Source organism: Gopherus evgoodei, unplaced genomic scaffold, assembly GCF_007399415.2.
Source record: "Gopherus evgoodei ecotype Sinaloan lineage unplaced genomic scaffold, rGopEvg1_v1.p scaffold_58_arrow_ctg1, whole genome shotgun sequence".
In the NCBI taxonomy this organism is placed as follows: domain Eukaryota; kingdom Metazoa; phylum Chordata; order Testudines; family Testudinidae; genus Gopherus; species Gopherus evgoodei.
The window spans coordinates 1,009,051-1,077,606 of NW_022060079.1; the positions used below are offsets into that span (position 1 = coordinate 1,009,051).

General features: G+C 57.1%; 3 protein-coding genes across 6 annotated transcripts in view; all 3 read right to left on the minus strand.

Moving 5' to 3' along the window:
• Positions 1 to 8,046: 8,046 nt before the first annotated feature.
• LOC115643384 (class I histocompatibility antigen, F10 alpha chain-like) lies at positions 8,047 to 22,281 on the minus strand. Its single transcript, XM_030547374.1, has 7 exons — positions 22,163 to 22,281; positions 20,489 to 20,764; positions 16,772 to 17,047; positions 10,433 to 10,537; positions 9,669 to 9,698; positions 9,123 to 9,188; positions 8,047 to 8,494 (listed from the first exon to the last, which is right to left on the minus strand). Exons 1-7 carry the CDS (start codon positions 22,197 to 22,199, stop codon positions 8,490 to 8,492), a joined length of 795 nt encoding a protein of 264 aa, XP_030403234.1. The 5' UTR covers positions 22,200 to 22,281; the 3' UTR covers positions 8,047 to 8,489.
• Positions 22,282 to 48,160: 25,879 nt separating this feature from the next.
• LOC115643383 (major histocompatibility complex class I-related gene protein-like) lies at positions 48,161 to 55,007 on the minus strand. 2 transcript variants are annotated; one of them, XM_030547372.1, is made up of 8 exons: positions 54,885 to 55,007; positions 53,382 to 53,642; positions 52,492 to 52,767; positions 51,205 to 51,480; positions 50,051 to 50,155; positions 49,755 to 49,787; positions 49,180 to 49,212; positions 48,161 to 48,762 (listed from the first exon to the last, which is right to left on the minus strand). In XM_030547372.1, the coding sequence occupies exons 1-8, from the start codon at positions 54,943 to 54,945 to the stop codon at positions 48,740 to 48,742; spliced, it is 1,068 nt and encodes a 355-aa protein (XP_030403232.1). In that variant the 5' UTR covers positions 54,946 to 55,007; the 3' UTR covers positions 48,161 to 48,739. The 2 variants fall into 2 exon arrangements, with proteins under 2 accessions (XP_030403232.1, XP_030403233.1); XM_030547373.1 differs by having other exon boundaries at positions 48,161 to 48,878.
• A 2,122-nt stretch (positions 55,008 to 57,129) lies between these two features.
• Positions 57,130 to 68,556, minus strand: part of LOC115643382 (major histocompatibility complex class I-related gene protein-like) — a 13,372-nt gene continuing 1,945 nt past the window's right edge. The window contains exons 2-10 of one of the 3 annotated variants that reach the window (XM_030547369.1): positions 67,163 to 67,441; positions 65,885 to 66,160; positions 65,284 to 65,559; positions 61,783 to 61,893; positions 61,407 to 61,439; positions 60,465 to 60,500; positions 60,097 to 60,129; positions 58,152 to 58,392; positions 57,130 to 57,564 (exon numbers count right to left, since the gene is read on the minus strand). In XM_030547369.1, the coding sequence (XP_030403229.1) occupies positions 57,501 to 57,564; positions 58,152 to 58,392; positions 60,097 to 60,129; positions 60,465 to 60,500; positions 61,407 to 61,439; positions 61,783 to 61,893; positions 65,284 to 65,559; positions 65,885 to 66,160; positions 67,163 to 67,441 (1,349 nt within the window). In that variant the 3' untranslated portion in view covers positions 57,130 to 57,500. Of the gene's footprint in view, positions 57,565 to 57,696; positions 58,393 to 60,096; positions 60,130 to 60,464; positions 60,501 to 61,406; positions 61,440 to 61,782; positions 61,894 to 65,283; positions 65,560 to 65,884; positions 66,161 to 67,162; positions 67,442 to 68,556 lie in introns of those variants that run through there. The other 2 variants (XM_030547370.1, XM_030547371.1) reach the window with 2 other exon arrangements.

Below are 68,556 nucleotides of genomic sequence, written 5' to 3' on the forward strand. Positions count from 1 at the left end.
TACAAAGATATGCTGCCTGCTTTCCGGGCACCCAGGCCTAACGAGGGACTGGGGGCAAGAGGAGCAGGGCTGAGCCCCCAGGGAGTGAGCCACAGAGAGCCAGTGCCCAGGGGGCTGAGAGGGCAAGGGGCTGCAGGGGCGTCCCCACTGCTATTTAAAATGCAGATCCCGCAGTGGTACCTCTCCATGGGACAGAGCCGGTTCCTCTCAGCAGCTTCTGTCCAATAGCTCTTCCTTCTGCAGCTGCTCTTTGTGCTCCAGCTCCAGCCATGGCAGCTGAACCCCCTGTCCTGACTGCAGCCAACCCCTCACCCCTGTATCCAGCCAGCCCCACACCCCTGTATCCAGCCACCCCCTCACCCCCTGCCTACAACCAGCCCCACACCCCCTGTCCTGACTGCAGCCAACCCCTCATCCCCTGCCCTGCCTCCAGCCAGCCCCTCACCCCTTCCCCTGCCTCCAGCTAACCCCTCACCCCATATCCAGCCAGCCCCTCACCCCGTCCTGCCTCCAGTCAGCCCCACACCCCCTGCCCTGCCCGCAGCCAACCCCTCATCCCATATCCAGCCAGCCCCTCACCCCCTGTCCTGCCTCCAGTCAGCCCCACACCCCCTGCCCTGCCCGCAGCCAACCCCTCACCCCTGTATCCAGCCAGCCCCTCACCCCTTCCCCTGCCTCCAGCCAGCCCCTCACCCCTTCCCCTGCCCGCAGCCAACCCCTCACCCCTGTATCCAGCCAGCCCCTCACTCCCAGTCCTGCCTCCACTCAGCCCCACACCCCCCTGCCCTGCCCGCAGCCAACCCCTCACCCCTGTATCCAGCCAGACCCTCACCCCCTGCCCTGCCTCCAGCCAGCCCCTCACCCCCCTGCCCTGCCCGCAGCCACCCCTGCTGCACCCCCTGCCCTGCCCACAGCCAGCCTCACACCCCCTGCCCTGCCCGCAGCCAACCCCTCACCCCTGTATCCAGCCAGCCCCTCACCCCCTGTCCTGCCTCCACTCAGCCCCACCCCCCCTGCCCTGCCCGCAGCCAACCCCTCACCCCTGTATCCAGCCAGACCCTCACCCCCTGCCCTGCCTCCAGCCAGCCCCTCACCCCTGTATCCAGCCAGCCCCACACCCCCTGCCCTGCCTGCAGCCAGCCCCATACCTCCTGCCCTGCCCACAGCCAGCCCCACACCTCCTGTCTCCAGCCACCCCACACCCCCTGCTCTGCCCACAGCCGGCCCTTCACTCCCTGCCCTGCATGCAGCCAGCCCCTGCTGCACTCCTTGCCCTGTCCATAGCCAGCCCCACACCCCCTGTCTCCATCCAGCCCCTGCTGCAGCCCCTGCCCTGCTTGCAGCCAGCCCCACACCCCCTGCCCTGCACGCAGCCAAGTCCCGCACCCCCTGTATCCAGCCAACCCCACACTCCATCTCCAACCAGCTTCGCATCCCCTGCCCTGCCCAGAGCCAGCCAGCCCCACACCCTGTCAGGTTATTCAATTATTTTCATTAAATATGTAGGCTAAATAATGAAATTAATAAAATTTCAAGCTGAATATGTATTAATTCTAATGAACAATGCCACATTATGCAGTACTCATTTTTGAAAGTTTATAATAAGCAATGCTCTGGGGGGAAGGGTGGGGGTAGAGGGCGCAAGTTTCACCTAGGGCACAAAATATCCTTGCACCAGCCCTGCCCACTCGCTGGGATGCAGGGTGACCCACCCCTCCAAAGGGGACTTTATCCCAGGCACCAGCATGACCTGACACACACACACACACACCCAGCCTGTGTCTTTGCCCCCGGATGCCCCATACCCAGCTAGGGCCGTTCTGGGTCTCCCATCCCAGCGCTGCCCCAGGGCAGGCGGGAGAGGAGGCCCAGGCTGGGGCACACAGGCAGTGTTTAGCGCACACAGGATTTCTCTGTCCCAGCTGCATCAGACACCAGCTCCCCGCCCGGCCGGATGGATGCCCAGGCTGGGTTACAGCGAGGCAGCACCCCCCCGGAGCCCAGCCAGGGAAGGTTTCTCCTCTCCTGGGTGATTTCTCGGAAAGGGCCTGGCTCACAGGCGGGTGATAAAGCAGCTGCGGGCTCCTTCTAGTGGCTAATCAGGGCGGGTTCTTTGCTGGGTCTGTAGCCAGCAAAGCTCCATGGCAGCCAGGCACCACAGAGACAGCAATTAAATCACTGCTGGGGGAATTCTGTGCCAAAATATTAAAAAAATTCTGCATACAATACTTTAAAATTCTGCATATTTTGACAAAATAACACAATATAATCACACCAGTTTCAATTAATTTTTTTAAAATGTATTTCAAAATACCTATCTGCAAGTATATTGTAACAATATAGACAACAAAAAAGACTCAGGGTAATAATTCATTTAAACTACAATAGAGAACCAGATTTCCCACCCACCTCAGAAGCAGTGCAAATGCTGAAGGGAGTCAAGGGTAACATAGGAGCTGAGGGAGAGGGAAGTAATTGCTGGGCAGGAGCCGGGGAGTGAACCTGGAGGGTTGTTGGGGGTGGGTGGGAGACATGTGGAACAGGGTTTTGGAGGGGAGGGGCAGGGAGGAGCAGGATTGTTAGGGAGCCTCCCCCATGAACACTGGCTGACCCTGAGCATCTCCCATTTGGTCAGGCACAGTACAGAAGAAGACCTCAGTAACAGGGAAACAGGGGAAATGGAGAGGGGCTCACTGATTCACAGATCAAACCCAGAAGTTATTCCTGCCCCATGGAGCTTTCCCCAGGCTGCTGATGGGAACAGTGCTACCACAGTATCTTGCCAGCAAGTTAAAGAAGTATGGGCTGGATGAATGGACTATAAGGTGGATGGAAAGCTGGCTAGATCGGCGGGCTCAGCAGGTAGTGATCAATGGCTCCATGTCTAGTTGGCAGCCGGTTTCAAGTGAAGTGCCCCAAGGGTCGGTCCTGGGGCTGGTTTTGTTCAATATCTTCATTAATGATCTGGAGGATGGCTTGGACTGCACCCTCAGCAAGTCTGCAGATGACACTACACTGGGAAGAGTGGTAGATATGCTGGAGGGCAGGGATAGGATACAGAGGGACCTAGACAAAGTAGAGGATTGGGCCAAAAGAAACCTGATGAGGTTCAACGCGGACAAGTGCAGAGTCCTGCACTTAGGACAGAAGAATCCCATTCACTGTTACAGACTAGGGACCGAGTGGCTAGGCAGCAGTTCTGCAGAAAAGGACCTAGGGGTTACAGTGGACGAGAAGCTGGATATGAGTCAACAACGTGCCCTTGTTGCCAAGAAGGCTAACAGCATTTTGGGCTGTATAAGTAGGGGCACTGCCAGCAGATTGAGGGATGTGATCATTCCCCTCTATTTGACATTGATGAGGCCTCATCTGAAGTACTGTGTCCAGTTGTGGGCCACACACTAGAAGGAGGATGTGGAAAAATTGGAAAGAGTCCAGCGGAGGGCAACAAAAATCATTAGGGGGCTGGAGCACATGACTTATGAGGACAGGCTGAGGGAACTGGGATTGTTTAGTCTGCAGAAGAGAAGAATGAGAGGGGATTTGATAGCTGCTTTCAACTACCTGAAAGGGGGGTTCCAAAGAGGATGGATCTAAACTGTTCTCAGTGGTGGCAGATGGCAGAACAAGGAGCAATGGTCACAAGTGGCCGTGGGGGGGTTTAGGTTGGATATTAGGAAACACTATTTCACTAGGAGGGTGGTTGTGATGCAGTAGGGACTGTCTGTGTGGGGAGTGGGAGAGCAGGGGAGGACTTTAGGGGATGGACGATGCCAGAGCCTGTAACCTGAGCTAGGTAAGGGAGGGGAAAGGTCAACACCTTTGCCCGGGAAGGGGACAAAGGAAGGGAGTGGCAGGAGGGAGGCAGTTTGAGTTTGGGCTTGGGGCTGTGTGGGCGGAATTCAGGGTATCCTAACTAGGATCCAAGCACCCTGAAAGCCCAGAAGGACTCGGTGGAGGGGTCCTAACTGTGCCTGCAAGCCCTGCTGTAACCTGTGTTCCTGTTGTCCAATAAACCTTCTGTTTTACTGGCTGGCCAAGAGTCACTGTGGGTCCCAGGAAGAGGGGTGCAGGGCCGGAATCCCCACACTCCGTGACAACTGGTGGCAGCGGTGGGATATACTGCACCCCGTGGACGGCGCTTCCTGCAGTAAGTGACTGGGGAGCAGTAAAACGAAGGGGTGATTAACCCCTGGGAGTGTGTGCCCAGTGAGAAGGACTTTGTAGTAACAGGGTCCCCCGGGGGATTGCAGCGAGCAGTCCCAGGGGCGGAGGAGTCTGCAGCTTGACCCTGGCAGAGAGGTGGTGGCCTCAGATCGGATGGTGCCCGACACCTACCTGACCCTGATGGGCGTGGGCGGGACCCCATTCAAGGTACCTGTGGCAAGGGTACACCTGAAATGGGGGGCCAAGGAGGGCCCCAAGGATGTGGGGGTACACCAATATTTGCCCACTGACGTGTTAATGGGAGGGGACCTTGAGGACTGGCCTAGTAACACCCAGAGTGCCCTGGTCGTGACTTGTAGTCAGAGTCGGCAAATGGCACTGCTCCCCGACAACGGGGAAGGTACTCGACCTGAGGTGCAGGACCCTAACTCAGGGAGCGGGGAACGCCCAGGGGCACGGGTCAGAGAGGCTGCGGCCTCAGACCCAGCCAGCAAGAAAGAGCCGGTCCCCATTCCTGTCCCAGCTGCTGAGTTCCAGGCCGAGTTGCAGAAAGATCCCTCCTTGCGGAAGCACAGGGACCGGGCTGACCTTAGTGCGGTACAGACCATGAGGAGAGGTTGCAAGGAGAGGTTCCTGTGGGAGAAGGGGTTCCTGTACCGAGAATGGGCTCCCCCAGGGGAAGTAGAGTCATGGGGGATCAGGAGGCAGCTGGTGGTTCCCCAGAAGTTCCGTCACAAGCTGTTGTACCTGGCCCATGACATCCCTCTCGCGGGGCACCAGGGAATCCGACGCACCAGGCAGAGGCTGCTACAGAACTTTTACTGGCCTGGGGTCTTTACCCATGTCCGACAGTACTGCCAATCCTGTGACCCCTGCCAGAGAGTGGGGAAGGCCCGGGACAAGGGGAAAGCGGCTTTGAGGCCTTTACCCATCATAGAAGAACCTTTCCAGAAGGTGGCCATGGACATAGTGGGACCCCTCAGCAAGACGACCCGGTCAGGGAAGAAATACATCCTGGTGGTGGTGGATTTTGCCACTCGCTACCCCGAGGCGGTGGCCTTGTCCTCTATCGAAGCCGACACAGTGGCAGATGCGCTGCTGACAATTTTCAGCCGGGTGGGGTTCCCCAAGGAGGTCTTAACGGACCAGGGGTCCAACTTCATGTCGGCCCTGCTCCGGTCCTTATGGCAGAAATGTGGGGTCCAGCACAACTGGGCCTCAGCGTATCACCCCCAGTCCAATGGGCTGGTAGAAAGGTTCAACGGGACGCTGAAGATGATGCTAAAAACATTTATGAACCAGCATCCGCAAGATTGGGACAAGTACTTACCTCACCTGCTGTTTGCGTACAGGGAGGTGCCCCAGGAATCTACCGGGTTTTCACCTTTCGAACTGTTGTATGGAAGGCGGGTAAGGGGGCCCCTAGACCTGATGAGGGACGAATGGGAGGGGAAGGCATCTCCCGAGGGAGAGTCAGTGGTGGAGTATGTCCTGACCTTCCGGGAAAGACTGGCCGAGCTCATGGGCCTGGCCAGGGAGAATCTGGCCCGAGCCCAGAGGAGGCAGAAGGTCTGGTATGACCGCACAGCACGAGCCCGTGCCTTCGCCACCGGGGATCAGGTGATGGTTCTCATCCCCGTGAGGAGAAACAAACTCCAGGCCGCCTGGGAAGGGCCCTTCAAGGTTATCAAGCAACTGAATGAGGTAAACTATGTGGTGGAGCTGTCAAACCGGGCACATCACCGTTGGGTGTACCATGTGAACATGATGAAGCCATACTATGACGGGGAATGTGGTGTTGGCCGTGTGTGGACATTGGGAGGGGCAGGGAGATGACCCCTTAGTAGATCTATTCCCTGGGACAAAAGCTGGTTCCCCCCTGGAGGCGATTCCCCTCTCTGATCAACTGACCCCGGGCCAGCATGCTGAGATCAGAGGGGTGCTGCATCTGTACCGACAGCTGTTTTCCAACCAGCCTGGACGCACTAATTTGACTGTCCACCGGGTGGAGACCGGGTCACATCCCCCTATAAGATGCTCCCCTTTTCGGGTCACTGGGAAAACTGCCCAGGATCTTGAAAGAGAGGTCAGGGACATGCTGGCTTTGGGGGTGATCCAGCCGTCTTCCAGCCCTTGGGCCTTGCCAGTGGTGCTGGTTCCCAAGAAGGATGGGTCAATCCGGTTCTGTGTGGACTATCGAAAGCTCAATGCCATCACCGTATCTGATGCCTACCCTATGCCCAGGCCTGATGAGCTCCTAGACAAGCTGGGAGGTGCTCGGTACCTCACCACTATGGATCTTACCAAAGGCTACTGGCAAGTGCCGCTGGACGCAGATGCCAGGCTGAAATTGGCCTTTATCACCCCTCTGGGGCTCTATGAGTTTCTGACCCTGCCCTTCGGCCTCAAGGGAGCGCCGGCCACCTTCCAGCGCCTGGTGGATCAGCTACTGAGGGGGATGGAGAGTTTTGCCGTGGCGTATATTGACGACATCTGCGTCTTCAGCCAGACCTGGGAGGACCACATGTCCCAGGTTAAACAAGTCCTGGACCGACTCCGAAAGGCTGGGTTAACAGTAAAGGCTGAGAAGTGCAATGTGGGGATGGCTGAAGTATCTTACCTGGGCCATCGGGTGGGGAGCGGCTGCCTGAAGCCGGAACCCGCCAAGGTGGAGGTAATCAGAGACTGGCCTGCCCCCCAAACCAAAAAGCAGGTCCAGGCCTTTATTGGGATGGCGGGGTACTATCGAAGGTTCGTGCCCACTTTAGTGCCATAGCCGGCCCCATCACTGAACTGTGCAAAAAGGGGAAGCCAGACAAGGTGATCTGGACTGAGCAGTGCCAGGAGGCTTTCCGGGCGCTGAAGGAGGCTCTGGTTAGTGGCCCAGTTCTGGCAAACCCAGATTTTGACAAACCCTTTATGGTGTTCACCGATGCCTCAGACACGGGACTGGGGGCGGTGTTAATGCAAGAGGATGAAAAGGGGGAGAGACACCCCATCGTGTACCTGAGTAAGAAGCTGCTACCCCGGGAACAAAGCTACGCGGCCATCGAGAAGGAATGCCTGGCCATGGTGTGGGCCCTTAAGAAGCTAGAGCCATATCTCTTTGGGCGACACTTCACCGTGTACACCGACCACTCTCCCCTGACCTGGCTGCACCAGATGAAAGGAGCCAACGCCAAGCTCCTGAGGTGGAGCCTGCTCCTGCAGGACTATGACATGGACGTGGTCCATGTGAAGGGAAGTGCCAACATGACAGCGGATGCGTTGTCCCGGAGAGGGGACCCTGAACTTCCCCAGGTCACTGGGCAGAGTGACCCTGCTCAGTTCAGTCTCGAAGGGGAGAGAGATGTGATGGAGCAGGGGCTGTCTGTGTGGGGGGGTGGGAGAGCAGGGGAGGACTTTAGGGGATGGACGATGCCAGGGCCTGTAACCTGAGCTAGGTAAGGGAGGGGAAAGGTCAACACCTTTGCCCGGGAAGGGGACAAAGGAAGGGAGTGGCAGGAGGGAAGCAGTTTGAGTTTGGGCTTGGGGCTGTGTGGGTTGAATTCAGGGGATCCTAGCTAGGATCCAAGCACCCTGAAAGCCCAGAAGGACTCGCTGGAGGGGTCCTGACTGTGCCTGCAAGCCCTGCTGTAACCTGTGTTCCTATTGTCCAATAAACCTTCTGTTTTACTGGCTGGCTGAGAGTCACTGTGGGTCCCAGGAAGAGGGGTGCAGGGCCGGAATCCCCACACTCCGTGACAGTGGTGAAGCACTGGAATGGGTTACCTAGGGAGGTGGTGGAATCTCCTTCCTTAGAGGTTTTTAAGGTCAGGCTTGACAAAGCCCTGGCTGGGATGATTTAGTTGGGAATTGGTCCTGCTTTGAGCAGGGGGTTGGACTAGATGGCTCCTGAGGTCCCTTCCAACCCTGATATTCTATGATTCTACCAGAACACTGATTTACTATATCATAAGCATTAACAAAAAACTGAGTCACCAGACCCAAAAGCAGCTATTGCATTGTATAAGGGCACCAGTAGCGATAAACAACAGTGTTTAGAGAAAAAACCCTTTAAGAAGAATCATAATTTATATGCTTCTTGTTATTCTTTATGTTGAAAATACATTCTGCAATCACGTCATGATTTTTTTCTAATATGTTTACAAAGCAAGCAGTTGCTAAGTGGCCAGGGAGGAGCCCGAACACCTTCATGGGACACTGCAGGAAACAAAAGGAGACAGGAAGGTGCTGATTAGCGGTTGCAGAGAGATCAGTCTGTGCTGGTTTCTTCTCTCTGGGATCCCTGCAGCCTGCGGCACAGACTCTGACCAGCTCCATTACGCTGCACAAATAGAACAGAGGGAGAATCAGGGCTGTCTGTATGGATCAGGGAGGGATGCCTTGCAGGTAAACTTGTGCAGAAGGGCCCAAGGGGGTGGGGGCTCTGTACAAGAGCCAACTCTAACACGTTCCACCCTATCCAAGAACCACTCAGTTAAGGAGGTGTAAGCTGGTGGCTCTCACCAGTCCAGGAAGAACCAGTACTATGCCCACATCTGCTTGGAGGCCGGATTTATTATTGAAACACCAGAACTCATGCAGAAACACCCAGCAAAGCAATTCCCCAGAAGCCCTTCCCCTCTCTGCCCCTTCCCTCCCATGCCCCTTCCTTCCTTCCCCTGCAGAGCAGGCAGCTCTTAACCCTTTCCTGGGTGTTTCACCCTGTCATGGGAAAACTAGCATAATGTCTGGCAATGGCTAAATGAGCACCAGTGTGTGATGCCCTCTAGCAGCGGCAGAGGCTTGGGACTCTCAAGCCTGAAGTCCTGGTTCTCTCTGTGCCGTTCACATGTGGCTTATCTGGGAGCTGCACTAGCTGAAGATCCCGAAGGGGCAGGGCCTGGATGACTCCAAGTTTAAATGACTCAGGCTAAGTGTCTCCCCCAACGGCCTCTTTGAGAACAAGTCACCTGGGACAGACGTTCCTTTACTGATCAAGTTTTTTTCTGTAGAGGAGCTGGATCCTTGGTAACTTCCTGTGGAGGAGAAGAGGGGGTTAGTGTCTCCCTGAACGTGGGGGGGAGGGGAGTGGTGGTCCAGATGCTCTTCTCCTCACACTTCATCTTTCACTGATTATGTAACAGGATTTCACAGGCACCGAAACCCAATTCACAGCCATGTCAGAAGCAGTGTGAGATTAACAGGTATTAGCTTCTGGGATGATGATAATTCGTCACTAACCCCAAGTACACTGAGCTGCCTCTGAGCCCTGGGGACTTCTGGGCTACAGCAGCTAAACCTAAAACATTACAGAAAGAAGCATGGAGTATAGAGTAACTGGAACTGAAGAGGTCACACTGGAATGTTAATGTCCCTTTCTGGGACTTTTCTCCAGCCTGTGTGAACCTGGGGAGAATGGAGTGCACAGGGTCAATATGAACAGCTGCACAGCCAGTAGCTCAGAGGGAGTGAGCTGTGTGTGTGTGGGGCAGGGGAATGGGGCTGCTCTCACTTACCTGGAGGTGAGTAGCCAGCTCCTTTTTTCCCTGCAGAGAGAGAAGGGCAGATTTCAGAGAGTGCAGTCCCCGAGGCAGGAGATGGCTCCCGTCTGTCCCCACAGCCCAGAAATGAGGCCCTTAGGCCAGCACTGACATTTGGGGCTCAGAGATTCAGGGGCCCACAACAGATCAAGTCCAAGGGGCAGGGAGACGACATCTCAGTGTGAGCAGTGTTCCTCCCTTACTCTACAGCAGTGGTGGGCAACCTGCGGCCTGTCAGGGTGATCTGGTTGTGGGCTGCAAGACATTTTGCAGACGTTGACCATCCACAGGCACAGCCCCCCACAGCTCCCAGTGGCTGTGGTTTGCTGTTCCTGGTCAATGGGAGCTGCGGGAAGCAGGGTCCACGGGGACGTGCTGGCCACTTTGCCTGCAGGTGCCAATTCCTGCAGCTCCCATTGGCGGGGAACAGCGAACCATGGCCACTGGGAGCTGCGGGCAGCTGTGCCTGCAGACGGTCAGTGTAAACAAACTGTCTTGTGGTCCATCAACGAATAATCCTGACGGCCTGCATGCGGCCCATTGGCCACAGGTTGCCCATCACTGCTCTGTAGTGTCTGGTTCTGGCCCAGCAGCAGCTCCCAAGCCAGAGCCTCTGGCGCAGCCCCCAGATGGACAGTCACACAGCACTGATCCTGGGCTCTGTATTGCTGCTGCCCCTAGGGCTGCATGGCCCAGCCAGTCCACAGAAGGCAGAAAACCCACCCACCCCAGGACTCTACCTGAGCCAATCTTTCTCCAGATGATGATTCCGACTACTGCAGCCACGACAGCCACCACGGCACCGATCACTCCAGTCACAATGGGGATCACATTGGACTGGGGCTCTGAAATGGAAAAGGAGCCAGTGAATACGGAAAAATACCCAGAATCCTCTTGCCCCACTACAGAGATCAGAATCTCTGCTTCCAGCTCTGGAAGCAGGTGCGGCAGGCCCCTCCCCCATGAAAGGGGGCAGTCACCCTGCTCCCCACATTAGGGAAATGTGCTGTAGCTGCCCCTGCCCTTCTCACCAGCTCTATGCAACTCGCGTGCAAACTTCAATATAGCCTCAGAGGATATTATTCCTATACAGTACGTAACATAAGTTCGACGGGGACAGGTGAGCAAAGCCCACAGGAAAGTAGGGAACATGAAGACCTGGGAGATGGGTCGGAAACAGGAGGGGGCACGGGCTATAATGGCAGAGAGGAAGGACGGTCAGGGCAAAGCTGGGAGGCAAGATCAAACCAGTATCTTAGATGCCTATATACAAATGCAAGAAGTATGGGTAATAAGCGGGAAGAACTGGAAGTGCTAATAAATAAATACAACTATGACATTGTTGGCATTACTGAAACTTGGTGGGATAATACATGCGACTGGAATGTTGGTGTGGATGGGTATAGTTTGCTCAGGAAGGCTAGACATGGGAAAAAAGGAGGAGGTGTTGCCTTATATATTAAAAATGTACACACTTGGACTGAGGTGGAGATGGACATAGGAGACGGAAGGGTTGAGAGTCTCTGGGTTAGGCTAAAAGGGGTAAAAAACACGGGTGATGTCGTGCTGGGAGTCTACTACAGGCCACCTAATCAGGTGGAAGAGGTGGATGAGGCTTTTTTCAAACAACTAACAAAATCATCCAAAGCCCAAGATTTGGTGGTGATGGGGGACTTCAACTATCCAGATATATGTTGGGAAAATAACACCGTGGGGCACAGACTATCCAATAAGTTCCTGGACTGCATTGCAGACAACTTTCTATTTCAGAAAGTTGAAAAAGCTACTAGGGGGGAAGCTGTTCTAGACTTGATTTTAACCAATAAGGAGGAACTTGTTGAGAATTTGAAAGTAGAAGGAAGCTTGGGTGAAAGTGATCATGAAATCATAGAGTTTGCAATTCTAAGGAAGGGTAGAAGGGAGTACAGCAGAATAGAGACAATGGATTTCAGGAAGGCGGATTTTGGTGAGCTCAGAGAGCTGATAGGTCAGGTCCCATGGGAATCAAGACTGAGGGGAAAAACAACTGAGGAGAGTTGATAGTTTTTCAAAGGGACGCTATTAAGGGCCCAAAAGCAAGCTATTCCGCAGGGTAGGAAAGATAGAAAATGTGGCAAAAGACCACCTTGGCTTAACCACGAGATCTTGCGTGACCTACAAAATAAAAAGGAGTCATATAAAAAATGGAAACTAGGTTAGATTACAAAGGACGAATATAGGCAAATAACACAGGAATGCAGAGGCAAGATTAGAAAGGTAAAGGCACAAAATGAACTCAAACTAGCTATGGGAATAAAGGGAAACAAGAAGACTTTTTATCAATACATTAGAAGCAAGAGGAAGACCAAGGACAGGGTAGGCCCACTGCTCAGTGAGAAGGGGGAAACAGTAACAGGAGACTTGGAAATGACAGAGATGCTTAATGACTTCTTTGTTTCGGTCTTCACTGAGAAGTCTGAAGGAATGTCTAGTATAGTGAATGCTTACGGGAAGAGGGTAGGTTTAGAAGATAAAATTTAAAAAAAGCAAGTAAAAAATCACTTAGAAAAGTTAGATGCCTGCAAGTCACCAGGGCCTGATGAAATGCATCCTAGAATACTCAAGGAGTTAACAGAAGAGGTATCTGAGCCTCTAGCTATTATCTTTGGAAAGTCATGGGAGACGGGACAGATTCCCGAAGACTGGAAGGGGGCAAATATAGTGCCCATCTATAAAAAGGGAAATAAAAACAACCCAGGAAACTACAGACCAGTTAGTTTAACTTCTGTGCCAGGGAAGATAATGGAGCATGTAATTAAAGAAATCATCTGCAAACACTTGGAAGGTGGTAAAGTGATAGGGAATGGCCAGCATGGATTTACAAAGAACAAATCGTGTCAAACCAATCTGATAGCTTTCTTTGATAGGATAATGAGCCTTGTGGATAAGGGAGAAGCGGTGGATGTGGTATACCTAGACTTTAGTAAGGCATTTGAAACGGTCTCGCATGATATCCTTATCGATAAACTAGGCAAATACAATTTAGATGGGGCTACTATAAGGTGGGTGCATAACTGGCTGGATAACCGTACTCAGAGAGTAGTTATTAATGGCTCCCAATCCTGCTGGAAAGGTATAACAAGTGGGGTTCCGCAGGGGTCTGTTTTGGGACCGGCTCTGTTCAATATCTTCATCAACGACTTAGATGTTGTAGAACTGATAAATGAAATTGTTTTTAATTTATTAATGTAACTTCTGTTCACCATCCACACTACACTTGCCTACACTGTAACTTCTGTTCCATATTGTAATTCAAACCCCCTTTTTAAAACACTCACTCCATTTTGTAAAAGCTTCCTCCAACCTTCATTTTTGCAAACCCTGCTGTAATCTTATTAGTTTAGTTTAGATGTGTGAATGAGGTATGTGTGGATGACGGAATCAACCTCCAGCCCCAGCCTGTCCTGATGAGATATTCAAATACCAATGGCTGAAGACCTAGACAACAGCCCTAAACAAAGTAAGAAGCATCCACCCTAAAAAGAAAAGGACAACAGAACAACAGAAGGAAGATCAAAGCCAGGTTCAAGGCTGAAAGTCACGCCTGCAATTGATGGGTGATCAATCCAAACCCAGAGGCAGCGTGACACAGCAAGACCTATAGACTTTGAATCCAAACTAAAAGCCTATAAAAAAGAAGGGTGAGATGAGAGACTCTGGATAACATTCTGCTGCCAACATGGAAGGGCATCGGTGCAGGACCAACAGAGATCCAGCTCGCCCTTGTGTCCGGCTTTCCTGGCCAGTTAGCCACCACAAGCTACGAATCCAAGCTGCAAAATCAAGCTATGAACTTAAGCTATCTTCAGGACTGGTAACTATGCAGCAGCTGCAGAACATCTGATGGATGTGTGTGTGTGTGAATGTGTGTGTGTGTGTATAGGTATTAGGTATAATGTGTGTGTATAAGAATTAAGATATTAGTTATTAGTCATAAATCAAATTGTTATCATAATAAATGTGGTATCTTTGTCTTGCCCCCTGAAAAGATCCTGTGTAGTTTTGTCTGTACAACAATGTTGACATAGAAAGTACGCTTATTAACTTTGCGGATGATATCAAACTGGGAGGGATTGCAACTGCTTTGGAGGACAGGGTCAAAATTCAAAATGATCTGGACAAATTGGAGAAATGGTCTGAGGTAAACCGGATGAAGTTCAATAAAAACAAATGCAAAGTGCTCCACTTAGGAAGGAACAATCAGTTTCACACATACAGAATGGGAAGAGACTGTCTAGGAGGAGTATGGCAGAAAGAGATTTAGGGGTCAGAGTGGACCACAAGCTAAATATGAGTCAACAGTGTGATACTGTTGCAAAAAAAGCAAATGTGATTCTGGGATGCATTAACAGGTGTGTGTAAACAAGACACGAGAAGTCATTCTTTTGCTCTACTCTGCGCTGATTAGGCCTTAACTGGAGTATTGTGTCCAGCTCTGGGCACCACATTTCAAGAAAGATGTGGAGAAATTGGAGATGGTCCAGAGAAGAGTAACACGAATGATGAAAGGTCTTGAGAACATGACCTATGAAGGAAGGCTGAAATAATTGGGTTTGTTTAGTTTGGAAAAGAGAAGACTGAGAGGGGACATGATAGCAGTTTTCAGGTATCTAAAAGGGTGTCATCAGGAGGAGGGAGAAAACTTGTTCACCTTAGCCTCCAATGATAGAACAAGAAGCAATGGGCTTAAACTGCAGCAAGGGAGATTTAGGTTGGACATTAGGAAAAAGTTCCTAACTGTCAGGGTAGTTAAACACTGGAATAAATTGCCTAGGGAGGTTGTGGAATCTCCATCTCTGGAGATATTTAAGAGTAGGTTAGACAAATGTCTATCAGGGATGGTCTAGACAGTATTTGGTCCTGCCATGAGGGCAGGGGACTGGACTCGATGACCTTTCAAGGTCCCTTCCAGTCCTAGAGTCTATGAATCTATATACCTAACACAGAGTGCCAAACGTGTAAATTCAATAACGAACCCTCACGGTCCCCAAGAACATAGGTCAGCAGCATTATCCCCATGTCAGAGAGGGGGAAGCTGAGAAATGAGACCTTTCCCGTCTCTTGGCAAGGCCAAAAGTGAGCTAGTGGAAAGAGCTGGGAAGAGAACTCAGGAGTCCTGGCTCCCAGCCCCCCTGCTCTAACCCACTGGACTCCAATCCCCTCCCAGAGCCAGGGAGAGAACTCAGGAGCCCTGGCTCCTGCCACCCATGTTCTAACCCACCAGCCACCACCCCCTCCCAGAGCCGGGGAAAGAACCCAGGAGTCCTGCTCCCAGCCCCCCTGTTCTAAACACCAGCCCCCACTCCCCTCCCAGAGCTGGGGAGAGAACCCAGGAGTCCTGGCTCCCAGCCCCCCCCTGCTCTGACCCACCAGCCCCCACTCCCCTCCCAGAGCCAAGGAGAGAACCCAGGAGTCCTGGCTCCCAGCCCCCCCGCTCTAACCCCCCATCCCCACTCAGAGCCGGGGAGAGAACCGAAATTCCTGGCTCCCAGCCACCCCCCCCAACCCCACTCCACTCCCAGAGCCAGGGTAGAAAGAATCACTGAAGTATCGATGGCGCCCCCTTTAAAAGCAAGCTCTGTAGCTGGGGAAGGTAGGAACAGGATAGAAGACCTACATAAGGCAGGAGCCAGGCTGATGAGTCTGAGGTGCAGATGGGGGAGGAAATGGACGGAGTACAAGACCCAAACTCAGAAGTGTGATAGATGCTAATAAATCACAGACTGGATTAGAAACAAGGCCTCACAAATGAACATAAACACGTACAATTGCATTCTAAGCAGCGGGGTGCTGGAGACTTGAGCTCAGACACCGCTTTGTCACCAGAACCGCACATAACAAAATGATACACAAAAAAATCCAAACAGAGGTGGGGCACAGCACTGAAACAGAGATGACGCCAGGAATATCCTCATCTGAGTGTGCTGCTTGCTTCAGTTTACTGACTTGGTGGGCTAAGAACATTCCACACAGGGGCACTGGAAAGGCAGACACGTTCTCTCACTATTCACTGCAAAACGATTCATAGCGCATCATGGCTTAGTGCAGCACTAAGAATCGTGGGATATGCCCCCAGAAGTCCTACCTAGCACCTAATCCAGGTTAGTGCAGCTCCGATGTGGATATGGCTTAGTGGGTATGACTGAAATGTGACTTAGGTAGGTCTTCACTGCAGTTAACTCAGGTGATTGGCACCCAGATTTGAGTGCCCAGTTTAGCCTAGCCCAGGTGAGAGCAGCCATGCTGCAATCTCGCACTCAAGTGATGGTGTGCACACTGGCGCCACGCTCCTGTGTGTGTTGTTAGGACTTCTGGGGACACGTCCGTTGGTTCTTTGCACTGCAGTGAACTGAACTGCTCTACGATTCTTTCCTACTGAATTGTGGGAGAACTTGTCTGTCCTGCTGGGGTCCCTGTACAAAAGTGTTCTTAGTTCAGCTTCGGAGCAACCCAGGGCAAGTTGGGGGAAATTGTGGGAAGGCACTGGAGGACACTGGATAGGGGTAACCAGCTCAAGTGAAAGTGGCATCCAGGCTTTAGCCTATGCCCCCAGCTGAGCCAGCTAGCCCAGGTTTAAAATACAACTAAACTCAGGCCAGAAGTTTGTGTGTGTGGACAGGAGTCAAGTTATGGGCAACACCAGGTAAGAGTCCAAGTTAACTCTGTAAATCTTGTCTTCGCTGCAAAAAAGGTGGTTTTTTTACATGCAGACAGCTCTGAAATCCTAATGGAAACAAGACAAGGGTTGTTTTTACCTCTATGTACCTAGCGACTGAGAGGTAAAAACTATCTGTGTGCCTGGTCTCCACTAGGATTTTGGCTCTCTCGTGGTAACACACATCACCCTTTTTTTCAGCAATGAAGACATAAGACTCCAAGGAGGTCCAGCCCCAGCCCAGAAAAGGGGAGACATTTTTACAGTGTCAGCCAGTGGAGTTTTACCTTTCGATAAGGACAACGGGGTCTCAACCCTAGCCCTCCCCTCCCCTTGGTGTATTCTCCTCCACCTCTCCCAGACAAGCACTCTGCCCTCTCCTCACCCCAGAAGACATTGAGAGGCTCTGGCAGGCTGCTGTGATCCACAAGGCAGGAGTAACGGCCTCCCTCCTTGGGATTGATCTCCAAGGTTGCCCGAATCTGGTAGGTCCCATCCCCACTGGGTAGGATGTCCCCTCGCTGAGTCTCTTGCTCTCTCATCTCCCCGTTTTTCATCCAGGTCACAGCGATGTCCCGGGGGTAGAAGCCATAGGCACTGCAGGAGAGCCTGGTGAGCCCGTCAGTGGTTGCCTTGTCTGACACCTCAATGGCTGCGGGTTCTGAAAAGCCAAGGGTATTAGAAGTCATTTGGAGAGCAGCACTCACATCTATTTACTTCTCTAGCCTTCACTACTGTTATGTCTGAGCAACTCACTATCTTTAATGTGAGAACTAACACAATTTTCACCTTAGAGAGGCAGGGCTGTTAACCCCTTTGTACAAATGAGAAACCAAGGCTCAGAGAATATATGGGCTAGATTCACAATAGGACTTAAGCACTTAACTGCCTCTTTAGGCACCTAAAACATCAGGTCCCCCTGGGATTCACTAAGCCTCCACTCAGCTGCTGCCAAACCCTGTAGGCACCTAAACTCACTCAGCACCTATGGGTTTTTGCAGTAAAAGTTCCGTAAGGACCTGCGTTCCTGCCTCTGGGCATGTACAGTGCAGCCTCACAGCAGCTGTTCGGATGCCAAAGCCCCAGAGCAATGCACAAAGGAGGGGACGATAGACATTCCTCCATCTAACTCGCAGGCAGAATCTGATCCAGCCAGAGAAAGAGAGTGCAAGAGTGAGAATGGCTCTGCAGCTGGGTGGTTGGAGCCCTCACCTGGGAGGCGGGCGACCCTGGGGCCAGTGCCTCTGCTCCAGTCCCTCAGAACAGCTCCCAAAGCAGAACACTCCAGAGCTTGGTGGCCAGGGCACCCCTGTGATGTGTCAGAGCCCTGCACAAATCCCATCTCCCATGCAGGCAGAGAGGGGCCTGGAATCAGGAGTCTCCCACAGCCCAAGTAATGCCCAAACCACTGGGCTAAAAGTTCTGAGAGAGGCTCCCTTCCTCCACCCCACAGCTTCCTGCAAAAACAGCAGAGGTGTTGAGCTCCCAGAGAGGGTCTGCAGCTGAGAGAGAAGCCCAATTCAATGTCCTTGAGTCCCTAGCCAGGTGCCTGAACCACTGCGCTTACTACTTCATCTGTGCAGCCACTCCTGATGGTCTGGAGAATTAAACATTTTGAGGCTCAAGAACGGGAGAGAAGTTGTGGAGTGTGGGAGTGGAAAAGTCAGAGTTACAGGCAGGGAACAGCCCTCTACCACTCATGGGGAAGGGTCCCATTCAGTCTCAGCTCAGGTCACCATGGGGTGCAGCCAGAATTCTCCATTGCCTTATTATTTGTATTGATACCTAGCCAATAAGGGAGATGTGCCTCTGTTCCCTGGTCATGAAGACAATGTTGCCACCCTTTGGAATGTTTGGTTTTTCTTAAAGCCCCACCTCCTGGAATCATGGGACTGTGGGATAGACTCTCTACTTTCACTAGTAATAATACAAAAAATTAAGTCTCTAAGATTTATGGTTAAGGAGAAAAGCTTGAAAACACAAACCCTAGAGCAGGGATCCCCAACACGGTGCCCATGGGTGCCATGGGGCCCACGAGGGCATCTAAATAAGGGAATTTGTATAGCAGGGTCTGAAACAGGAGATTGGGAACACTGAAGTTTAATTTGAGGAAGGTCTCAGTATGTACTGGAAGAACCAGAGACTCCTTGAGTGAGGAGCATTCTCCTCCCTACCAAATTAGAAGCTCCTTGGGGCATGGACAATCTTTGTCCTGTGTTCGTACAGTATCTAGCACAATGAGGTCCAGGGCCATGACTGGTGCTCCTAGGCACTACTACAAAACAGGTAACAAATAATAATGACGACTTAGAGATGGAAGCTGCATTGAGAAGAGATTTATCGACAGTGATTTAGTCATTTGTCTGATGGTGTCTCTGATTCCTTTACCCCTCAGACACAGGATGGGAGGTGGACATAGATCAGCTAAACTGCTCCACTTTGACATTCAGATCGGGGTTGGACAGAGATTCTCTGAAGCAGGAGAGGGGAAAATACCCTATTACCAAGTCTTGGGCAGTGTTTCCAGACCTTTTTGATACCAGGGACCAGGTTTACTCTTCCGAAACTGTGTATGGAGACCTCAGGGGCTGGCGCTGGTCCATGGACCGCTCGTTGAGAAACACTGCTCTAGCATGGACGGTGTGTGGCTCTAGCATTTAGAGAGTCTGGCCCGAGTGCTGGAAGCTCCCCTGGCCCCACCCCCTGTGCAGCTGCCTCCTGAGGCCCCGCCCACACTCCACTCCCACTCCGCCCCCGGCTCCATAGGCACCGACTTCTGCTCACGCTGATGGGTGCTCGACCCCCACTCTGCCCTTGGCCCCACCCCAACTCCACCCCTTCCATGAGGCCCTGCCCCACCCCCATTCCAGCCCCTTCCCCAAAGTCCCTGCCACAACTCCAGCCCCTCCCTGCTCTATTGAACCCCTTCCTCCCATCCCTGCCTCGCTTCCTCCTCCCCTGAGCATGCCACGTTTCCACTCCTCCCCCTCCCTCCTGGAGCATTCTAATGCTGTCAAACAGATGTTTGGCGGCAGTCGGGCAGGAAACGCTGGGAGGCAGGCAGAGGAGCAGGGATGCAGTGCGCTCAGGGGAGGAGGAGGTGGGGCCGGGGGGAAGGGACTTCGGCTGCCAGTGGGTGCAGAGCACCCACTAATTTTTCCCTGTGGGTGCTCCAGCCCCAGGGCACCCACAGAGTTGGTGCCTATGCCAGGCCCCACTCACACTTGGCCCTCTTGCCCATCAAGTCTCTCCCCTCTTTACCCCCTCCCCAAGTCACTCCACTCCACCTTCCCTGAGACCCCCACCGTTCACTGCGTCCCTCCTCTCTTCCACCCCATGGAGGAAGGGAGGCCCCACCCTGTCCCCAAAGCCCCACCCCACTCACTCCATCCACACACCCCCTCCATTGCTCACTCTCCCCCACCCTCAATCACTTTCATCAGGCTGAGGCAGGGGCTTGGGGGGGGGCGGTTCACCGTGTGGGAGGGGGCTCTGGGCTGGGGCAGGTGGTTGGGGTGCAGGAGCGGGTGAGGGGTGCAAGCTCTGGGAGGGAGTTTGGGTGCAGGTCGGGGTACGGGGTACTGGCTCTGAGAGGGGGCTCAGGCCTGGGGTACAGGCTTCCACCGGGCAGCACTTACCTCGGATGGCTCCTGGTCAGCAGTGCAGCGAGGCTAAGGCAGGTTCCCTGCCTGCCCCGGCCCCACGTCATTCCTGGAAGAGACCAACATACCAGTGAGGCCCCTGGGGGGGTACATGGCTCCACACGCTGCCCCTCTCTGTAGGGACTGCCCCCACAGGTCCCATTGGCCACAGTTTCCCATTCCTGGACAATGGAAGCTGTGAGGGAGGTGTTTGCAGGCAGGAGCAACGCACAGAGACCCCTGCCCAGCCTTACCCCACAGGCTGCAGGGGCATGCTGGTCACTTCCAGGAATGGCGTGGGGCCACTCCAGGCAGGGAATCTGCCTTAGTGGGAGCCCCACTGCACTGCCAGAGATCGCAATCCACAGGGAGAGTCTCTAGGGTCGACCAGTTGATCACAATCGACCGTTTGGTGACTCTTGCTCTAGGATATGCCTTTGCTCTACTACTTCACCCCTCACCTCTCCCTTGAAGAACCTCGTTCCCATACTGCTGGTATTTTCTTAGCCACTCAATACACTCCTTCTCTGTGTACTGCTTCCGATACTGAAGATCGGCTGTATCCTCATTCCACCTGCGCTGAGTGATCTCAGCTTCCTTGACCGCAGCGACCCATGTGTAAGTGTTCATATCAAAGCTGAGGAAGTCGTCCCCATCATATGCAAGTTGCCGGGACCCTCCGATGCTGCCATCCTCCCGAATCTCACAGCCGCTCCTGCGCTGCAGAGTGTGAAACCCTGAAACACACACAAGAGCCTGATCCTGCAGTCATTTACAACTAGGCATGCAGTGCAGTGGGATTTCAAAAAAAATACCTATGTGACTTAGAAGTGCAATTCCCATTATACGTAGTTAGTAGAATTTAAGTTAATTAAATTAACTATTTTGAAAACTAAAATGCCCTCTAATCAATTATATTGGCCACACCCTGACCTCTCATATGGCTCCTCTGTGCCACTAGGTAGGACAAAGTGTCTCTAAACCAGCTCTAATTGGGCAAATGAAAATTTACTCAAGGTGGGGGCAAACCTGGGGGGTACAGAGCTGAATAGCTGGCTGTAGGCCACCCCACTTTCTCACGCAGGTCTACACTAGAAACGCTACATCAGTGCAGCTGCACTGTTGTAGGGTGTTAATGAAGAGACTCAAAACTGATGGGTGAGGGCTTCACTTGTTGGCTTAGTGTATCCACCTCTGCAAGAGATGATAGCTATGCCAGTGGGAGAAACTCTCACGCCAACATAGTGCCACCCACACCAGTGGGTAAGTCAGTATAACTACATTACTCAGGGGTATGGATTATTCACACCCGAGCAATCTAGTTATACTGAAGTAATTTTGTAGTGTAGACCAGCGCTCAAGTCCTGGTTTAGGGAGAGGGTTGCAGACAGGGCCAGCTCTACCATTTTTGCTTCCCCAAACAAAAGAGAAAAAAAACGCTTGGATTGCTGCCGCCCGAACTGCTAAAGAACAAAAACAAAAAGCCATCCAGACTGTGCCACCCCAAGAATGGACGGAATGCCACCCCTTAGCATGTGCCGTCCCAGGCACGTGCTTGTTCCACTGATACCTGGAGCCAGCCCTGGTTGCAGAGAGACTGTGGCTACCGTGTAACCCCCATCTGGAGTAATAGCCCCTCATGGGCTGCTGCAAACTGGCGTACTTTTCAGCAGTCCTAAGGCTGGGAGTGAGGAATGTGAACCAGACCCAGGACTGGGGGATGTAAATGTGGTTTACAGAGGAATTCTGCTCTGGTGATTTTGGGGATTCAGCCCAGAGAGTGCAAAGTGAGCGTAAAATATTTCCACCTTTGTGAATGGAGACCTCTGGCACTGTACTATTATTCACCCACTTTTCAGAGGTGTGAATGTGACACAAGGTGCAGGATAGGTGAGAGTCAGGTACAGTGCGTTTCTTTCTGGGAAACATCACCCTGAGCAGAACTATTCTCCTTCTGCTCTTTCCTTGTACTTTTCTACATTGTGCCTCAGGTCTAATAAAACATACCTGGAAGTGAAACGAGGGACGTGATCTAGAGATGACTGGCTGTGAAGTCAGGGTAACTAACACACAAGCACTATAAATATTCCCCTCTCCTTTAGGCCTGTAGGATTTGTTATTTCTCTCAAACTCACCCCCAGTCTGATTGTAGCGCTCCATTAAAATTCTCATGCTGTCTTTGAACACCTGCTGTTTTGCGATTCCACGTCTGGTACCACTCTCCCAGTAATCAGCACCCACATTGTCTTTTATCCACTGGGCTCGTGGTTTGTACAGCCCACTGTCACTGTCACACTCAACAAAGAGGTTGTCGGCGAGATACCCAACAGAGGCATATGCTGGGAGTCCAGGTTCAGGGTTAGAGGCTGCAGTGCGGAAATACTGCAGGGAATGAGTTACTGAGAGAGAAAGAGAAAAAAAGACATCAGCAAACAGGGATCACTATTACTGACCTTCTCCAAGCTGCCCAAACACTAAGAGCTATTCCCTTCCCCTGACTTATCTTCACAAAACCAAAGGAAAGGGAATACAGGGATTTTCCTAAAACCAACTGTAAATAGAATCACTGGGTTGGAAGGGACTTCAGGACTAACACCAACTAAATCATCCCAGCCAGGGCTTTGTCAAGCCGGGCCTTAAAAACCTCTAAGGAAGGAGATTCCACCACCTCCCTAGGGAACCCGATCCAGTGCTTCACCACTCTCCTAGTGAAATAGTGTTTCCTAATATCCAACCTAGACCCCCCCTCCCTACTGCAACGTGAGACCATTACTCCTTGTTCTGTCATCTGCCACCACTGAGAACAGCCGAGCTCCATCCTCTTTGGACCCCCCCTTCAGGTAGTTGAAAGCAGCTACCAAATCCCCCCTCACTCTTCTCTTCTGCAGACTAAACAATCCCAGTTCCCTCAGCCTCTCCTCATAAGTCATGTGCTGCAGCCCCCTAAGCATTTTCATTGCCCTCTGCTAGACTCTCTCCAATTTGTCCACATCCTTTCTATAGTAGGGGGACCAAAACTGGATGCAGTACTCACTGGTGCCGAACAGAGAAGAATAATCACTTCCCTCTATCTGCTGGCAATGTTCCTACTAATGCAGCCCAATATGTCGTTAGCCTTCTTGGCAACAAGAGCACACTGCTGACTCATATCCAGCTTCTCATCCACTGTCATCACCAGGTCCTTTTCTGCAGAACTGCTGCTTAGCCAGTCAGTCCCCAGCCTGTAGCAGTGCATGGGATTCTTCCGTCCTAAGTGCAGGACTCTGCACTTGTCCTTGTTGAACCTCATCAGGTTTCTTCTGGCCCAGCCCTCCAATTTGTCTAGGTCACTCTGGACCCTATCCCACCTTCCAGCGTATCTACCTCTCCCCCCAGCTTAGTGTCGCCTGTGAACTTGCTGAGGATGCAAATCCATCCCATCCTCCAGAATATTAATAAAGATGTTGAACAAAACCAGCCCCAGGAATGACCTCTGGGGCACTCTACTTGAAACCAGCTGCCAACTAGACATCGAGACATTGATCACTACCCGCTGAGCCCGACAATCTAGCCAGCTTTCTATCCACCTTATAGTCCATTCATCCAGCCCAGACTACTTTAACTTGCTGGCAAAAATACTGTGGGAGACCGTATCAAAAGCTTTGCTAAAATCAAGAAATATCACATCCACTGCTTTTCCCTCATCCGCAGACCCAGTTATCTCATCAGAGAAGGCAATCAGGTTGGTCAGGCATGACTTGCCCTTGGGGAATCCACGCTGACTGTTCCTGATCATTTTCCTCTCCTCTAAGCGCTTCAGAATTGATTCCTTGAGGACCTGCTCCAGGATTTTGCTGGGGACTGAGGTGAGGCTGACAGGTCTCTAGTCCCTCGCGTTCTCTTTCTTCCCTTTTTTAAAAGATGGGCACTACATTTGCCTTTTTCCAATTGTCCTGGACCTCCCCCAATCGCCCAGAGTTTCCAAAGATAATGGCCAATAACTCTGCAATCACATCCATCAAGTCCCTCAGCACCCTCGGAAGCATTAGATCTGGCTCCATGGACTTGTGAACGTCCAGCTTTTCTAAGTAGTCCTTAGAACATAACATAAGAACGGCCATACCGGGTCAGACCAAAGGTCCATCTAGCCCAGTATCTGTCTACCGACAGTGGTCAATGCCAGGTGTCCCAGAGAGAATGAAGCTAACAGGCGATGATCAAGTGATCTCTCTCCTGCCATCTGTGATGAACTGGGATTGTTCTTGCTGTAGTCTGTGAATGCTGAGGGAGGACGATCTGCATTGGGGGACGGGAGACTGGCTGGAGGGAGAATACCTGAGCATGTAACCCGAGAACCCAGGAATGGGGAGAGGCCAGGTGACACCTCTGCCTGGGAAGCTGGACAAAAGGCTGGAGAGGGAGAGAAGTTGCAGGAGGTGGCTGGGGAATGGAGGGAAGCACAAACAGGGCTCTGACCCCCCAGTGGGGCTGTGGTGCTCCTGGGACCCCAAGATGGACCTAACTGAGCAGGATCCTGTTGTCTGTGCCTGCAAGACCTGTGTTCCTGTCGTCTAAATAAACGTTCTGCTTCACTGGCTGGCTGAGAGTCCTGGGGAATCGCAGACAGCCGGGGGTGCAGGGCCCTGACTCCCCCACACTCCGTGATATCATCCATCTCCATCCTCTGACAAACAGAGGCTAGGGACACGATTCCTTACCCTTCCTGGCTAACAGCCATTTATGACAACCTCCATTAATTTATCCAGTTCCCTTTTAAACGCTGTTATAGTCCCAGCCTTCACAACCTCCTCAGGCAAGGAGTTCCGCAAGTTGACTGTGCGCTGTGTGAAGAAAAACGTCCTTTTATTTGTTTTAAACCTGTTGCCTATTCATTTCATCTGTTGACCCCTAGTTCTTATATTATGGGAACAAGTAAATAACTTTTCCATATCCAGTTTCTTCACATCACTCATGATTTTTTATACTTCTACCATATCCCCCCCTTAGTCTCCTCTCTCCCAAGCTGAAGAGTCCTAGGCTCTTTAATCTCTTCTTATATGGGATCCTCTCCAAACCCATAATCATTTTAGTTGCCCTTTAATGAACCTTTTCTAGGGCCAGTATATTTTTTTGAGATGAGGAGACCACATCTGTACCCAGTATTTGAGATGTGGGTGTACCATGGATTTATAGAAGGGCAATAATATATTCTCAGTCTTATTCTCTATCCCTTTTTAATGATTCATAACATTCTGTTTGCTTTGTTGACCGCCTCTGCACACTGCATAGACATCTTCAGAGAACTATCCACGATGATGACGACAAGATCTTTTTCCTGACTCATTGTAGCTAAATTAGCCCCCATCATATTGTATGTATAGTTGGGGTTATTTTTTCCCCATGTGCATTACTTTACATTTATCCACATTAAATTTCATTTGCCATTTTATTGCCCAATCACTTAGTTTTGTGAGATCTTTTTGACGTTCTTCACAGTCTGCTTTGCTCTTAACTATCTTGAGCAGTTTAGTATCATCTGCAAACTTTGCCATCTCACTGTTTACCCCTTTCTCCAGGTAATTTATGAATAAGTTGAATAAGATTGGTCCTAGTACTGCCCCTTGGGGAACACCACTAGTCACCCCTCTCCATTCTGAGAATCTACCATTAATTCCTACCCTTTGTTCCCTGCCTTTTAACCAGTTCTCAGTCCATGAAAGGACCTTCCCTTTTATCCCATGACAGCTTAATTTACATAAGAGCCTTTGGTGAGGGACCTTATCAAAGGCTTTCTGGAAATCTAAGTACACTATGTCCACTGGATCCCCCTTGTCCATGTTTGTTGACCCCTTCAAAGAACTCTAATAGATTAGTAAGACACAATTTCCCTTTACAGAAACCATGTTGACTATTGCTCCTTAACCTGTTCTTTCTCCACAGAGGGCTGGTCACCTTCTCCCCATACTGTGCTGCCCAGTGCAGCAGTCTGGGAGCTGCCCTTGCCTGTGAAGATCAAGGCAGAAAAAGCACTGAGCATGTGACCAGTTGGATCACAGGACCCCCCCTTGGGAACTGCCAACTGATGTGCCAAGACTATTTCTGCCCCTGCCTTCCCTGCCAGCCTGGGACTCCAGCACCCTGTCTTGCTGAGCCAGACCTGCCCGTCTGCTCCAACACAGAGCCAAGGTCTGAACCACATGCCCCAAAGCTGCAGACTTAACTGAAAGCAACTTACAGAAGTGTTCCTGTCTTTAACACTCAGATGCCCAATTCCCAATGGGGTCTAAACCCAAATAAATCCGTTTTACCCTGTATAAAGCTTATGCAGGGTAAACTCAAATTGTTCGCCCTCTGTAACACTGATAGAGAGAGATGCACAGCTGTTTGCCCCCCCAGGTATTAATACATACTCTGGGTTAATTAACAAGTAAAAAGTGATTTTATTAAATACAGAAAGTCGGATTTAAGTGGTTCCAAGTAGTAACAGACAGAACAAAGTGAATTACCAAGCAACATAAAATAGAACATGCAAGTCTAAGCCTACTACAGTAATAAAACTGAATACAGATAAAACCTCACCCTGAGAGATGTTTCAATAAGTTTCTTTCACAGACTGGAGACACCTTCCTAGTCTGGGCCCAATCCTTTCCCCGGTACACCCTTGTTCCAGCTCAGGTGGTGGCTAGATTTCTCATGACTGCAGCCCCATTTGTTCTGTTCCTGCTTGTCAAGGTATTTTTCCCACTTTGAACTTTAGTGTCCAAAAAGTAGGGACCTGAATGTACCCTTCTAAGCTTAATTCCTAGCTTAGATCTGATAGCACTGCCACCAGCCAAAATACAGTGTTTGGCACACTTTCTGTTCCCCCAAAACCTTCCCTGGGGAACCCAAGACCCAAACCCCTTAAGTCTCAAAACCAGGAGAAATGAACCATTCCTCCCCCTCCTTTCCCCCTCCCAGACTTTCCCCTCCCTGGGTTACCCTGAAAGACTACACTGATCCAAACTCCTTAAAACAGAGAGGAATTGACCTTGCCTCCCTCCTTTCCCCCCACCAATCCCTGGTGAGTTCAGACCCAATCCCCTTGGGTCTTAAACAAGGGAAAATATCAATCAGGTTCTTAAAAAAGAAAGCTTTTAATTAAAGAAAGAAAAAAGTAAAAATTATCTCTGTAATATCAGGATGGAAAATGTTTACAGAGTATTCAGCTCATATAGACTAGAGGGACTTCCCCCCGCCAGCCTGAGAATTCAAGTTACAAGAAACAGAGGTAAAAAATACTTCCAGCAAAATACACATTCACAAGTTAAGAAAACAAACATAAGACTAATCCGCCTTTTCTAGCTAGTACTTCCTATTTTGAACATAAGAGACTGTTTCAGAAAGATTGGAGAAACCTAGGGTGCAGGTCTGGTCCCTCTTAGCCCCAAGAGCGAACAAAGAACAAAACAAACAACACAAACAAAGACTTCCCTGCATCAAGATTTGAAAGTATCTTGTCCCCCCATTGGTCCTGTGGTCAGGTGTCAGCCAGGTTCACTGAGCTTCTTAACCCTTTACAGGTAAAAGAGACATTAACCCTTAGCCATCTGTTTATGACACACCCACCTACATATCTTTTGCATAAGGCAGGAATCCTTTGTCCCTCTGGGTCCCCACCCCCTCTTTCTCAATGGAAAGACACCAGGTTAAAGATGGATTCCAGTTCTGGTGACATGATCACACGTCGCTGTAAGACTTCATTGCCCACTTGCCAGCACACACACACATACAGGAAGACTTACAGGTAAAACACACCCATCTGCGGACAACTGTCCTGGTTAATGGGAGGCGTCAAGATTTTAAACCACCATTAAAGGCCCTCACTTTGCATATTACAATAGGCCCTCAGAGTTAAATTTCATATTTCTAGTTTCAGATACAAGAGTGGTACATACATACAAACAGGATGATCACACTCTGTAGATTAAAAGCTTTGTAACGATCCCTTACAAGAGACCTTTTGCATGAAGCATATTCCAGTTACATTATATTCACACATTAGTATATTTTCATAAAATTGTATACAAAGTGCAATATCAAAGAGTACTTCAGCTTTTCCCACATCCTCTGTCACTATGTTCCCTCCCCCATTCAGTAAGGGGCCCACACTTTCTGTGACCACCTTCTTGTTGCTAACGTACCTGTAGAAACCCTTCCTGTTACCCTTCACATCCCTTGATAGCTACAACTCCAACTGTGCCTTGGCCTTCCTGATTACACTCCTGCATGCTTGAGCAATATTTTCATACTCCTCCCTAGTTATGTCCAAATTTCCACTTCTTGTAAGCTTCCTTTTTGTGTTTAAGCTCACCGAATATTTCATTGTTAAGCCACTGTTAAGTAAAGAAGCAATCCTAGAGAGTAACCTAACACTAAGTATAACAGAATACACAAGAATTTATATTCTTAATTAAGGGGATATTTGTCCCCTTGTGGCTCAAATTGCAAGGACTGAGTCTCCACTATAAAACTAGTTTTTGCCACCTTCCCTGCTTAAAATTTTTTTTAAAAAAAAATAGTAATATTGGCCTCAAAACTGGTAGGTTTTACCTAAGGCTGAAGTAAGATTTTTCTGCAAAACTTAGTGAATCAGATGTGTGATTCCCAAATCAGAAAACCCCAGAATACTCCAGGTAAGCACAGTTCCTTATGTCTAATAAAGCTTTTTTTTGCCACTTTGCAGCTACAATCCTGAAAGACAGAATTAAATTCAAGTTCAATGGACTCTCCTAGCAGAGATCTACTGCCTTCACGTAGAGGAGCAGACTCACCCCTGCGGAGTCTCTTGCTGGTCACTTCTGGGAATTAGCTCGTTCCAGCTCTGGAGCGACCTCTGCAGGCCAGTGATCCACCTGTCCTCTGACCCAGTGTCCCTGCCTGGACCCGGTGCCCTTTTACCTGAGGTGCTTCCCCCTGGCAGTAATCCCTCAGTCTCTGGGTCTCCCCTACCCAGGGAACCCCACACACACACTACCCCCACCTCACCTCAGCATACAGCTACTGCCAGTCATTGTCTAGCCCTGCACCCTGGGGCAGACTGCAGTGTCAGCCACTCATCACTGGCAACAGGGGTTTGGACCTGCTGCCTTGGCCTACCCCTGGGCTGCCCCCTGCAGCCCCCAGTACCTCTTGGCCTTCTGCTAGGCCACAGCCTGGGGCTTTCCAGGCTGGAGCTCCCCAGCTCCTCTGCCTTTCCCCAGCCCTGCTCCACTTAGGTCCTTTGGGTATGGCTACACTTGCAGCTGTACAGCTCTGCTGCAGGAGCACTCCCGTGGCAGTGCATTGAAGTGTGAGTGTGGTCACAGTGCCAATGCTCTCTGGGTTTCTGGCTCACAGCTGCTTATAGGGACCAGCTAGGCCTGATTGGGGCATGGCCCCATCTGAGCCTAGTTTCCCCAATCAGCCCAGGCTTCCTATCCCAGCCACAGCCCTCTCCTGGGCTGTTTCAAGCCCCGCAGGGCAGGAGCAGGGGACCACCCTGCAACAATTGACCATAATTTTGAACTGCAACCTCATCTACTAAAAGTTATTAAACTTTACTTAGGAACTACACAATGGAAAAATCAACTTTGGCAACCTCAGTATAGCATGTCAGGGGCTCTGCTGGAGCACTAAACTTCCATTTAAACAAAACAAGACAGCCTCTGGTCAAGTCCTTTTCCTTGCAAAGACAGAACTGAAACTGTAATCTGATCACTAGGGAGACCTGTCAAAGGAAAAAAATGTTTTTCCTATCAAAAAACTCAGAAAGTTTGTCAGCCTCCCTCCTAAGACTCACAAGACCATGTGGGAAACCAGATGAGGCTCCTAAGATTTGTTGATTCTTTCTATGGGCTTGAGAAGGTTCATTGGAAGCATGGAATGTCTCTGACCTCCTCCCACTCAAGCCCTTCCTTCTCACCCACTCCTGTGCCTTCTCTCAGGGCCGGCTCTAGGCACCAGCACTCCAAGCATGTGCTTGGGGAAGCACTTTCCAAGGGGCGGTGTTCCAGCCCCCACTCCTTTTTTTTTTTTTTTTTTTGCTTGGGCGCAAAAAGCTGGGAACCGGCCCTGAACCAGGATGTTCTCTGTCAGCTGAGGCTTTCAGGCCAAGCTGGAACTCACACTGCAGTTCTGGCCTCAGTAACTAGATAGTGTCATGGCAGCCTGAGCTGCACAGGTTGGACTGCAGTTCAGGCTGCCCCGCCGCTGGGGAGCCCGAGCCCAGACTGCGGCAGCGAGAGGGGCTCAGCTCCGGGGGATGATGCTCTGGCTCTCCAGCGGCAGGGCATCCTGAGCTGCAGTCCGGCCTGAGTTTGAGGCGCCGGGGGAGGAGGGAAGTGGGGCCCGGGATGCAGGGGTCCTGCTGCTGCTGCTGCTGCTCTGTTCTGAGTCTCCCCAGGGTGGCTGCCTGAGTGGGCAGTGCAGGGCGCTGCCAGGCTGGGCAGGATCCCAGCTCGCGCGCTAACAGGGCAAGTGCCTGGGCAGCCCAAGCTGCCAGGGAGCTGCCCCCTCCCACCTCCGGACCCAGCCCGCTGCGCACCTCCTCCACCTCAGCCCTGCGCTGCCGGCCCTGGGTGGGGAGAGGCAGAGCCCGGCTCTGAGCGGGGCAGTGGGGGATACGGCCCCGCCACGGGACCCCCACAGCTCGGGCACCTGGGGGTCAGTGTCTATCCTCTCAGCTCTGCCTGCACGGGGTTGGGGAAGCAGCTGTCAATGCCTGCCCCTGTCAGACACTGCACCCCCCATCCCGCTCGCAGCCTCTTCACTTGTACCTCCCCCCATCGCTTCTTCACTGAACCCCTTCCCCTTGTGCTCTCCCTTCACCTGCACCTCTCCCCTTGAACCCTTCCCCAGTCCTGTCCTCCCGCACCTCCCCCTTCCCTGCACCTCTTCTCCTGCAACCCTCCGGATCCCCCCTCTCCTCCTCCACATCACACCCCACTTCTCTGCCAGTGTAGAGCCCCCAAGCACCCCCACACCCGCTGCTCTGCCCGAACCCTCTTTACTAGATCTCCGTTCAGTTGCAGGTTGTTATACAGGACACTGTATACTCTGTGCGCTGAGATTTTACTTTTTGGCTTTCTTGTTCTATTTTAGATTAAAGTAAAACAAAGTAACAAAAACTGGTCAAAGGACAGAGTAAGCCTCTTCCCCCATAAAGCCCAGCACTTAGAAGCTACTAGAGGAAGAAGCCAACTATGGCCTGTCCCTCCATAGAAATTCCAATGACCTGCCCAGTGTTTGGGGAACATGCATTGGGGTAGTGCTAGATCATTGGGGGCCCTAAGCAGGAATATTTTTGAGCCCCCTTATCCCTCACCCACCCCCTAACAAAACATTGACTGCATTACTTCCACACACAAAAAAACCAAAAAATACCAACACAACACACTGAATACTCCTGTTAAAAAGTCCACATTAAATAAGATGAATTCTATTTTGGGGGTTGCACAAAATCAGGGCCCCCCTGAGCTTCCCAGGGCTTGAAACAATTGCTTAGTCTGCTCATGCTATAGCCTAGTGGCACCACTGTTTTCTGCAACTAGGCTCAGAAGGCTAAGATTTTATCTGTAAATGTTGGTAGAGCCAGGGCCGGTGCAACCATTTAGGTGCACTAGGCGGTTGCCTAGGGTGCCGAGATTTGAGGACGCCAAAAAGCGCCCCCCAATTTTTTTTTAAATGGTTGCGCAGCCGCTGCTGCTGGGACAGAGAGGGAGTCGGAGCCTGCGGCAGCCGGCAGCCCAGGGTGTCCCTCGGGTCAGGGCACTGCCGCGGCAGCCAGCAACCCAGGGGGACCCTGGGTCAGGGTGCCGCCGTGGCAGCCAGCAGCCCAGGGCTTCCTCTGGGTCAGCACACCAGCAGGGCCGCCCAGAGAGGGGGACAAGAGGGGCAATTTGCTCCAGGCCCCGCAGGGGCCCCCAGGAGAGTTTTTTGAGGCCCCTGGAGTGGGGTCCTTCACTCACTCCGGGAGTCCCGGAAAACACTAGTGGGGCCCGGGCCTCTGGAGCTTCTTCTGCTCCCGGTCCTTGCTGGCGGGGGGGTCTTCTCCTCCAGGGCAGAAGGACCCCCCGCCAGTGAATTATCGCTGGCGACATGCAGCCCGGTCTTTGGCGGTAATTTGGCGGCGGGGGGCCCTTCCGCTCTGGGACCAGTCGCTGAAGTGCTCCGGAGACCCGTGGCGGGGGCCCTCCGCCACAGAATTACCGCTGAATACCCGGCGGCACTTCGGCAGCAGGTCCCGTTTCGGCGGTAATTCGGCGGTGGGGGGGCCCTGGAGCGGGTCTCCGGGGCACTTGGGCGGCAGGTCCCGGAGCAGAAGAGCCCCCTGCTGCTGAATTACCGCCAAAGCAGGGGCCCCCCACCGCTGAAGACCCCAGGCCCCTGGAATCCTCTGGGCTGCCCTGGCGCGCCGCTGGCAACCCAGGGAGGTCCCCTGGGTCAGCACGCCGCTGCCAGCAGCCGCCAGCCCAGGGGTTCCACTGCGCAGTCCTGCTTGGAGAGGATGCGGAGCAGAGGTGAGCTGGGGTGGGGAGGTACCCCAGGGCTCCTCAGGCCATGGGGTGGGGAGCTCCCACGGGGGCGGGCGGCACACTTCGGGGGGGGGGGCGGGGAGCTGCTGCAGGGCTGGGGGGCGGGCGCAAGGTGGAAGGTTCGCCTAGGGTGCAAAACTTCCTTGCACCGGCCCTGGGTAGAGCTGAGGAAGAGCGCTGCGTGTGCCTGAAATGAAGTCTCTTCTGCCCACATAAATGTGTTAGTCCCTAAGGTGCCACGGCCACCTTGCTATTTTCACCAACAGAAGTTGGTGCAATAAAAGATATTCCCTCCCCCCACCTCGCACCTCTACGGTCAGGGCTGTACACACACAAATCGATGCTAAAATATTTCCACTGATAAAAGGCAAAGGTAAGAAAAATGCTGCTGGAGAACTTTCAAAATTAGGGTTTGATTTCAGGACATTGCCTCTGTACACGTTGACAGACGGAGCCAGGCGCGTCAGCGGTCTCCGGGCTGAAGCCGTCCGGGCAGGTTGACGAGCGGGCTGCAAACCGGGAGCTGCTTTGCAGGCGCAGCTGGGGAATCGCCGCAGGCCGTGCCCCGTGGCTGTACTGCCTCCACCCGGCCCTTCGTCGCTAGCCCGAGAGCTGGGCTGCAAACCGCCCCCCGCCCCGGGTCTCTGCGCCGGGACTGCCCGTGCACCGGGCGCCGCTTTCCGCGGGGTGTGTCTGCCACGCTGCTCAGCCCGGCATCGCTCCCTGGGCTGCGAGAGCCGCTCCGGTGACAGGGGCTTCCCAGGCGTCAGTTTGCAGCGGCGCCCGGCTCTGCCTGCTCAGGGCTGGTGTCTGCTCTCAGCCAGGAGCTCCCAGCAGCGGCCCCGGTCGTGCCGGGTTACATCGCGCGGCGCGCTTGCCCACAGGAGCTCAGTCAGAGCTGGTGATGTGCCATTTCTGTAGCCAGCATATCCTCTGGCAGCCTGCTCCAGAGCACGTCGCAGCCCAGAGACCTGCTCGTGCACCGCCCACGGGAGCTGCAAACCGCCGCAGCCCGGCTGGATCTGTGGGTATTTGTGCCCTGCTCTGCACCACACTGCCCCTGAGACCCACAACTCCACACCCTGTGTGGTTAATTGCTACAGAGTGACCGGAATTAGTCACTCAGCTGACCCCATAGCCGGTTAGAGAGCATTTCTAAGCGAAGTATTAATCGACTGCCCAAAACTGTAGTTGAAGCTACCTCTTTCTGTTACTACCCCCTTCATCCTCACAGAGACTTTGCCTTCTGTGACAGAGTGGGAATTTTCTATACGTATTCTGTACAAATATGGTGCCTGCCTTAGTTTCCCCCATATACACCATTCTCACCTGAGGGTGGAAAAGGGTTCTTTACACTCAGGTAGGCTACCACACAGGTGTGACTGGCTCCTAGCTCTCTGGGGCTTCGGGCTCATGTCACTGGAGAGCCCATGAGGACAATGGCAAAGCCAACCCCCAGGACACTTGCTGCCCAGCAGCTAAGGTCCCTAGATGGCCCAACCCCTCCACAGGAAACCAGCCAGGTTTGACCTGTGACTATCCGGTTCTGGCGGGACCCCACTGAGTGCCAATTCAGGACCAATTGCTCAAACAGGGCAGTTACAGCCCCAGGCTGGGGTTCTTCCACCTCTAAGGCACCAAACCAGCCAGACACACAGGACTTTGGTCTCACACCACTGGCTAACCACAAGTCACACAAGCAATTTCCTTAGACACTCCAGTCTCGCAGTATCACCACCGGTGCCACTCGTTCTGGAGATGAATGGTTATGAAAACCAACACCCCAGTAAAAGAAAAAGGTTCTCTCGATCCCAAAGGACCAACCCCAGACCCAGGTCAATATACACATCAGATCTTACCCACAAATCACGCTGGTGCCAATCCTTTAGAATCTAAAATCTAAAGGTTTATTCATAAAGGGAAAAAGGTAGAGATGAGAGCTAGAGTTGGTTAAATGGAATCAATTCCATACAGTAATGGGAAAGTTCTTAGTTCAGGCTTGTAGCAGTGATGGAGTAAACTGCAGGGTCAAATCAAGTCTCTGGAGAACATCCCCGGCTGGGATGGGTCATCAGTCCTTTGTGCAGAGCTTCTGTTCGTAGCAAAGTCCCTCCAGAGGTAAGAAGCAGGATTGAAGACAAAATGGAGATGAGACCTCCGCCTTATATAGGCTCTTCCAAGTATAAGAACACTTCTTTATTCCTGCTGTGGAAAGTTACAGCAAAATGGAGTCTGGAGTCACATGGGCAAGTCCCTGCACACCCTGCTGAGTCACAAGGCGTATCTGCCTCCTCTCAATGGGTCAGTTGTGTAGCTGATGGTCCTTAATGGGCATCAAGCAGGCTAGGCAGAGCTAACACCCACTTGTCTGGGATGTCTCCCAGAAACACAGCACAACTTTGAAATACAGACAGTATAGACACTATAGAGCCAATACTCATGACTTCAACTACCAAGTGATACATACATACAGACAGCATCATCCTAACCAGCAACCCAGAACCTGGTCTTAGACACCTTATATGACCCCCCTTTACATAAGATTTGGTGCCACTACAGAGCCTTGGTTACAGCCATGTTCTATATGGTCCCAGGTTATATCAATAAGGTCACAGACCAGCAGAGGGACAAAGGCCTGAGGAGGGGCCAGGTGGGAGTGCCTCACTCAGGAACTTAGACAAAGGGCTCATGGTGGGACAAAGGGACTCAGAGGGATAGAGCAGGAGCCAAGGGTGGGCACTGCTTGGCTGCAGCTCTGGGGTGCCCAGGATGGGCCATGCTGTAATTTTCTGCTCTCTGCACTAACCAAGGACCATCTATCATCTACGCTGCGGTGCAGCCAGCTAACAAACCCTTCTGCTGCCCACACTAGGTGAGTCCCTGCAGATGCTGAATGGATGGGATCCTCGCTCCCTTTGGGTGCACAAGTCTCTGTCAAGGTCCCACCCAGGTGGACTCACTTCAGGAGCCCTTGGCATGAAGCAGGGTGCTGATGGCTCCGAGGTTCGGTTCCAGGAGGTGGTGAAGTCACGACACTTGCCCTAGTCAGAGAGTGACACACTAAGTGGGTCTGGCGCCCTGGGGATTCCTCCAAGGGAATGTTTCAAAGTTATTGCAGAGCACCGGGCCTGTGAATCCACGACACCTTCACTTACCCTTCACTAAATCCCGGAGACCACAGCCACGTATGCCACCAGCCAGCTGGCAATTCCATGGCAAGAAGACCTCATGCCCCATTACTGATATGCCCTACAGAATTCAATATTGAAATGAACTAGACTTGATCCCTCAAGGTACACACACGCATGCGCATACCCACCCACACCTCATAGCACAGTGTCAGCTTGGCCAACCTGCCAAATCAAACCCCTCCACCATTCAATACAATGACACCTAACACAGAGAATGCAGCTGGAGTGCACACAGATAAATGCTGCAGTTCAAATCTATGGAACACACATAGCACAAACAACGGCAAATCCTCTTAGTCCTACCTCACGTCTGCTGATTACAGCAGCCTCTTATCGAACCATTCCCAGTGCCTATTTTAGGTGACAAATCTGAGGAACTGTCCCAGACTGAGGTTTAGGAGAGGAAGTTTTGGACCAAACTGATCAGTAACAAGTCACCAGGACCAGATGGGATTCACCCAAGAGTTCTGAAGGAACTCAAATGTGAAATGGCAGAACTACTAATTGTGGAATGTAGCCTATTGCTTAAATCAAAACTGCACTGTGATTGGAGGATAGCTGCTGTGACACCAATTTTTTAAAAAAGGCTTCAGAGATGATCCTGGCAATTACAGGCCAGTAAGCCTGACTTCAGTACCAGACAAACTGGTTGAAACTATAGTAAAAGAACATAAGAACGGCCATACCCGGTCAGACCAAAGGTCCATCTAGCCCAGTATCTGTCTACCGACAATGGCCACTGCCAGGTGCCCCAGAGGGAGTGAAGCTAACAGGCAATGATCAAGTGATCTCTCTCCTGCCATCCATCTCCATCCTCTGATGAGCAGAGGCTAGGGACATCATTCTTTACCCTTCCTGGCTAATAGCCATTAATGGACTTAGCCACCATGAATTTATCCAGTTCCCTTTTAAAGGCTGTTATAGTTCCAGCCTTCACAACCTCCTCAGGTAAGGAGTTCCACAAGTTGACTGTGCGCTATGTGAAGAAGAACTTCCTTTTATTTGTTTTAAACCGATGCCGATTTAAAGGACAGGTTACAAACCTTAGTTAATAGTTCCGCAACTTCACATTTGAGTTCTTTCAGAACTCTTGGGTGAATGCCGTCTGGTTCCGGTGACTTGTTATTGTTGAGTTTATCAATTAATTCCAGGATGGGCCATGCTGTAATTTTCTGCTCTCTGCACTAACCAAGGACCATCTAGCATCTACGCTGCGGTGCAGCCAACTAACAAACCCTTCTGCTGCCCAAACTGTAACAGGCATCCTCACAAGCCCTCCCTCCCCCGCCCCCCCGGGAATTATCAGACACATTGACAAACACGATAAGTTGGGGAAGAATCAACATGGTTTTTGTAAAAGGAAATCATGTCTCACAGATCTACTAGAATTCTCTGAGTGTGTCAACAGACATGGACAAGAGGGATCCAGTGGATATAGTGTACTTGGCCTTTAGAAAGCCTTAGACAAGGTCCCGCACCAAGAACGCTTAAGCAAAGTAAGCTGCCACGGGATAAGGGGAAGGTGCTGTCATGGACTGGTAACTGGTTAAAAGACAGGACACAAAGGGTAGGAATAAATAACTGGTCCATTTTCAGAATGGAGGGAGGTAAATAGTGGTGTCCCCTAGGGGTCTGTACTGGGACCAGTCCTATTCCACATATTCATAAATGATCTGAGAAAAGGGGTAAACAATGTGTAGTAGACGATACAAAATTACCCAGGATAGCTGAGTCCAAAGCAGACTGCAAAGAGTTACAAAGGGATCTCACAAAACTGGGCAACAAACTGGCAGATAAAATTCAATGTTAATAAATGCAAAGTAATGCATGTTGGAAAAACATCATCCCAACTATTCTTGTAAAATGATGGGATCTAAATTACCACTCCAGAAAGATCTTGGAGTCATTGTGGATAGTTCTCTGGAAACATCCCCTCAATGTGCAGCAGCAGTCAAAAAAGCAAACCGAATGTTGGGAATCATCAAGAAAAGGATAGATAAGACAGAAAATATCATATTGCCTCTGTATAAATACATGGGTCAGGGAAGCCCCCCCAGGGACACACACGGGGCAGGGGATGGTAACAAAGGGGATTATTATCGAGGAACACAGGGATGCTGCATGGGATCAGACCCCATGTCCATTTAGCCCAGGCTCCCGGCTGCACCAGTGACCAGCACCGGCCAGGGCAGAGTAAGGGGCCTCCAGGTCAGGCTCCCGGCTGCACCAGTGACCAGCGCCGGCCAGGACAGAGCCAGGGGCCTCCGTGCCGGGCTCCCGTCTGCACTAGTGACCGGTGCCGGCCGGGTCAGAGCCAGGGGCCTCCAGGCCGGGCTCCCATCCGCACCAGTGACCGGCGCCAGCTGGGGCAGAACAAGGAGCAGAGCCCATGGGAACAGCTGTGGGACAAAATCTGCCCTGTGATCATCAGAGATCTGCTCAGGCCCTGCAGCGCGAGATGTGATATCCCTGCCCATTGTCAGCATGAACCAGTCTAGCCCTGGATAGTCTGTTAGCCATAGAAATGGCCTGTCCCTGTGTGAGTTTTACTTAGTTCTTGAGCTCAGTGACATCCTGTGGCAGGGAGTTCCGCAAGGTAATTACACAGAGTGTGGGGGAAAATATTGCATTTCATCAGCACTTCCCAAGCAAGTCTGCCAGCCTTCTCCGTCAGGTCCTTCTTCAGAAGTCACTTCTTCCATAAGGCATATGCATTATAACCAGCCCCAAATGTTAAAACATCATGAATTACACCCCCTAAAAATCATGAGATTGGCTAAAAAATCATGAGATTTACAAAAAATGGAGTTTTTTTTAATTTGGTTTCTGCGTCTTTACGGTTTGCCGTTTTAAGCTTTTCTTTGCAATCACCAGGGTGGCACTTGCTTTTAAAATAAGCCTGAACTTCTCCCCGACTCCCGGAGCTGGGACTTTATGACAAACCTTCAAATATCGCAATGCTTATGACAAAATTGTGAGAGCTGGCAAAACTGCAACCCACTGCTGCAGCCCCTCAGCCCCTCCTCGTTAGGTCAGCTTGTCAGGATGGGGGCTGTCAGTCTGATGTGTTTGTCCGGCACAACAGGGCCTGGGCTGGGCTCTGGTCTTTCGGTGTCACTGCAATGGAAAATCCGACTCCCTTAGAGCAGCAGAAGTAGCTCAGGGTCACAGTCCCCCCTGCCATTGCTAATGCTTCTTGTGTCCTACGGGGCCTCACAAAGCACATGCAGCCCCATGGAAATGCAGCCACCTCTGGGGAAGTGCGCATCAGCCAGACATCCGGTGGAAATACTGGCCAAGGACAGCGGGGCCAAAGCCCTGCACCTATGAGAAGCGTCTTGTGGGATCTGTAATATCCATGCAGGGGGCTGGGGATGTCGGGTCTCACCCAGGGACCCGCATGCACTGACCTGTCTGGTGGTCCAGCCGGGGGTGGGGGTGGGGGAGGAGGAAGCTGAAGTTTCAGGGCCTCACTCCAATGCTCAGAGCCCTGAGCCGTCCCCTCTCGCTGCTGCGTCTGTCCATGGCTGCCTGACCCCAGCATGGCCGAGCCGACCCTTCCTCAGCCTTGCTGGGGGCTCTTTCACTCACCCCACTGGGCCTTTCCCGGGGCGTTGTTCAGACTTGGGAGCCCCCTGACCTCTTCCAGCACTGGGGAGAGTTTGTGTCTCTGGGCCAGGGGAACATCAGCCCCCACTTGCTGGGGGGGGGTCATGCTGCAGCCATAGGGGACTTTACCCTGGGCACCAGGATGACCCAACCGCCCCAGCTCAGCCTGTGTCTTTGCCCCTGGATGCCCCAGGCCCAGCTAGTGCCGGTTCCGGGTCTCCCATCCCAGTGCTGCCCCCGGGTGAGCGCCCCAGGGCAGGACAGAGCAGGGCAGGGCAGGGAGGAGGCCCAGGCTGGGCCACACAGGCAGGGGATTTCTGTCCCAGCGCCCCAGAGCCCAGCGAGGCGGCAGCACCCCCGGAGCCCAGCCAGGGAAGGTTTCTCCTCTCCCGGCTGATTTCTCGGAAAGGGCCTGACTCACAGGCGGGTGATAAAGCAGCTGCGGGCTCCTTCTAGTGGCTAATCAGGGTGGGTTGTTTGCTGGGTCTGTAGCCAGCAAATCCCCTGGCAGCTGGGCCCAGAGCTGGCATCGCCTCCCCCCCATTTCCTCACCAGGGCTCCCCACTGCCAGCCTGGGCCCAATGCCATGCGGAGCGGCAAACTGGCCCTGGCCGGCTGAACCTGGGGGTATTTAACTCCAATCTCCCCTCCCCCCCAGCTCAGCCTGTGTCTTTGCCCCTGGATGCCCCAGGCCCAGCTAGTGCCGGTTCCGGGTCTCCCATCCCAGCGCTGTCCCCGGCTGAGTGCCCCAGGGCAGGGCAGGGCAGAGAGGAGGCCCAGGCTGGGCCACACAGGCAGGGGATTTCTGTCCCAGCGCCCCAGAGCCCAGCGAGGCAGCAGCACCCCGGAGCCCAGCCAGGGAAGGTTTCTCCTCTCCCGGCTGATTTCTCGGAAAGGGCCTGACTCACAGGCGGGTGATAAAGCAGCTGCGGGCTCCTTCTAGTGGCTAATCAGGGCAGGTTGTTTGCTGGGTCTGTATCCAGCAAATCCCTTGGCAGCTGGGCCCAGAGCTGGCATCGCCTCCCCCCCATTTCCTCGCCAGGGCTCCCCACTGCCAGCCTGGGCCTGATGCCACGTGGAGCAGCAAACTGGCTGAACCTGGGGGTATTTAACCCCAATCTCCCCCCCCCCCCCCGACTGGCAGGAGCGGCCCATGGGCTGGGGTGGGTTATGGCTGTGGCACGAGCTGCAATGGACTAGGGCAACGTGTCAGCAAACATGAGCCGTGTGACCTAGGTGTGAACGCAGCGCTGAGCTGATCCGGATTAGCCACTCCCAGAGTGCCCTCTGATTAGGAGTAGCTGGGTCTGTGCCGCTCGGTCCTGCTCAGAGCCAGTTCAGCTGGGCTGGAGCCTCCCCCAGACGGCTCCAGTAACTGGGGTGCGTTAATTGGCAGCTCAGATCCAGGTGTACAGGATCCCTGCCCTGCGGGGACACAAGGGGATTTGCACCCCACCCCCAGGCAGCTCCCTGCTCTGCTGTAGGGGGCCCTACACAGCCCCTATAGCTGTGAGCTGAGAGCCCAGCAGCATAGCCAATGGGGCGTGTGTGGATGCTGAGTGGGAAGCAGGCTGGAACTGGAAACCCACCCATAGGGCAGGGCAGGGTCCGTTTCTGGGGGTGCAGCATTGCCAGCCCCCGGCATTGGAACCCCAGGGGTCAGGGCCCCCAAAACCATGAGTTTGTAAAAAGTTCCAAAAGGTGGTTTGTGTTCACCCGCAGGCTGTGAGCTGGGGGTGGGTTTCACACTGTGCTTGGGAACCGTGAGGGCTCAGCCATGGTCACAGCAATCCAGGAGCTGGGGCTTTAAGGACAGACTGACTCTCACAATAATTGGTAGTACCGGGGTGGGTGACGGGGAGCGATGAGCGGGTCTGGGGGAGGAAAACCCAACCTCAAAGCTAGCCTGCAATGGCGCCCCTCAGCACACACAGCTCTGCCCACGCCGCACAGCAGGAGACGGAGCATCGCCAGCACCGAGGAGCCAGTGCTCCCGCTGGGGTAACTCAGCTCCATCGCCCCAGCGTGGCCACGCTGATCTCCACCGCTGAGGAACCCACCCTGAAAGCTCAGTCGGGGTCGCTGAGGAGGAACGCTTATATCCATAACTCCAAGGGGTCAGAAATCACCAGCTGGGCCCCCGAAAAATTGAGATCAGCTTAAAAAAGCCCTTGAGGATTTTCAAACTCCCGGTTTTGTTTAAACACCCTCCAGGTTTGAGCCCCTAGAGGTGTTGTGGTTGCCAGGCGCCAGCAGGGCTAGAAACCACCTCACAAAACTTCTGTGCATTGAGAAATGCGACCAATGAAAAGGAAAAAGCTCTTGGGAACAGGGCGATTTCAATGAACTGTGTGGTGGGAAACCGGCAAAACGAACCGTCCCTCGTTATTACCTGACACGGCCGAACGGTTCATTTCCACAAGGTAAAGATGGGTCGATTCCACTTTGGTTAATTTCGTGTCGATGTTTATAGCGAATGAAAAGGTGATTTTAACAGCAGCGTAACAGTCTCTGGCGGGTCCATCTCACGCCGACGAGAACACACACAGCAGCTGCCAGACCCCCAGCCGCAGACACGGGGGAGACCCGCAGCTGCAGGCCCAGGGTCCACGGAGCCCCCGCGCCGGACGCTCACCCAGGGCAGCACAGAAAGGGCCGTGTCTGTATCCCTGGGATAACGCACACGGCTCAGCAAGGAGTTTGTGCCTGGGGCTGGGGTAGCGACGGCAGCAGGTCAGAGCCAGGGAAATGTCTGACTCTGGTTCTGCGGGTCCACCCAGTACTGCCAGCACCAGAACCCTCCTCCCTCCACTGCTGGGTCCTGTGACAAACTGTCTTCAAAGTGCTTTAAACAGAGAGAGAGACACACACACATACACCTCTCTGGGACAAGGCCCTGTTGTCACGGAGTGTGGGGGAGTCCGGCCCTGCACCCCTCTTCCTGGGACCCACAGTGACTCTCGGCCAGCCAGTAAAACAGAAGGTTTATTGGACAACAGGAACACAGGTTACAGCAGAGCTGCAGGCACAGTCAGGACCCCTCCACCGAGTCCTTCTGGGCTTTCAGGGTGCTTGGATCCTAGCTAGGATACCCTGAATTCCACCCATCCAGCCCCAAGCCCAAACTCAAACTGCTTCCCTCCTGCCACCCCCTTCCTTTGTCCCCTTCCCGGGCAAAGGTGTTGACCTTTCCCCTCCCTTACCTAGCTCAGGTTACAGGCCCTGGCATCGTCCATCCCCTAAAGTCCTCCCCTGCTCTCCCACTCCCCACACAGACAGTCCCTACTCCATCACATCTCTCCCCCCTTCGAGACTGAACTGACCAGGGTCACTCTGCCCAGTGACCTGGGGAAGTTCAGGGCCCCCTCTCCGGGACAACGCGTCCGCTGTCAGGTTGGCACTTCCCTTCACATGGACCACGTCCATGTCCTAGTCCTGCAGGAGCAGGCTCCACCTCAGGAGCTTGGCGTTGGCTCCTTTCATCTGGTGCAGCCAGGTCAGGGGAGAGTGGTCGGTGTACACGGTGAAGTGTCGCCCAAAGAGATATGTCTCTAGCTTCTTAAGGGCCCACACCATGGCCAGGCATTCCTTCTCGATGGCCGCGTAGCTTTGTTCCCGGGGTAGCAGCTTCTTACTCAGGTACACAATGGGGTGTCTTTCCCCCTTTTCATCCTTCTGCATTAACACCGCCCCCAGTCCCGTGTCTGAGGCATTGGTGAACACCATAAAGGGTTTGTCAAAATCTGGGTTTGCCAGAACTGGGCCACTAACCAGAGCCTCCTTCAGCGCCCGGAAAGCCTCCTGGCACTGCTCAGTTCAGATCACCTTGTCTGGCTTTTCCTTTTTGCACAGTTCAGTGATGGGGCCGGCTATGGCACTAAAGTGGGGCACGAACCTTCGATAGTACCCCGCCATTCCAATAAAGGCCTGGACCTGTTTTTAGTTTGGGGAGCAGGCCAGTTTCTGATCACCTCCACCTTGGCGGGTTCCGGCTTCAGGCAGCCGCTCCCCACCCGATGGCCCAGGTAAGATACTTTAGCCATTCCCACCTTGCACTTTTTAGCCTTTACTGTTAACCCAGCCTTTTGGAGTTGGTTTAGGACTTGTTTAACCTGGGACACATGGTTTTTTTAGGTTTGGCTGAAGACGCAGATGTTGTTAATATACGCCACGGCAAAACTTTTTATTTTTTTTAGTAGCTGATTTACCAGGAGCTGGAAGGTGGCCGGCGCTTCCTTGAGGCCGAAGGGCAGGGTTAAAAACTCATAGAGCCCCAGAGGGGTGATAAAGGCCGATTTTAGCCTGGCATTTGCATCCAGCGGCACTTGCCAGTAGCCTTTGGTAAGATCCATGGTGGTGAGGTACCGAGCACCTCCCAGCTTGTCTAGGAGCTCGTCAGCCCTGGGCATAGGGTAGGCATTAGATACGGTGATGGCACTGAGCTTTTGATAGTCCACACAGAACCAGATTGACCCATCCTTCTTGGGAACCAGCACCACTGGCGAGGCCCAAGGGCTGGAAGACGGCTGGATCACCCCCAAAGCCAGCATGTCCCTGACCTCTCTTTCAAGATCCTGGGCAGTTTTACCAGTGACCCGAAAAGGGGAGCATCTTATAGGGGGGTGTGACCCGGTCTCCACCTGGTGGACAGTCAAATTAGTGTGTCCAGGCTGGTTGGAAAACAGCTGTCGGTATAGATGCAGCACCCCTCTGATCTCAGCGTGCTGGCCCGGGGTCAGTTGATCAGAGAGGGGAATCGCCTCCAGGGGGGAACCAGCTTTTGTCCCAGGGAATAGATCCACTAAGGGGTCATTTTTCTGCCCCTCCCAATGTCCACACACGGCCAACACCACATTCCCCGTCATAGTATGGTTTCATCATGTTCACATGGTACACCCGACGGTGATGTGCCCGGTTTGACAGCTCCACCACATAGTTTACCTTATTTAGTTGCTTGATAACCTTGAAGGGCCCTTTCCAGGCGGCCTGGAGTTTGTTTTTTCTTACGGGGATGAGAACCATCACCTGATCCCCGGTGGCGAAGGCACGGGCCCGTGCCGTGCGGTCATACCAGACCTTCTGCCTTCTCTGGGCTCGGGCCAGATTCTCCCTGGCCAGGCCCATGAGCTCGGCCAGTCTTTCCCAGAAGGTCAGGACATACTTCACCACTGACTCTCCCTCGGGAGCGGCCTTCCCCTCCCATTCGTCCCTCATCAGGTCTAGGGGCCCCCTTACCCGCCTTCCATACAACAGTTCGAAAGGTGAAAACCCGGTAGATTTCTGGGGTACCTCCCTGTACGCAAACAGCAGGTGAGGTAAGTACTTGTTCCAATTTTGCGGATGCTGGTTTATAAATGTTTTTAGCATCATCTTCAGCGTCCTGTTGAACCTTTCTACCAGCCCGTTGGACTGGGGGTGATACGCTGAGGCCCAGTTGTGCTGGACCCCACATTTCTGCCATAAGGACCGGAGCAGGGCTGACATGAAGTTGGACCCCTGGTCCGTTAAGACCTCCTTGGGGAACCCCACCCGGCTGAAAATTGTCAGCAACGCAGCTGCCACTGTGTCTGCTGCGACAGAGGACAAGGCCACCGCCTCGGGGTAGCGAGTAGCAAAATCCACCACCACCAGGATGTATTTCTTCCCTGACCGGGTCGTCTTGCTGAGGGGTCCCACTATGTCCATGGCCACCTTCTGGAAAGGTTCTTCTATGATGGGTAAAGGCCTCAAAGCCGCTTTCCCCTTGTCCGGGGCCTTCCCCACCCTCTGGCAGGGGTCACAGGATTGGCAGTACTGTCGGACATGGGTAAAGACCCCAAGCCAGTAAAAGTTCTGTAGCAGCCTCTGCCTGGTGCGTCGGATTCCCTGGTGCCCCGCGAGAGGGATGTCATGGGCCAGGTACAGCAGCTTGTGACGGAACTTCTGGGGGACCACCAGCTGCCTCCTGATCCCCCATGACTCTACTTCCCCTAGGGGAGCCCATTCTCGGTACAGGAACCCCTTCTCCCACAGGAACCTCTCCTTGCAACCTCTCCTCATGGTCTGTACCGCACTAAGGTCAGCCCGGTCCCTGTGCTTCCGCAAGGAGGGATCTTTCTGCAACTCGGCCTGGAACTCAGCAGCTGGGACAGGAATGGGGACCGGCTCCCTCTTGCTGGCTGGGTCTGAGGCTGCAGCCTCTCTGCACCGTGCCCCTGGGCGTTCCCCGCTCCCTGGGTTAGGGTCCTGCACCTCGGGTCGAGTACCTTCCCCGTTGTCGGGGAGCAGTGACATTTGCCGACTCTGACTACGAGTCACGACCAGGGCACTCTGGGTGTTACTAGGCCAGTCTTTAAGGTTCCCTCCCATTAACACGTCAGTGGGCAAATGTGGGTGTACCCCCACATCCTTGGGGCCCTCCTTGGCCCCCCATTTTAGGTGTACCCTTGCCACGGGTACCTTGAATGGGGTCCTGCCCACGCCCATCAGGGTCAGGTAGGTGTTGGGCACCATCCAATCTGAGGCCACCACCTCGGGCCGGGCCAGCGTCACCTCTGCGCCCGTGTCCCAGTACCCAGTGACCTTCCTCCCATCCACTTCCAGGGAAACAATGCACTCCTTCCGGAGGGGCAGCCCCGCGCCCACCCGGTAAACCAAAAACCCGGAACCGGGAGCATCCATAGGTGGTATGTTGCCAACCCCCCTTTCCTGGGAATGTAGCCCCTCCTCCGATTGGGTTTTTACCCAGTCCACCCTCTGCGGGTTGGGTCTGCTTGGTCTGTCCCTGAGCTTGGGGCACTGGGCCCGTATGTGACCTCGTTGGCCACAGCGATAGCAGCCCATATCTCGTGGGTCCCCTTGAGTGGGTCGGAGGGGCCTGACGCTGGATGTTCCCCTTTTGGGGGGGTTCTTCATAGGCCCCCTTTGGGAGGTTCCATGTTGACTCTTTCTCTGCGTTGAGGCAGGCCTGCTCCTTCGAGACTCCTCCCTGCCATCCCCTGCCCAACTGTCCACAAATTGGTCGGCCAGCTGGCCTGCGTGCTGTGGGTTCTCCGGCTTCTGGTCCATCAACCACAGCCTCAGGTCGGACGGGCACTGCTCGTACAGGTGCTTCAGTATGAATAGGTCAAGCAGGTCCTCTTTAGTTTGGGCCCCAGCTGTCCACTTGCGGGCATACCCCTGCGCCCGGTTGACCAGTTGTAGGTATGTGACCTCACGGGTTTTACGCTGGCTCCGGAACTTTTTCCGGTACATCTCAGGAGTCAGCCCAAACTCGCGGAGCAGGGCCTGTTTGAACAGTTCATAGTCCCCTGCCTCCGCCCCTTTCAGTCGGCTGTACACCTCCACGGCTGTGGAGTCCAGTAAGGGGGCGAGAACTGCGATCCTTTCTGCAGGGTCAACCCTGTGCAGCTCGCAGGCATTCTCAAAGGCCGTCAGGAAGGTATCTATGTCCTCCCCCTCCTTACGCCGGGGCAGCAAGTGCTTATCAAAGCTCTTTGTAGGCTTGGGTCCCCCCTCACTCACTGCAGCCGGAGCCTCACTGCTCCTCAGCCGGGCCAGGTCCAGCTCATGTTTACGCTGTTTCTCCTTTTCCTCCCACTCACGCTGGCGCTGGTTCTCCTCATGTTTACGCTGGTTCTCCTCATGTTCACGCTGTTTCGCCTTCTCCTCCAGCTCTCGCCTCTTTAACTCGAGCTCTTCCCGTTTTAGCTCCCTTTCATATTCCAGCCGCATCCGCTCCACGGATGCCGAGCGTTGCCGGGAGGATCCCCTGCTGGGGGGTGAGCTTCACCGTGAGGCTCCCCTGCTGGCCGGGGGGGGGTCACGGTGCCCTCGGTATTCACTGGGCTCCTCCCCGCCCTTCCCCTAGGCCTAGGAAGGGGGGGTCTCGGGAAGCCCTCGTCCGCCGGCTGACCACTCCCAGCGGGGACAGACACTGGTGCCTGTGCTGCATCTGCCCAGCTGCTTCCCTCAGAGACAGGGCTCCATTCATTCATGCGATCTCCCTGCTCCAGCTGGGCAATCAGCTGGTCCTTGGTGAGCCTCCCTGGGCGCAGCCCCCTCTGCTTGCACAGCTCCAGCAGGTCGCACTTGCGCCGCTTGGCATACATCTTCCTGCTGGCCACTCACAGGCCGGGGTGCTCGCCGCTCCCCACGGTTTCCAGGGGGACCCCTAGTGCACCAGCCCTTCTTGAGGTCACCACCTCTCTGCCAGGGTCGAGCTGCAGACTCCTTCGCCCCTGGGACCACTCGCTGCAATCCCCCGGGGGACCCTGTTACTGCAAAGTCCTTCTCACGGGGCACACACTCCCAGGGGTTAACCACCCCTTCGCTTTACTGCTCCCCAGTCACTTACTGCAGGAAGCGCCGTCCACGGGGTGCAGTATATCCCACCGCTGCCACCAGTTGTCACGGAGTGTGGGGGAGTCCGGCCCTGCACCCCTCTTCCTGGGACCCACAGTGACTCTTAGCCAGCCAGTAAAACAGAAGGTTTATTGGACAACAGGAACACAGGTTACAGCAGAGCTTGCAGGCACAGTCAGGACCCCTCCACTAAGTCCTTCTGGGCTTTCAGGGTGCTTGGATCCTAGCTAGGATACCCTGAATTCCGCCCACACAGCCCCAAGCCCAAACTCCAACTGCTTCCCTCCTGCCACTCCCTTCCTTTGTCCCCTTCCCAGGCAAAGGTGTTGACCTTTCCCCTCCCTTACCTAGCTCAGGTTACAGCCCTGGCATCGTCCATCCCCTAAAGTCCTCCCCTGCTCTCCCCCTCCCCACACAGACAGTCCCTACTGCATCACACCTGTAACAGGCACCCTCACAAGCCCCCCCCCCCCCCCGGCAGGACAGGAAGTATTCTCCCTGTTTTCAAGAGAGGGAAACTGAGGCACAGAGCGGGGAGGGGAATCACTCAGGGCCTCACAGCGAGCCAGCAGCAGAGCTGGGAATAGGACCCAGGAGTCCTGGCTCCCAGACTGCACTGCTCCCACCAACAGGGACTCCCATGATGCTCTGAGGGAGCCTACAGAAAGTGGGAGCACGGGGCACCCAAACTCCAGCTCCCATGGGCAACTGCGGTAGCTTCGCCACATGGAATTTGTTGGTTTTCAGCCAGAAGTGTTCAGTTTTAGGCCAAAAATTACGGTTTTCCACGTGACCGGCCCTTCCCCCCTTCTCCAGTGGGTGCTGGGATGGGGCTCCGTGCACCCCAGAGATAAGGAGGCCGCAGTCCCTGCCCCGAGGGGCTCACACTCTAAATAAACCAGACAGCAAATGGGGCCGGCCGTGCCCATCCGAGCTCCCCAGTTCGCGTCCCGTGGCCAACATGCAGAGCACGGGGCAGGCGACCCCCCGGCAGTGGGTCCCAGGGAGGCGGGAGGTTCAGGAGACGTGGGGCTGTTCACCAGGCACAGCTCCGAGGCCCTATGCAAGGAGTAACAGGGAGATAACACTGAGGAGGGGCAGGGGGGCTGGAGCCCCTGGGTCAGTCCGTCTTCAAAGTCTGGAGTCTCCTCCGGCTCCAACCGGCTACGTTAGAGCTGCAGGAGGAAGACACGGGAGAGTCAGGGTCTGCCCCGAGCCGCGTCCGTATGGGTCAGAGAGGGGCTGGGGGGGTGGGTTTCCCCTAGGGCCATTCCCCAGAGAGACCACCCCAAGCTCTCCCCCTCCCAGAGACACCCCCCAGTGCTCCCGCTGCCTGGAACCCCTCTCTGCAGAGGGGAGACAGACCCAGCCGCAGACCTGGCCCTGCACTCGGCACCCCAGCCTTGAGCTCAGGGCTGGCTTGTCGGAGGGGCCAGGCCTGGGGGTCTCCTCTGGGACAGAGCCCCCCCCACATACCGGTGATGGAGCTGTCCGATCCATGCTCGCTGGCTGTGGGGGGAGAAGGGAAGGGGGTCAGTGTCTGGTGGGGCTTGATACGCTCCCCTGGGCTCAGCTCCCCACCTCCCCGCCCCACGGGGAACAAACGGGAGCTGGTCAGATTGCGACACAGAGGCAAAGGAACGGCCCAGCCCAGGTAGGGAAGGTGACCGGCCCCACAAGGATCCCCAGAGCAGATCTGGGAGCAAACACCCCCTGTGAGCTAAGCCCTGCCAGCGACGGAGAATCGCCCGGCCAGCTGTTCCAGGGGTTAATTCCCCCCCACCCTGGCAGCCACTGATGCCTGATTTCAGGAAGGTGCGTGGGAGCTAACCTCCCGCCAGGGGCCCCGGGGACTGGGCGTGGGGTTCGGGTTTCAGACAGACCCACAAGACAGCGACTGTCCCGGCAGGCCCAGCGCCCTCGGGGTGTTCATGGTGCCCGGACCCTGCTCCCCAGCTCCCCCACACTGCACAGCTCGGCGCCAAGGCCAGGCCGGTCTCGGTGGGGGGACACGGACAGCGCCCAGCCCAGCATGGGGCCGTCTCACTTACCCGGCGCCGGCGAGTACAGATCCGCCTTGGGCCCTGCGGGGAGAAGGCAGATTTCAGAGACCGCTGGAGCCGGGTCTGGTCGCTCTCCGGGGCCCGGCCCAGCATGGACACCGGGGCTTAGGGTCCCCGATAAACCCAGCCCGCGGGGAGGGGACCAGACACCCCAGGGTGAGCAGTCGGTTCCCTCCCTGAGTCCCCATCAGTGTCCCTGCCAGCCCCCCTCGGGGAGCCCAGGGCACCAGCACTGGGGGGGCAGGGCGTGGGGCAGCCCGGGAACCCCCGCCCCGGCTCCGTACCTGACTGCCTCCTCCTCCAGGCCAGGCCGACCAGCACGGCGACCGCCCCCAGGGCCAGGATCACGCCCGCCACCTCCGGGACCAGCAGCGACTCGGACGGCAGCTCTGAGACGGGGACAGGACAAGGGCTGAAGGAAACCGGACGAGACCCCCCCCGCCACTGCCCTGCTCCCCCGGCAGTGCTCCATAGCCCCCCCCCGAGATCCTCCCCCATCACAGGAGTCAGTCACCCCCTCCCCTGTCAGTGCCCCATAGCCCCCTGAGCTCCTCCCCCGTCACAGGAGTCAGTCACCCCCTCCACTGTCAGTGCCCCATAGCCCCCCTGAGCTCCTCCCCCATCACAGGGGTCAGTCACCCCCTCCCCTGTCAGTGCCCCATAGCCCCCCTGAGCTCCTCCCCCATCACAGGGGTCAGTCACCCCCTCCCCTGTCAGTGCCCCATAGTCCCCCCCGAGATCCTCCCCCATCACAGGAGTCAGTCACCCCCTCCCCTGTCAGTGCCCCATAGCCCCCCTGAGCTCCTCCCCCATCACAGGGGTCAGTCACCCCCTCCCCTGTCAGTGCCCCATAGTCCCCCCCGAGATCCTCCCCCATCACAGGAGTCAGTCACCTCCTCCCCTGTCAGTGCCCCATAGCCCCCCTGAGCTCCTCCCCCATCACAGGGGTCAGTCACCCCCTCCCTGTCAGTGCCCCATAGCCCCCCTGAGCTCCTCCCCCATCACAGGGGTCAGTCACATCCTCCCCTGTCAGTGCCCCATAGCCCCCCTGAGCTCCTCCCCCATCACAGGGGTCAGTCACCCCCTCCCCTATCAGTGCCCCATAGTCCCCCCCGAGATCCTCCCCCATCACAGGAGTCGGTCACATCCTCCCCTGTCAGTGCCCCATAGCCCCCCTGAGCTCCTCCCCCATCACAGGAGTCAGTCACCCCCTCCCCTGTCAGTGCCCCATAGACCCCTCTGAGCTCCTCCCCCATCACAGGGGTCAGTCACCCCCTCCCCCATTAGTGCCCCATAGACCCCCCAGCCCCCATTACAGGAGTCAGTCACTCGGTTCCCCCATCAGTGCCCCATAGCCCCCCTCCCCCATCACAGGGTCAGTCCCCATCGCCTATGCAGGGGCTCAGCCCCCCCACAATCCCCCTCCCCCCGGCCTCACCCCACACGGCGACGAGCGGCTGGGCCAGGCTCTCGTGCTCCACATGGCAGCGGTACAGGCCTCTCTCCCGGGGGTCGAGCTCCACCGTGGCCCAGGCGTGGTAGGTCCCGTCCCCGTTGGGCAGGACCCCCCCTCGCCACGTCTCCTGCTCTCTGCTCTCCCCCTTTCGCAGCCAGCTCAGGGCGATGTCCCGGGGGTAGAAGCCGTGGGCCCGGCAGCAGAGGGTGGTGGGGCCGCCAGGGGCGTCTCTGCCGGTGACCCGCACGGCCGGGCGCTCTGGGGAGACGAGGGGGCAAAGGGGGAGCCGCAGGGTCACGGCCAGTGAGCAGCACCCGGGTCCCCCCGGCCGCTACCAGCACTCGCCCCAACATCCCTCCCTGGGCCCGGATGGGGACACAGACCTGGAGTGAGGGGCCAGGAGATCCATGGGGCAGGGGTGTCCCCAAATGGGAAGTCGGGGAGCATCAGGGACGTCCCTGCCCCCCAGCCCCATGGGAGGTCCTCCCCCTCCCCCCCAGCGCCCCCTGCCCTTCCTCTGCCTCACCAGAACCCCCTGCCCTCCTCCCTCCCCCCCCAGCTCCCCCTGCCCTCATCCCACCCCTAGTGCTCTCTGCCCTCCCTTCTCCCACCCCCCAGCGCCGCCTGCCCCCCAGAACCCCCTGCCCTCACCCCGCCTGGCCAGCACCCCCTGCCCTCACCCCACCTCCAGCTCCCCCTGTCCTCACCTGCCCTGGCCAGCACCCCTACCCTCACCCCACCCCCCAGGGCCCTCTGCCCTCACCCCGCCTGGCCAGCGCCCCTGCCCTCACCCTGCCCCCCAGGACCCCCTGCCCTCACCCCGCCTGGCCAGCACCCCCTGCCCTCACCCCACCTCCAGCTCCCCCTGTCCTCACCTGCCCTGGCCAGCACCCCTACCCTCACCCCACCCCCCAGGGCCCTCTGCCCTCACCCCGCCTGGCCAGCGCCCCTGCCCTCACCCTGCCCCCCAGGACCCCCTGCCCTCACCCCGCCTGGCCAGCACCCCCTGCCCTCACCCCACCTCCAGATCCCCCTGTCCTCACCTGCCCTGGCCAGCACCCCTACCCGCACCTCACCCCCCAGGGGCCCCTGCCCTCACCCCGTCTGGTCAGCGCCCCCTACCCTCACCTCACCCCTCAGGGCCCCCTGCCCTCACCCCGCCTGGCCAGCGCCCCCTACCCTCACCTCACCCCTCAGGGCCCCCTGCCCTCACCCCACCTGGCCAGCGCCCCTGCCCTCACCCTGCCCCCCAGGACCCCCTGCCCTCACCTTGCCTGGCCAGCGCCCCCCGCCCGAGCTGCAGGTAGCGGCGCAGGGCCTCGACACACTCCCGCTCCAGGAAGTGGCGATAGTACTGCAGGGCGACCGGGTCCCCGTTCCACCGGCGCTGGGTGGCCTCGGCCTCCCGGGCGGGAGCCTCCCAGCGGTGCCGGGCGGCGTCGTAGATCAGGAAGTCGCCCCCGTCGTAGCCAAAGCGCCGGAAGCCCCCGGTGCTGCCGTCCGCCCAGATCTCGCAGCCGTAGGCGTACTGGAAGATGTGGAAGCCTGCGCGGGGCAGAACCGGGAGTGGCGTTGGGACGGGGACCCCACAGAGCCAGGACCACTGCTGGGTCTGTGACCCCTCCCTGGACCCCACCCCAGACCCTGCTTAGCAGGGATCCTGCAGGGCCCTGCCCTGTGCCCCCCTCAGTGCCAGCCCTCATCTGCCCCCCGCGGGGTCCTGGCTGGGCAGGACTGCATGGACCTTGGTTCTGATCCGGCCATTCCTGGGAACAGAGAGAGGGGTAGGGAGCCCCGGCCCGCTGGGGGCGCTGCACAGACACAGTGAGACAGTCCCTGCCCCAAACAGGTCACGTGGCAAAGAGACAAGAAACCAGAGGGGAAACTGAGGCACAGAGAAGTGAACTGACTTGGCCAAGGTCACCCAGCAGGTCAAGGGAAAAGAGCCAGGGCTAGAACCCAGGAGTCCTGGTTCCCACTCCTCAGCCCCCACTCCCTCTCTAACCCACCAGCCCCCACTCCCCTCCCAGAGCTGGGGACAGAACCCAGGAGTCCTGGCTCCCAGAGCAGTGCTCCAGGTCCCCTCTCTCCCCCCCATGTCCCCAGTGCCCCAGCCCCTCTGCCCCAGCCCCTCTGGCCGCGTGCGGGCGCAGACTCACCCCTGCTCTGGTTGTAGAGGTGCATGTGGCTCCGCACCTTGCCCCGGAAGCAGGCCTGACGCACCTTGTGGACGCGGTTCTCCCGCTCCCAGACCTCAGGCTCGGTCTCCTGCATCCAGGGTGCCCGGGCCTGCATCTGCTGGGTCTCGCTGTCGTACTCCACGAAGCGCTGCCCGTCCACGTAGCCAGCCACGGTGAACTCGGGCACCCCTGGGCCGGACTCCGAGACGGCCGTCAGGAAGTATTGCAGGGAGTGCCACCCTGCGGGGGAGGGGGAGCGGCGGTGTTAGTGGGATCTGCCTGCACCCCCGCCCGCAAACGCCGGGAAAGCAGCCCCCACTCCCACAGCTCCACAGAAATCCCCCCCAAAAAATCCCCAATATAATTGTAAGGGGGATTGACGGACAGCTCACTCATCTCCTCAAGCACAGAGCAAATGGGGAATCACCAGCAGCTGGAAGCACTACAGGGCACCTGACACACAGTAGAGCATGAACAATTGTGCTGAGAATGGGACAGAGGGTGTGTGTCCACGGACACTGCACACATACACACACAGCCAGCGGACAGACACACACATGGAGTTCCCTTCCCCAGCACCACAGGGCAGCCCTGCCACCACACAGCCCATGAACCCCGATTCCCTAGCCCAGGCACAGGGCTGCAGGGAGAGTGGACAGAGCCAGACGTGGGGTGAAAACAGTGGGGAAGGAGGCTGCTGCCACATCCGGCCCCAGACCAATGACATCACCCTCAGGGGTGGGTCTGGCCCCAACTCCCCAGTGAGCTCCTGGCACCCCACAACACACCCACTATCCACTGGCACCCCAGACTGCTGCCGGACTCTCCCCCACCTGGGCAGTACGTCCCAGCCCTCCCCCGATACCACGGGAAATATACCACTGCACACACACCCCACCCCACCCGGGGCCTGTGACAGAGAAATGTCTCCCACAGCCAGGAAGAGAACCCAGGAGTCCTGGCCCTCAGTCCCTCCCTGCTCTAGCCCACCAGCCCCCACTCTCCTCCTAGAGCCGGGGAGAGAACCCAGGAGTCCTGGCTCCCAGCCCCTCCCTGCTCTAACCCACCAGCCCCCACTCCCCTCCCAGAGCCAGGGAGAGAACCCAGGAGTCCTGGCTCTCAGCCCCCCCTGCTCTAACCCACCAGCCCCCACTCCCCTCCTAGAGCTGGGGAGAGAACCCAGGAGTCCTGGCCCTCAGTCCCTCCCTGCTCTAGCCCACCAGCCCCCACTCTCCTCCTAGAGCCGGGGAGAGAACCCAGGCGTCCTGGCTCTCAGCCCCCCCTGCTCTAACCCACCAGCCCCCGCTCCCTGCTCATAGCCGAAGAGAGAACCCAGGAGTCCTGGCTCCCAGCCCCCCCTGCTCTAACCCACCAGCCCCCGCTCCCTGCTCATAGCCGAAGAGAGAACCCAGGAGTCCTGGCTCCCAGCCCCCCACCTCCCGCTCCTGGGGGAGGGGTTAAGGCCCGTTTGCCCCTTCTCACGTGACTCAGCGCCCCCCAGCAGGAGGATGGGGAGAAGGAGGAGGCTGCCTGGGCCCCCCATGCCGTGTGGGTCGCGATCCCGCTGTGCTGTGGGGCGCGCTGCTGCCGGCCCTGGGAGCCGCCCCCCCCCCGCGGGGATTGGGCACCACGGGCGTGTCCTGCCCATTGCGACAGACCCCCGGGGCCGGGGCAGGGAGGAAGTGAGATTCCGGAGCCTGGGCCGCCCCTCCCGCAATTCAGTTAGAGTCACAGACATGGGGGGGGGGTCCTGAATCCTTTGTGCTTAGTCACAGGACACACCAGGGTCCCCCCCGCCCCCCAGTGAGCCGCCCCCATCTGCTCACATTACCCACGTGCCCCTCAGCCTGCCCCCTGCGCTGCCCGGGGGTGTCTTCCAAAGAGTTAAAGTGATTTAGGAGCCTTAGTCCAGGAGAGAACCCAGGAGTCCTGGCTTAATTCCCCCCCACACACCTTTAATCTTCACCCTGCCCATGTCGTCCTTCCCCACAGACCCCCCCCCATCGCTCCAGGCCCTGCCTCCTGGCCTCTCTCAGGGGGGGTTACCCTGCTGCCCATCACCCTGGCATCCCGGCACCTTCCACACAAACTCAACAGCGAATAACAAAGCTCCTGGTGGATGGCAGGGAGACTCTGCTTCGTTACACCCCCCAGCCGGCCCTGCTGCGGCTCTGCCTGATCTCCTGAGCCCTTCCTCCCTGACCCGGTGCCCACCCCCTTCCCCACAGACCCCCATGCCCACCCCGGTCTGCCCCATGGGCAGTAGAAGGCAGCTGGATCGAACCCAGCGACCAGGGTGAGCTCCCCAGGAGGTCGGGGTGTGTCTGTCCCCCCGTGGCCGGCACTGTGTGCGGTGGCCAATGCCCATTGCGGGCGGCTGGCTGTGGTGACGGGCTCCCTGCCCAGCCCAGGCGACCGGCGCAGCGGCTGTGTTTAACTCTCCCCGGTCGCCGCAGGGCCACAAGTTCCCCGTGCCAGGGGCCGGGGGGGACAGGATGGCGAAGTCGCAGTGCAGCCCGCAGGGTGTCGCTTCCTCTTCCCCTGCCAGTCCCTCAGCAGCGAGTTCGAGGCAGTCACATGGGGACCGGAGCGTGGGGGAATGGCAGAGCTGCTGCTATCCGGCCTCTGGCGCCCGCCAGGCCCAGCGCGGGTCACATCCAGCCGGCAGGGAGCTGGGGCTGAACTGCCAGTGGTGCCAGTCCCCGCGGTAGCTGCATCCTGCCCCAGGCCAGCTGGATCCGTGGGGATCTTGCCTCAACCTGCCCCACGCTGAGCTGAGACAGGTACCGACATGCTGCTAACGCATCACTAGGCCAGGATCCCCTGGGTGCAGCCTCCTCCACCGAGGGCCACGCCGTGCTGATGCCAGCGACGTTAACCCGTCTGAGCGTCTCTCCCCAGAGCTGTCAGCTCCCTGGGGCAGGGACTGGCTGTGCAGCGCCTGGCGCCGGAGGGTCTCCGCCTGGGCTGGGCACCCCCAACACTACTGCAATACAGGCAATGAACACACTGCCCCAGATCCGGCTCTGAGGGCCGTCTGAGGAGGGACGGGAGGGCTGGGGTGTCTCTGCCCTGCACAGACCCAGAGCCGCTGGGACTGAGAGTGCCGTGGTCTGCGCGGTGTTAGCCGGGTCTGTCTGTACGTGGCTCTGGAGCGAGCAGCTCAGATTCAAACAGGATCCAGATTCACTCAGATGTGACGGGGCCATTGGGCTTTACTGCCTCCCGGCTGCAACGGCACCAACAGGGGACACCCCAGGCCTCGGCCTGTGAATCCTCCTGCATTGACTGGAGTTTTCAGTTCTCAGCAACAGGGCGGTTCGGCTTGCTGGGGCAGCAGAGCCTGGCGCCGGGAGGGGAGACGGGCTCAGACAGACACAGCAAACACCCAGACAGGTGAGGGGCACACCAGAGACAGGGCCTTTGTTCCAGGGGTTCAGTGACACGAGCTAGTCCAGTGGGTCTCACGCTTTCCAGACTGTCCCCCTTTCCGAAGGCGGATTGTCTTGCGTCCCCCAGGTTTCTCCTCACTTAAAAGTACTTAAAAATCAGACATGAAACGTGTCACAGTCACACTATTACTGAAACATTTCCGAGCGGTAGGCGTGTCAGTCTGTATCCACAAAAAGGACAGGAGTCCTTATGGCACCTTAGTCCTTATGGCACCTAACACATTTATCTGGGCAGAAGCTTTCGTGGGCAGAAGCTCCTGAGGTCCCTTCCAACCTTGATATTCTATGATTCTGCGTTACAGCCCACTTCATCGGCTGCATGGAGTGAACAATACAGTAGTACATTTTTACCGTATAATTATAAGAGACAGAAGATATCAATATATATTGTATAAGATACAATAATTGGAATATAAACACTGCACTTACATGTCAGTGCCCTGTACATTACACAGAGCCACAGAAACAGTCACGGTACGAAACTGTACTTTGCACCGATTTCACTGGTGTTTTTTGTGTAGCCTGCTGCACAACTAGGGAAATATCCAGCGGAGTTGATGGACCCCCTGGCAGGTCTCTGTGACCCCCCAGGGGTGCGCGTCCCCTGGTTGAGAAATCTAAGGGTCTCTGCCCCACACAGCAGCTTTCACTGTAAGTCTGACAGATCCCAGGTACTTAACCTGTTGTACTTAAAGTGCTGCACAGGATCTTTTCAGGGGGTTAAGGCAAAGCCCCACATTTCTTGGTAATACATGTATCAATCTGCACTGCATCATCTGCGTATGAGATATATCACACACACACACACACACACACACACACACACACACACACACACACCCTTCTTGTTGTTGTTACCAACTAGTTGCTCCCCTTAACTGCACTGGCCAGGTAAGTTAGACGGGGGAGGGGTGGAGCCGGGGTCCTCTGCAAGACACCTCCCCTCATAGCAGCTTCCCTCTCAAGCAAATCTGCACCAGATTCAAAATCTGGGTGTGTCCATTGGTCATCTGTGGTGCCTCCTTCTGGGTGTTGTCCCAATGCTGCACAGAGGGTGTTTCCAAGGGAAGGTGCTGGCTTCTAACCCCCGAGGCCGTCAGTGTGTCTGAGCTTCTCTAGTGAGCCCACTTGGCCCGTTTTATTGTCCTTGGGGCTGGCTCCCAGCCCCTCTCCAAGGGGTGCAGCTGTCTGGAGGTGCTGCCTTCCACACCTGGCTCATCCACACCTTGTTCATTCAACAGGGCAATTGATTAAAGGGGGCGGGGGGGATCTTATTCTACTCCTAACGAAAAGATATTTTTCTCCCGCGAGGCAGCCGAGCGTCACACCTGGGGCCTGGGCACCGAGGCAGAGGGAAAGAGTGAGGGATTCAGTCCAGGTCACATGGACAGTCAGCGGCCAAGGGGGGGGGGAGACCCCAGGAATGACTCCAGCCGCTGGGGGGTCCCCGTCGTCGAGCGGGGCAGGAACACCCATGGGGAGGAGCTGCTGAGCTTCTGGATGGCGACTGGTCTCTCCCACACTTGTGGCCTCCGACCCTGCAAGAACGAGATACAGGGAGTCAGGGGGAGCCCAGAGCCTCCCCTTTTCTGGTGGCTCCATACCCTCTCTTTTCTGGCAGTCCCCCCAGGTGCACCCCCTTTTTCTATGGTGCCTCTGCAGGAGCCGTGTCTGTTCGTACGGTTCAGAGCTGACACCGGAGAGGGACCCGCTGCAGCTGGACAGGGGCTCCTTCCACCCTCAGGTCGTTCTCCAGATCCCCCCGCAGCAGGGCCAGATGGGGTGAGACGCTCCATACCCAGCAGGGTCACTCCCAGCTCTGTCTGGGCAGGCTGGTCTGCTAGAGGAGCAGGGCCTGGGGGGCTCCCCCCACCCTCAGGCCATTCTCAAGATCCCCCCGCAGCAGGGCCAGATGGGGTGAGATGCTCCATACCCAGCAGGGTCACTCCCAGCTCTGTCTGGGCAGGCTGGTCTGCTAGAGGAGCAGGGCCTGGGGGGCTCTCCCCACCCTCAGGCCGTTCTCCAGACCCCCCCCACAGCAGGGCCAGATGGGGTGAGACGCTCCATACCCAGCAGGGTCACTCCCAGCTCTGTCTGGGCAGGCTGGTCTGCTAGAGGAGCAGGGCCTGGGGGGCTCCCCCCACCCTCAGGCCGTTCTCCAGACCCTCCCGCAGCAGGGCCAGATGGGGTGAGACGCTCCATACCCAGCAGGATCAGTCCCAGCTCTGTCTGGGCAGGCTGGTCTGCTAGAGGAGCAGGGCCTGGGGGGCTCTCCCCACCCTCAGGCCGTTCTCCAGATCCCCCCGCAGCAGGGCCAGATGGGGGTGAAATGCTCCATACCCAGCAGGGTCACTCCCAGCTCTGTCTGGGCAGGCTGGTCTGCTAGAGGAGCAGGGCCTGGGGGGCTCCCCCCACCCTCAGGCCGTTCTCAAGATCCCCCCGCAGCAGGGCCAGATGGGGTGAGACGCTCCATACCCAGCACGGTCACTCCCAGCTCTGTCTGGGCAGGCTGGTCTGCTAGAGGAACAGGGCCTGGGGGGCTCCCCCCACCCTCAGGCTGTTCTCCAGACCCTCCCGCAGCAGGGCCAGATGGGGTGAGATGCTCCATACCCAGCAGGGTCACTCCCAGCTCTGTCTGGGCAGGCTGGTCTGCTAGAGGAGCAGGGCCTGGGGGGCTCCCCCCACCCTCAGGCCATTCTCAAGATCCCCCCGCAGCAGGGCCAGATGGGGTGAGACGCTCCATACCCAGCAGGGTCACTCCCAGCTCTGTCTGGGCAGGCTGGTCTGCTAGAGGAGCAGGGCCTGGGGGGCTCTCCCCACCCTCAGGCCATTCTCCAGACCCTCCCGCAGCAGGGCCAGATGGGGTGAGACGCTCCATACCCAGCAGGGTCACTCCCAGCTCTGTCTGGGCAGGCTGGTCTGCTAGAGGAGCAGGGCCTGGGGGGCTCTCCCCACCCTCAGGCCGTTCTCCAGATCCCCCCGCAGCAGGGCCAAATGGGGGTGAAATGCTCCATACCCAGCAGGATCAGTCCCAGCTCTGTCTGGGCAGGGTGGGGGGAAGAGGAGGGAGTTCCCAGGCTGGTTCATTGCTCCCCACCGTGGGGAGCAGGTGCTCAGACTCCCCCACTCTGCCCCCAGGCTGGTCTGCTAGAGGGGCAGGGCCTGGGGGGCTCTGGGCCTATGGCTGGGGGGAGTCGCCCACCCAGAAAGCAGCCAGGCCCTGGGCTGAAGTCACCACTTACCTAGTGAGCCGGTGTCACACCCAGAGTCGCTGCCTGTGGGAGGGAGAAGGGGGTTAGCGCTGGGCAGAGGGCTGGTTCCTGGCTGATCCCCCCACCCCACACCAATGGGATCAGACTGGGGTGAGCAGAACGTCTCCGAGGCCCAGAAGTGGCCCAGCCCAGGCAGGGACCATGGGAAGGGATCAGAAAGGAACGAGTCCCCGAGTCCCCACAGCCTGGAATGACCCCCCTCCCCCTTGCAGAGGGAACCCACCCCCGGCTGGGTGACTGCAGGGCACCCTGGGGCAGGGCCTGGGGAAGGCATCTCCCCATAGAGGTCTCTGTGACCACAGCTGATCCCCAGGGGGGTTGGACCCCCCAACACTTACCACTGCTGGACCCTTTGCTGGATTCTTTGTCACTGGCTGTGGGGGAGAAGGGGACAGGGTCAATGTCTCCGAGCCCAGGGGGTCAGTGTGCTCCCGGGGTCATGGCCCCCCTCGGAGGGGTTCCAGCCACACCCATCCCGTTACACCCACCCCTCCCCGGGGGAGCTGCCCTGGGAGCCCAGACCATCACTGCCGGCTCGGCCTGGGGGGCCCGGGCCCCGACCCCGAGGCTGGGTGAGGAAGGGCCCATGTGGCAGGGCCCCTGCGGTGGGATCTCAGGGACCGTCCCTCCCAGCTCTGCCGAGGGGAGCCTGGCCCCAGAGAGGGGAAAGGAGGGGCCCCTGGTTACCTGCCCTGCTCACAGATGACCCTCCTGGGGAGTGCAGGGTGAATCGCCAAGTCCCATTCACAGCCCCCCCCCCCGAGATCCCACCCCCACCTGGTCTCCCTGCTGGGGCCTCTGACCAGGAACTGAAGGGTTAGTGGGTCACCCCTCCTGCTCCATCATTAACCCAGAGAGGAGCTGGAGTCCTGATTGCCCTCTGTGGGGGGACAAGCGGGGTTAGTGTCTCCTGAACCGGTGCTGGCGAGGCAGACGTCTCCCTAGGAATCGATTCCACCCTCACCTCCCCCACCCCCCCGGCCCAGGGCTCACCACCCCCCAGCCTGCCCCAGACAGGGAACAGCATCACCCAGAGCTGCCCCGGGGCAGAGCCAGCCAAGACCCCCCGCCTGGTACGGCTCAGCCCGGAGACCAGGGGGCCTGCACCCCACAGAGTCGGGGGCACGTCGCGCGACGCAGGGAATTGCGAGTGACTGGCTGAGCAGGGGCCGAGGGGGCGTTAGTCCCCGGACCTTGAGAGCCCGGTCCCGGGGGGGGTTCTGGGCTGGGCTGTGCCCCATCCCCACACCTGCCAGCAGCACCAACGGGCTCACGCTCACCCTGAGCTGGAGTGTATCCGGCTCCGGTTTTCCCTGCAGAGACAAGGCAGATTGCAGTGAGTGCGGCCGCTCCCGGGGCAGGAACCAGCTCCGATCCGTGTTCCCAGCCCAGCACAGACCCCGGGGCTCAGGGCGCGACTCAGTGTCCCAGGGGAAGCCGGGTGTAAGGAAGGGAACAGAGAGATCCAGCACCATCCGCCTTGTCTCTGGCTCTGGCCCAGCAGCAGCCCCCAGCGGGGTCTCTGCCCAGCCCCCCGCAGGGCAGTCACACAGCCTCAAAACAGGGGTCTGGATTGCTCCCACCCCCGGGGCCCCATCACAGGCCCCACACTGAGAGGTGGCTCCCCAAGGCCTGGCACCACCAGCCCCCCATTACCTGAGCACCGCCTCCTCCAGAGAACAAACTCAACTGTGCCTCCAGCAAGCAGGGCAGTGACAGCAACGGCCCCAATCAGCGCAGGGAGCAGGGCCGAGCAGGACGGGGGCTCTGCAAGGGAGCAGGGAGTGAGACCCCCCCCAAACACCACGTCTGTCCCCTCCCCCATTCGCACCCCCCGTGGCTGTCTCTCTACCCTGCCCCGTACTCCGTACCCCCACAGTGAGTCTGTTCTGGGGACGTCCGTTACTCTTCAAACCGCAGCAGCCAGGGGAAGCGGGTGCCCTTCCCTGCTCCTTCCTGAGCGTCTCTTCTCCCCGGGCCCAGGCCTCGCGTTCCCTTTTCAATCCTTCGTTAACAGGACTGTAAACTCCCGCTAACTCACAGGGGCCTGGCACCAGGCTCGCCGTGTTCCCAAACCCGTTCCACCTCCAGCCAACGTTTCAGTGCCAGGGACCCCTGGCCCGGGCTGGGATCAGGCTCCACAGTCACACCCCGGCCCAGGCTGGGATCCAGGCTGGCTCCACAGTCACACCCCGGCCAGGCTGGGATCCAGGTTGGCTCCGCGGTTACACCCCAGCCAGGCTGGGATCCAGGCTGGCTCCGCGGTCACACCCTGGCCCAGGCTGAGATCCAGGCTGGCTCCGCGGTCACACCCCGGCCAGGCTGGGATCCAGGCTGGCTCCACAGTCACACCCCGGCCAGGCTGGGATCCAGGCTGGCTCCGCGGTTAAACCCCGGCCAGGCTGGGATCCAGGCTGGCTCCATGGTCACACCCCGGCCAGGCTGGGATCCAGGCTCGCTCCGCGGTTACACCCCGGCCAGGCTGGGATCCAGGTTGGCTCCGCGGTCACACCCCGGCCCAGGCTGGGATCCAGGCTGGCTCCGCGGTCACACCCCGGCCCAGGCTGAGATCCAGGCTGGCTCCGCGGTTACACCCCGGCCCAGGCTGGGATCCAGGCTGGCTCCTCAGTCACACCCCGGCCAGGCTGGGATCCAGGCTGGCTCCGCGGTTACAACCCGGCCAGGCTGGGATCCAGGCTGGCTCCACAGTCACACCCCGGCCAGGCTGGGATCCAGGTTGGCTCCGCGGTTACACCCCAGCCAGGCTGGGATCCAGGCTGGCTCCGCGGTCACACCCTGGCCAGGGCTGGGATCCAGGCTGGCTCCATGGTTACACCCCGGCCCAGGCTGGTATCCAGGCTGGCTCCACAGTCACACCCCGGCCAGGCTGGGATCCAGGCTGGCTCCGCGGTTACAACCCGGCCAGGCTGGTATCCAGGCTGGCTCCACGGTCACACCCCGGCCAGGCTGGGATCCAGGCTGGCTCCGCGGTCACACCCCGGCCAGGCTGGGATCCAGGCTGGCTCCGCGGTCACACCCCGGCCAGGCTGGGATCCAGGCTGGCTCCGCGGTTACACCCCAGCCAGGCTGGGATCCAGGCTGGCTCCGCGGTCACACCCCGGCCAGGCTGGTATCCAGGCTGGCTCCATGGTTACACCCCGGCCCAGGCTGGTATCCAGGCTGGCTCCACAGTCACACCCCGGCCAGGCTGGGATCCAGGCTGGCTCCGCGGTTACAACCCGGCCAGGCTGGGATCCAGGCTGGCTCCACAGTCACACCCCGGCCAGGCTGGGATCCAGGCTGGCTCCGCGGTTACAACCCGGCCAGGCTGGGATCCAGGCTGGCTCCACAGTCACACCCCGGCCAGGCTGGGATCCAGGTTGGCTCCGCGGTTACACCCCAGCCAGGCTGGGATCCAGGCTGGCTCCGCGGTCACACCCTGGCCAGGGCTGGGATCCAGGCTGGCTCCATGGTTACACCCCGGCCCAGGCTGGTATCCAGGCTGGCTCCACAGTCACACCCCGGCCAGGCTGGGATCCAGGCTGGCTCCGCGGTTACAACCCGGCCAGGCTGGTATCCAGGCTGGCTCCACAGTCACACCCCGGCCAGGCTGGGATCCAGGCTGGCTCCGCGGTTACAACCCGGCCAGGCTGGGATCCAGGCTGGCTCCACGGTCACACCCTGGCCCAGGCTGAGATCCAGGCTGGCTCCGCGGTCACACCCCGGCCAGGCTGGGATCCAGGCTGGCTCCACGGTCACACCCCGGCCAGGCTGGGATCCAGGCTGGCTCCACAGTCACACCCCGGCCAGGCTGGGATCCAGGCTGGCTCCGCGGTTAAACCCCGGCCAGGCTGGGATCCAGGCTGGCTCCATGGTCACACCCCGGCCAGGCTGGGATCCAGGCTCGCTCCGCGGTTACACCCCGGCCAGGCTGGGATCCAGATTGGCTCCGCGGTCACACCCCGGCCCAGGCTGGGATCCAGGCTGGCTCCGCGGTCACACCCCGGCCCAGGCTGAGATCCAGGCTGGCTCCGCGGTTACACCCCGGCCCAGGCTGGGATCCAGGCTGGCTCCACAGTCACACCCCGGCCAGGCTGGGATCCAGGCTGGCTCCGCGGTTACAACCCGGCCAGGCTGGGATCCAGGCTGGCTCCACGGTCACACCCCGGCCAGGCTGGGATCCAGGTTGGCTCCGCGGTTACACCCCGGCCCAGGCTGGGATCCAGGCTGGCTCCGCGGTCACACCCCGGCCCAGGCTGAGATCCAGGCTGGCTCCACAGTCACACCCCGGCCAGGCTGGGATCCAGGCTGGCTCCGCAGTTACAACCCGGCCAGGCTGGGATCCAGGCTGGCTCCACGGTCACACCCCGGCCAGGCTGGGATCCAGGTTGGCTCCGCGGTTACACCCCGGCCAGGCTGGGATCCAGGCTGGCTCCGCAGTTACAACCCGGCCAGGCTGGGATCCAGGCTGGCTCCACGGTCACACCCCGGCCCAGGCTGGGATCCAGGCTGGCTCCACGGTCACACCCCGGCCCGGGCTGGGATCCAGGCTGGCTCCGCGGTCACACCCTGGCCCAGGCTGAGATCCAGGCTGGCTCCGCGGTTACACCCCGGCCCAGGCTGGGATCCAGGCTGGCTCCACAGTCACACCCCGGCCAGGCTGGGATCCAGGCTGGCTCCGCGGTTACAACCCGGCCAGGCTGGGATCCAGGCTGGCTCCATGGTCACACCCCAGCCCAGGCTGGTATCCAGGCTGGCTCCGCGGTCACACCCCGGCCCAGGCTGAGATCCAGGCTGGCTCCGCGGTCACACCCCAGCCCAGGCTGGGATCCAGGCTCGCTCCGCGGTTAAACCCCGGCCAGGCTGGGATCCAGGCTGGCTCCACGGTCACACCCCGCCCCGGGCTGGGATCCAGGCTGGCTCCGCGGTCACACCCCGCTTCATTTATCAGCTCCCTCTGGCTTCCCGGGGTGCCCCCTCCCTCTGGGTCCTGTCTTAGCCTCCTCCCCCACTAGCCACAGGCCCTGCCTGTCCTGCGGCTTCGCTCATTTTCTCCACCTGGGGAGGTGAGCGAAGTGTGTTACCGGTGGGGCTGTAGGGCCAGTCGCCCTGTGACACCCCCCCATTTCATCCAGCGTCCACACCCCCCGGCCTCACCCCACACGGCGACGAGCGGCTGGGCCAGGCTCTCACGCTCCACATGGCAGCGGTACAGGCCTCTCTCCCGGGGGTCGAGCTCCACCGTGGCCCAGGCGTGGTAGGTCCCGTCCCCGTTGGGCAGGACCCCCCCTCGCCACGTCTCCTGCTCTCTGCTCTCCCCCTTTCGCAGCCAGCTCAGGGCGATGTCACGGGGGTAGAAGCCGTGGGCCCGGCAGCAGAGGGTGGTGGGGCCGCCAGGGGCGTCTCTGCCAGTGACCCGCATGGCCGGGCGCTCTGGGGAGACGAGGGGGCAGAGGGAGAGCCGCAGGGTTAGTGCCAGTGGGAAAGCAGGAGAGGTCAGAGCCTGGGAAACACCCCACAGGGACCTGCCCCGCACAGGAGCCCAGGGGAGAGGGGACCTGCCTGGGGAGGGGTCTCTGCACCCTGCCGGCATGGCACAGAAGGGGACCCCCTAAAAGACTCAGCTGACCTCTGGGGGTCTTGCCCTGTAACCCAGCCCTGGGTCAATATAATTAGTATCTCAGACAGGCCAGGGAGTGGGTGAGTCTCTGCAGGGGGGGGGGTCCCCCCACCCGGGTGGGCTCCCTGCCCCCCTCACCTCTCCTCTGCAGCGTCTCCTTCCCGTAGCCCAGGTATTTCTGCAGCCACTCGACACATTTCCGCTCCAGATAGTCCCGCTGCTGCTGGCTCAGACGCCGGTCGGCATCCATCTTCCCCTTGGTGATCTCGGCCTCCTTGCTGGGCGCCACCCAGGTGGGGGTGCGGGTGTCGTAGGAGAGGAAATCCCGCCCGTCGTAGCCGTACTGCCGGAAGCCCCCCGTGCTGCCGTCCGCCCGCAGCTGGCAGCCGTACATGTACTGGAAGGTGTGCAGGCCTGGAGGGACGCACGGAGCCGGGTGAGGCCGCAGATCCGGCCACGGCGCCTGACATGGCTCGTTACATCTGACTCGGGGCCACGGCCCCTCGGTCCCTTAGCCCCTCACTGCCCCTCAGCCCCTCACAGCCCCCACAGCCCCTCGTGGCCCCACAGCCCCTCACTGCCCCCACGACCCAGCCACCGCAGACAACCCCAGGGCGAGTCGCTTGTGCTGCTATTGAACTCAGTTCCGAGCGAGGGTCGGGGACACGGCTCGGCTGGGGGCTGGGGTTAAGGTTGGGCATATGGCTCAGCCAGGGCGAGGATCGGGGTTATGGCTTCGCCCGGGGTCGGATCACCATTAGCCCTGGGGCCGGGGGCCGGTCACAGCTCAGCCAGGAGTCAGACAAGGGTCACTGTTAGCCCAGGGTCGGGCCCGGATCACCGCTCCGCTCAGCGCTGGGGCTGGGGTTACCCTGATGCCAGGGCTGGGGTGATGGCTGGTTCCTCCTTTGCCCAGGGTGACGGGCACCGGCCAGCGCAGGGCGCGGGCTGGGGAGATTTACGGCCAGCACTGGGGCTGGGACTGGGGTTACGGTCACTGCTCAGCCGAGAGCTACGGTCCCTGCTGGGCCCGGGGACGGGGTCCCAGCTGGGGATGGGGACAAAGGATGGGGTCACTTCCAGGCCTGGTGACAGGGTCACCACGGGGATGGGGGTCCGGGCTAGGCCCGGGGATGGGGTCACTGCCAGGTCTGGGGACAGGGTCACCACAGGGATGAGGGTCTGTGCTAGGCCCAGGGTCACTGCCGGGGATGGGGACAAGGGACGGGGTCACCACCAGACCTGGGGACAGGGGATGGAGTCACTGCTTAGGCCCAGGGATATGGGACTAGGTCACCACCGGGCCTGGGGTCACCGTGGGGACCAGGGATGGAGACAGAACAGAGTCTCTCCTAGGTCCCAGGCTCTGGGGTCCCTCCTAGACCCAGAGTCTGGGGTCACCGCCAGGCCCCACACCCCGGCCCCTCACTCCGCTCTGGTTGTAGTGCTCCATGGCGATACGGACGTTGCCGTTGAAGGCCTCCTGCCAGCCCTTGGCGATCCAGGTCTGCCGGTCCCAGTACTCGGGCCCCTCGGCCTGGATCCAGGGGGCGCGGGGCTGGGCCCCCTTCCCCTCACTGTCGAAATGGAAGAAGAGCTGGTCGTCCAGGTACCCGACCACGGTGAACTGGGGCAGCCCCGGGCCGGGCTCCGACACCGCCGTGTAGAAATAGCGCAGCGAGTGCGGGCCTGGGTCTGCGGGGAGAGAGAGAGAGAGAGAGAGACCCTCCCGTCAGCCAGCAGCCCCCTTCCCCGTCCAGCCCCCAGGGCAAGCTGGGACCCCACCCCACACTGCAGTGGGGAGAGACCCTCCCGTCATCCAGCAGCCCCCTTCCCCGTCCAGCCCCCAGGGCAAGCTGGGACCCCACCCCACACTGCAGTGGGGAGAGACCCTCCCGTCAGCCAGCAGTCCCCTTCCCCGTCCAGCCCCCAGGGCGAGCCGGGACCCCACCCCACACTGCAGTGGGGAGAGACCCTCCTCATCAGCCAGCAGCCCCCTTCCCTGTCCAGCCCCACAGCCAGCAGCCCCTTTCGCCAGGCCCAGCCCCCGGGGAGAGCCGGGACCCCACCCCACACTGCAGAAGGGAGAGACCCTCCCGTCAGCCAGCAGCCCCCTTCCCCGTCCAGCCCCCAGGGCGAGCCTGGACCCCACCTCACACTGCAGTGGGGAGAGACCCTCCCGTCAGCCAGCAGCCCCCTTCCCCGTCCAGCCCCCAGGGCAAGCCGGGACCCCACCCCACACTGCAGAGGGGAGAGACCCTCCTGTCAGCCAGCAGCCCCCTTCCCTGTCCAGCCCCACAGCCAGCAGCCCCTTTCGCCCAGCCCAGCCCCCGGGGAGAGCCGGGACCCCACCCCACACTGCAGAGGGGAGAGACCCTCCTCATCAGCCAGCAGCCCCCTTCCCCGTCCAGCCCCCAGTGCAAGCTGGGACCTCACCCCACACTGCAGAGGGGAGAGACCCTCCTCATCAGCCAGCAGCCCTGTCATGGTATAATCCCCACTCTGAACCTTAGCGTCCAAAAGATGGGGTACCAGCATGAATTCCTCTAAGCTCAATTACCAGCTTAGAACCTGTAGCGCTGCCACCAACCAGGAATTCCAGTGCCTGGTACACTCTGGTCCCCCAAAAACCTTGCCCGGGGACCCCCAAGACCCAGTCCCTCTGGATCTTAACACAAGGAAAGTAAACCCTTTCCCCCACCATTGCCTCTCCCAGGCTTCCCCTCCCTGGGTTACCCTGGAAGATCACTGTGATTCAAACCCCTTGAATCCTGAAATAGAGAGGAAAATGCACCTTCCCCCCTCCTTCT

Excerpts from the sequence above, each read along its gene's own strand:
- LOC115643383 (XM_030547372.1), bottom strand. The coding sequence starts at position 54,945 with ATGGGGGGCCCAGGCAGCCTCCTCCTTCTCCCCATCCTCCTGCTGGGG. Across the intron at positions 53,643-54,884 it reads GCTGGGGGGCGCTGAGTCAC|GGTGGCACTCCCTGCAATAC; the intron begins GTGAGAAGGGGC and ends CCTCCCCCGCAG. Across the intron at positions 49,788-50,050 it reads CTGGAGGAGGAGGCAGTCAG|GGCCCAAGGCGGATCTGTAC; the intron begins GTACGGAGCCGG and ends TTCTCCCCGCAG.
- LOC115643384 (XM_030547374.1), bottom strand. The coding sequence starts at position 22,199 with ATGAGAATTTTAATGGAGCGCTACAATCAGACTGGGG. Across the intron at positions 17,048-20,488 it reads CGAGGTTCTTCAAGGGAGAG|AACCCGCAGCCATTGAGGTG; the intron begins GTGAGGGGTGAA and ends TTGGCTTTTCAG. Across the intron at positions 10,538-16,771 it reads GCCTCTCAATGTCTTCTGGG|AGCCCCAGTCCAATGTGATC; the intron begins GTGAGGAGAGGG and ends TTTCCATTTCAG.